Source organism: Gorilla gorilla, chromosome 11 (genome assembly GCF_029281585.2).
Source record: "Gorilla gorilla gorilla isolate KB3781 chromosome 11, NHGRI_mGorGor1-v2.1_pri, whole genome shotgun sequence".
NCBI lineage: Eukaryota > Metazoa > Chordata > Mammalia > Primates > Hominidae > Gorilla > Gorilla gorilla.
The window spans coordinates 79,242,903-79,314,991 of NC_073235.2; the positions used below are offsets into that span (position 1 = coordinate 79,242,903).

Genomic DNA, 72,089 nt, shown 5'->3' on the forward strand with positions numbered 1-72,089 from the left:
TGATGGAAATGGGGTTCCACCATGTTGGCCAGGCTGGTCTGGAACTCCTGACCTCAAGCGATCTGCCGGCCTTGACCTCACAAAGTGCTGGGATTACAAGCCTGAGCCACCATGCCTGGCCAGAAAACTAACTCTTAAAGAGAGTTTAAGAAACCTTCCTAAAGTTTCATAGCTAGTAGGTGGCAAGCAGGGATTCAAATCCAGGTCTATCATGTTCTTGAGCTCAAGCTCAGTGACGCTGTGCCACAGAGAGTATCATCATTTCCTGCACAGATGCTCATCTGTTTCTAGTCCAGTCCCATGATATAAGGGCAAACTAAACCAAACTGCAGGCATTTCTCTCAATCCAATTCAAAATTGGAAGAAAAGCTTATCTTAAGCCTTAGAGGATTCTCTTAGATTTAATCTAGCACTTGAAATCTGGGTCTCAACAGAAGGGAATTTGTGGAAGGATCCAGACCAGATGAACTCTCAGACTCATCAGCATGGACCAAATCTAGGTCCTGTGAGAAAGGAACATAATTTATCCAGCACCCACAATGCCCCTCCTTCAAGGGTTGGTGACTAGACTCATCCCAGTCACCTTGCAGGAAATTCCTGGCACGAAACAAGCTCCAGTCCCAAATTTATGACACTTAGGCAGCTGACAGTCTTTGCAGACTGGAAAAGAGACTCAGATGAAGTTTTGTACATAGGCATTAATGCTGTTTTAGCTACAAGAGCTCTAGGCAGCCATATCTGCCAAGAGAAGTGGATTTTTCAGGCAGGGGTCTGAGATAGCTCCTTTACCTGCCATAGTAAATTGTCAGCTATAAAAAGTCATTCAGTCCCCAATGGAGAAGCTACTCCTGGTGAACAGTTAACTCACATTACAAAGAACATTTTAAAAGTCTGATGGCATAAAGAAAGTAAACAAAAGATTAATATCCAACATATTTATGCAAGCAATATATCATTAATGATCATTATGGAGAACTTGCTTAGTTCAAATGAGGTTCCAGAAGACTGGAAGCGTTTCACTGTAGCACCAGTATTTATAATAGCCACCCTGGGGAACAGCAGGCCCATCAACTTGACATAGCTAATATGCAAGGTAATGGAAATAAGTAGAGGTGAAATGGAGCCACACGGACACTGAATTATCTTGGGAGCCAACTTCCATGCAAATAATTAGAAACTGCCCTGATTATTAGTAGAGTGGAGAGGACGCTGCCTCAAACACCTTAGGTCACGTTTTAACTTACTATTTAAAACTGGCGCATCATGTTGTCCTGCTGCTTAAAATCACAGCAAAGAACACTGGATGCAATTGACAGAGGACAAATCCTTTCTAATGAAATTTGAGGAAGGAGTTTGTTCACATGGTTTGGGAAGCAGCACAGTGTTGGAGATGAGGGTGGTCTGGATTTTAGCCCCTGTCCCGAGTGACTCACTGTGCACCATTTTATTATAAAATTCCTTTAACCTTTTATTAATTTTCTCAACTGTAAAATTTAGATAGTATTGCCTAACCTCTTGTCTCATTGTTTGTGTAAAACAAGAGAGATGAGCCTATATAAAAATACTTGGTAGAGTATAAGACAGGAGAGGGAAATGCAGATGCGTAAATGAGCGAAGTAGCTGCATGGAGGACGCTGGGGGATTTTGCAAACTGGTGAGACACACCCTATTTTTTAAAAAGGCCTTTCAGCTCTAGCTCATTGTTGCCTTGCAGGAATGAAGGACTGGTGTTGCAGGCAGGTCTTCCCATTTTAAAGTAATATTGAAAATATTGAAAATAGCTTTTCTTTTCCGATAAGTAATCTATTTTAAAATGCAGCAGTGAAAACAAAAGTTTCTAAAACTCTGTACCTGCAGATTCCATACTATTCATGGACTATTAGTCCTCTCCCCCAAAGGGTCATATGGTATAAGGGTAATTGGGAATTTTATTAGTTGATAATAATAATTGCTAACATTTATAGAATTATAGACTAGAATATTAGTTGTGTGCTAGGTACTTATTTTTACTATGGAAATGAGGGTTTCCCTCCAGCTTTATTGAGGTATAACTGACACAAAAATTGTATATACTCAAGGTGTACAGCATGATAATTGGAGAGGTACTCTTCCAAATGTTATATAAAGTAGTCCCAGAAAGCCCGAGAAAAGGTACTATTATAATCCCCATTTCACACACGTGGAAACTGAGTGAGATTATCCCTGGTCAAAATTACGTGAATTTTATAGAAGCCTTAATTTCTAAAAAAAAAAAGTATAGAAATCTTAATTTTTAAAAAAATGTAGCGGAGGATGTGATGTAGAAGCCCCCAACCCTCAACTTTTTTTGAACCAAACCCTTCACTATGACCATTCCAAGGAAGTATTTTCCCAAAGCATGGTTAATTATGGATCTTTCCTGTACTCTAAATAAGTACAGAGAATTTGCCAGCGTTTCCTCTCATACATCTACTTTTCTTTAGCTTACCGTGGCCCATGGAGTTAGTTAACTAAATAAAACTAAAAATTCATTTTTATTTAACTGGACAAAGCAGGGAGTGGCCAGGGAAGGTAATTTCTTAGCCTGACTTAGAGCTAACCATGATGTGGGAAAGGTGAGCTGCCCAATGTCAATCCTGGATCAAGTTCAAATACAAGAGTCCAGAGGAAACAATAATGTTTCATCTTCTCATTATTGCACATTAAAGACTCTGCTAGAGGCCTTTCATCCTGGAAAATAATATCTAGAGGGGATCTTCAAGTTTCAGAAAGGTATTTCCAAGAAGATCTAAAAATAAAGAGATAGGATACCCACAAGAGAGGAAAAAGCCTCAATTTTCTATTAATAGATCAAATAATGAGGTGAATATCTGAATGATGAATAAAACATGACTTCATTTTCCCTTTCTTCTTGTCCCTTTAGCAGGTCTTTGCCAGTTCCTTTGCTTATTAGCATGACTGCTGCCAGAGAGTAGGCAGAACAACAGTTAAAAAGCAATGCTCTTTGTGGGACAGTTAGAAGAAAATTATTGTCTGTAGTGATTATTAGAAAAGGGCTAACAACGAAAGAAATTTCTGATTATCTACACACCTTAAGCATGCAGGATTGGCATTAGTATTATTTGCCAGTCCAAGTCTGTATTCCTACTCCTCCTTACATTCTCATTTGCCACATTTCTGTTTTCCATGCCCAGACATTTCCAGCAGTCTCTTTCAGCATGGAGATGAAGGGCTTCCAAGTGATGGCAAGCAGTTAAAAATATCAGAAGGAGCTGGCAAATGACAGTCATAGTTCAGGGAAGTAAGAAATGGAATCTTACCAAGGGTCAGTGTGTGCTTTGGACGATTCCGGTGCACGTGAATGACTAACTTGGGCCAATGAGAAAACAAAATGGGCTGCCCAGATGCAGAGGACCCTCATGCCATCTCCCTGTCCATGAGCTTGGGGCCTGTGTCCCTTCTCTTCCTGTCATGGCCTGAGTGTTTCCCCAAGAAGCCAGGGAATTAGAACAGGATGTGTGTAACCCCGGAGGGAATTCTAAACAAAAGCAAAACAAGAAAAGAAACTTCCCTTTATGTGCCCTTCACCAAAGGAGCATTCATTCTGAGAAGTAAAATGGCGTTTCCTTGGCCTGTGAGAGGCAACTAGTCAGTGATTCTCAGAAGCAACTGCAAAAGCAGAGTCTTGGAATTATAACAGCTTGTTGCTAACCTTGACACTAATCATGAAAAAGGAAGTGGTAACTGTTAGAAAATTCCCAAGAATAGGTTATGCTGGGACAGAGGGAAGAACGGTACTGATATTTTAAAATTGAGCAACATTCATCCCCTCCACATCCTCCAAAACAGCCCAGAGAGCTTGTGGATCCTAAGCGTTTTTATCACATTCAATTGTGTAAGTATTCATAGGGCTTTGGAGTGTACCTACCACCATGCTAGGAGTTTCTTTAGTGAGAGAAGGCTTTTTCATTAAGCAAAGACATCATGTTTGGGAATGAAGTTAGTGGGCTCAGGAGAGATTTTCATGATCCTCGGGCTTAAGGAGGGACTTACCTCCTGGACCTTGATTCAAGACAGGAGAACTGTCTTGTGCACATTCCAGAAGTGGGTATCCCAGAAGTGAGGACATTTAAGGCACCTCAGTTATCAAAGAAGTACAGGCTGTTGGACAACTTGCAGCCCGCTGTAGGCCCAAATGTAATGCTCTGTGGAGAACTAGACCCAATTAAATTGGGGACTGCCTTGCAGTTACCAAGTTTCATGCAACTACTGATGGATTTGGAATGAGGAGCAGAGGCAGGCCCAGAGCAAAATCAGCTGAGTCGGGAAAGGAGAAAATAGACTCAGAATGTAAAAGCAGGGTTCTTTGATGGGCTGAAGAACTGACACATGGAAAATGTAATGCATTATTGACAAACACGTATGCTGGCTGCAAAAATAATTAACACAAGCAGAAAAGAAATAGGAATGAAATGGAGCAGAAAGACTTTGAAAGATTGTGAAGTGGCCGCTGAAATTGCCAAGCTAATGTCAGAGAGATGATTAAAATTTTCCAATAGAACAGGTGAATAGGTACTTAGGAGAGTGTGGTGTAAACCAAGAGAAAGTGGATCGTTATATGAATCTGCACTGAGATACTAATCAGCATTTTATGTGCAACTTTGCGGTGCACATTTTAGCAGATGGAGGAAGCTCTTAAAAGCTGATAGCTAAACCGAGTCTGACTGCCTTTCTGTTTCATAATAACCATCCCTGGAATGGGTACTTGTTCCTGTGAGCACTGCAGAATCAGTTCCCAGAATAGAATTCCAGAAATATCAATATGTTCACAAAGTAAAAATATCTGCAAAACTCTAGGATCAAGGGAGAGGAAGGGGAAGGAAGGGAAAGTTTACATCTTCCTAAACAGGAGTACCTAGATGAACAAGCTGTAACAGAGTTCTCAGTAATGAGAACTCAAAGATCAAGTAGCAAAAAGGAGAAGATCTTCTGCAGGCCAGACTGTATATATGCACTCATGCACACACATTTTTGTAGAAACTGTATTGCTGCAATAACCAAAACAATTAGATGGTGGATTGTGGGTATGTTAAAAGAGAATAATTCTTCATGATCAGAATGACTTTTTCCCTCATTCAACAGAAAAAGACTCTTATTTTTTATTTGTTGGCAAAGCCAAATTAGAAAAAATATATATCTTTACGACCATAGGAGACAAATGAGTGATACCAAATATCACTAAAAATGCTATTCATCTACAGTGATATAAAATTACCATCTCAGCACAAAGAAAACCTATATAATCTGAATTTCTCTGGCATCATAAAAACGAATGAGAAGCGAAATTGGGAGTAAGTATGCTTTTGAGATGCTGTTAAGAGTTACATGCATTGTTAACAAATGTGGCTAGACAGACTGGTGATTTACCTTGAGTAACAAATTTATAGAGATACAGAAAATTTCCAGAAGGGACCAACTCATTGCCCTTCGCTTTGGTTGATGACACCTTTGAGGGTGTTATTCTCCTTTCTTCGATATTAAAGTGTGGCTAACTAGCTATTGACTTATAGATTATTTCCCCATTTTTATTTGCTTATTTTCTGCATATAGCAGAAGCCAAAAATAGCTTGGGGTGGGGTAAGGGTGTGGCAAGGAAGAGGATACAGGTCAGGAGTTTCTTCATGTACCAGAGGAGCCTAAGTGACCTCACTGGGTGACCAGTGAGGTACACAAAGGACTTTGGCTTCATCACTATGGGGCCTTCCTCAAATCTGAACAAGCCCCACTCTCTGTTAATCCTCCATTATCTCTTAATCAGTCTAGGTGAGTGGAATGTCAGCCCAATTCCAGGATATTTCCACAAGACCCTGGAAGAGCTGGACAAGGGCAATGGCCAATTCTGTAACTAAGAGGAAGTACAGGGCAATATCTTACAGGAAGTAGAGGGCAGTATCTGACAAGAAGTAGAGGGCAGTTTCTGACAGGAAGTAGAGTGTAGTATCTGACAGGAAGTAGAGGGCAGTGGCATTGAGCTGTTGAGAGAGTGGGAGGACAACGAGGATGTGGAGGAGGAAGGGTAAAAAGATGGGAAAAGGAGGGAAATGAGTGTTTTCACATCTTCTCCCATATTTAAAAAATAAAAAGAAACAAAAAGGAACCTCACTACCAACACCACCACTTAGGAGAAATTTAGAAAGGAACGTGTCAGTTTTCAATTTGTCTCAAAGTTGGTGTGTGAACAAGATATGAAGGTGATAAAACTTTACGAAAATGCTACCAGTAACCTCTGAAGTTTGCTGCTAGCCAGGGAAAATATGCAATGAGTGGTAGCAATGGCATTTTCCTTTATGTCAGCTGCCTTCTACAAGGATTTTAACATTTATATTATAATACTAATGCAAGACATCCTGTGAGATGAGCAGAGGCTTTTAGAATCCCATTTCCCTGAGGATTACAGCCTCCTTCCCAGGGGCACATAATTAGAACAAGGCGAATCTGGAAATATAACTGAAGTCCCATTCTAGTCTATTGTTCTTTCCCTGAAACTGAACCAGGCGTCTTTTCCTAACATCCCTCTAGACAGAGACTTCATCTCTGAGAACATGAGAGTGCTGGGCATGGCCTTTTATGTCAAGCAGAAGTTCCAAGGTTGGCCCCCACGATAGATCCAGGTTTATGGGACCTAAAGCTTAAACTTGTGGGTCACTCTTTAAGAAAAAGAATTTTAAAAGATGAGTTAAAAAGTAGGTATGCATGGGAGAATTTATTTCAAAAAGAAATTGCATCAAATCAGAAATGTTATAAAACTCACTGCTGTAGTTTATCTGACTCCTCCATTTGATCCTCAGTTTTGGAGGTAGGGCCTAATGAGAGGTGTTTGGGTCATGGGGTGGATCCCTCATGAATGGTTGGTGCAATCTTTGCAGTAATGAGTTAGCACTTGCTCTATATTAGTTCCCATAAGAGCTGCTTATTTAAAAGAGTCTGGCACTCCCCTCTTTATCTCATGTGCTTCTTCCTTCACCTGTTATTTCTGCACAACTGGTTCCTCTTCCTCTTCCACCATGAGTGGGAACAGCTTGAAGCTCTCACCAGAAGCGGACGCTGGTGTCATGCTTCTTGGGCAACCTGCAGAACCATGAGCCAAACAAACCTTTTTTCTTTAATTACCCAGTCTCTATTATTCCTTTGTAGCAATACAAATGAACTAAGACACTGAAAAATATCACAAATTAAAAAAAAAATCAGAAAGGAAAGTAACATTATGTTTTTGGTAATTAAGTGCCTAATTACAGTTCTATAATGCTTGCTTCCCTTCATCTTTGCCTTTATACTCTTTGATTATCCCTTTATATGACAATTTTGTAATTTTTTCTAGAGAGGAAAACATAATTCGGTCTTTCCTCTACTGTGTTTGATCAAAATGTGGTCATTATTGGTTTCAAAAAGTTACTTTTCACTTCAGCCTTTTATTGGCAATGCCATATCTGTAAATTCCTTGCCAGTTTTTGCCTGAGGCCAAAACTTTTAGAGACTGTCAACCTTCTAATCTGGCTGGTCAGCCCCTCACTCCACCTCCCTGTTCCCAGTTACAGTTTCTCACCGACTCCTTCCTTACCAGGTCTAACCTGGGGTGAGGTGGCCAGGGAGTCAAGGTGCTCTGACGCCTAGGTCAAAGTAGTAATGAACAGTGCCTGGTTCAGATTCCTATTACTGAAGGTAAGAATGGGTCAGGATGCTCATGGCAGGCCTATCAGAAGGAGCTGTCATTAGGTGTCGGCAGAGGGAGAGGATTTTCTGAGCCCACCAGGCCAGCCAGCAGCCCTAGGACCATGACAGGCAAGGGCAGTGATGCCCCCAGGCCGAGTTAGCAACTTTGTCTTCTTGCTGGGGTGGCTGCTTTCTCTTGCAGACAGCACCTGAGCCTTGAAAAAGACCTTGAATTTTAATCTCCATCTATGCCTTGTATCTGCATCTAATTGGCCATCAACAAATTATGAAATAGAAGGTTTACTTTCAGGAACACCCTTTCTCCTATGGGCATTTTCTGTTCTTAGAACATAACTACGGAGAAAATTCACAGATAGGGAATTTAAATAATAAGTTTGAAGCTCAAAGGTGCTTTTTAAACCTATCAACAACAAACTATCAAATTTTGAACAATTATGTTAGAGACTGAATTGTCATTCTATGTTCTCTGTAATAAATATTACGAAATTGTCACATGCAGAGTCAACCAAAGAGTATGTAGCCAAAAAGTGTAGGAAAAAAGGTGTTCTACTGCTGTGATCCCCTAACCAGCCCCAGAACCCAGAGGAGATTCCCCTCAACCCTGTAGGACTTGCTCTTGGCTTCCTGGTAGAGCTCATTGAGCAACACGTCCCTTTTTATTAAATGCCTGGGAGCTACTTAAGATGCCCCACACCTTGGGTGATTGAATTTAGATCAGAAATTTTAAAAACAAAATCATTAAGACTTTAAGGAATTTACCTATAACTGTGGAATTAAATGGAGCCAGTAGGGAAGATACTATGATATTGGAGAATTTCCCCTCATTTAAGCCAAGAGATAGACATACCTATAACATTTATGCCTAAAGTTAACACCAAGTCTGAGCTTAGCAGGTATTGATCATTTACCAGCTGTATGACCTGTAACAAATTTCTTAACATTTTTATTAGTCCTAGTTTCCTCATCAATTAGAAAGGGGAATGATGCTATGGTCATACTTAGCTTGCAAGGTGTGAAAGCACCCTATTACAGTGCCCTACATATGGTGCTTAATAAATGTGATTTCTTCCTATGGTTTTACAATATGAGTTCTTGAATTTTATAGTTTTCTATGGTGTCTTGCGTCTTTACTAAATGGTCCGTTTATGTAACTTGAGCTCCTGCTGAATCCCAAGAGACCTCATTGTTTTTAAGTCCTCACTAATTCCTGATTTTTGCTTTATCTCCTTCACCTGAAGACCAAACCTTGAACTTTTGCTTATACCCTGTATTACCTATTTTGTGTGATGTTGATACTAATCCCTGGAACAAATGTGCTGACAATGTTATATCATTTCTTTACATAGATTTTGATGCTCATCTTCCTAGAAAGACTGGCCACATCTCTCAAAGGGCAGGTCTGAGGCATCATGATACATAACACTTTTTCTCCTGCTCAGATTTCTCTGGACTGCACATATTTCTAATTTTAGGAGTAGCTGCAAGCAGTTAGGAGTCATGCACTCACATATTCAATGGTCTGTGCCAAAGCTGTCCATGTCTGATAGGGTAATGTGTACTCAGTTATTTTAAATTCTTTCCTTTGAAATGAATGCTTTGCTGTTTCCACATTTTCTGATATTCAGAAATATACTTTTCCAGATCTCTTCCTAAAGCATGTTGATTTTAAGGTCTGCACCAGAGCTCTGTTCTGCTCTTGACTGTTGAATATGTCTGGCTTATTTAAAAGAAACTGTGTTTGCCCATAGAGGGGCAGGGAACTGGGGAGGAGAAGGTAGGTAAGGTAGGATTCTGACTCCAAATGAGCTGATTAAAAGGTATCTGAGATAATTGTTTTCAAAGGTGGAAAGAGATGGCTGGAAATCAATGGGCAGGCATGTTGGAATGTAAAAGTAATCAACATGAACACAGGCCATATCATCAATGCTTTCTGAATGCAAAGGGAAAGGGAACTACTATGCCGTGGCTTCCTTCAAATCGATGTGTCTTTCCAAACTTAGAGGAGCAAGGGAAATGGTTGCAGGGACTTTAACTCAAAAAAAAATGTAGGCTTGTGGCATTAACATATCACGCTGAGTTCTTTGGAGTCAAGGTGCTGGCTAAATTTCTCCTGCTAATAAATGCTTTTATCACAAAGTATACCCAATTCCACTATCTGTGTGATGCATACCAAGTTTCTTTGGTTTGTAGCAAGACCATTTTGCATTAGTGTTATTCAAGAAATCACTGATCAATTACTAAGATGCATCTTCATAAGAAATAAATTCTTGACATGCATAGAAGTATATGGATGGTTGAAAGTAACTTGGAAATTGGAGTAACTGAAATAATTTAATCTAATCCAGTCATTTCACAGGTGGGATAGCAGAGGCCTAAGTTACTTGTGGGATTGGATCAAAGAAAGCCAGCATTCTTTGACCAGTATTAACATCTGTGTGTCCTGATATCTACTCAAAGTCAAACTATGACATGATAATATCTGTACACCAATCACACAGAAATGAACTAGAGGTGATATAGTTTAGATGTCCCTTCCAAATCTCATGTTGAAATGTAACACCCAGTGTTGGAGGTGGGGTCTAGTGGGAAGCGGATCCCTCATGGCTTGGTGTTCTCCTTGTAATAGTGAGTACTTGCAAGATCTGGTTAAGTCTGTGGCACCTCTCCCCACCTCACCCTCTCTTGCTCCCACTCTGCCATGAGAGATGTCTGCTCCCACTTCGCTTTCTGCCATGAGTAAAAGCTCCTTGAGGCCTCCCCAGAAGCCAAACAGATGCCAGTGCCTTGCTTCCTGTACAGCCTGCAGAACTGTGAGTCAATTAAGCCTCTTTTCTTTATAAGTTATCCAGACTCAGATATTTCTTTATAGCAACACAAGAATGGCCTAATACAAGGGGGGACTTGAGGACACCTGTATAAACAAAGTGAAAACATTTGCATTTTCTTTATACTTTATTATTATAATAAAAATAAAGAGCATTAGAGATGGATATTGAATGGTGAATGTGTGTAAAAGCTCAAAATAAAATCTTTTCCAAGAATTTTAATGAGAAAGTTGGGCTTGCTTCCATGTACATAACTATTTTATACCAAGTTTTATGTTTGAAATGGCTACAAGCAAGTCCTGATCAAATCTTTTTAATGATCTTTTCAAATTCTTGATAGTCACCATTGATGAGAAACTTTGTTCTCACAAGTAGGTGATAAAAAATTTAAAACCATTTTTTAAAGCCATTCAAAAATTTATAACAGTTGAAATTAAAGAATCTGAGCTTTTCTTTTTTATTTTCTTTGACCGATGTAAATGTTAAAATTTCTTTTGATAATGAGAATGGATTTCAAATTCAGTGAAACTTTTTTCATTCCAAGTATTTCAATAGAAAGGCGCTTGAACATGCAGAACGTGCTCACAGTGCTGGAGCTCTTGCCCTGCTGTTTGTATGGACTCCATAAAAAGGGCACTGCTACTGCAAGTACAGGTGTAAGTATCCAGCATACGTGAAGAAAGAGGTGCAGGGCAGCCCTTGAACTCTACCCTGCTGGAGTCTCACCTGTCCTCCCTATCTCCTCATCTGCCACACTCAATCAAGACTTGGACCTCCTAGCAAGCTCCTCGGGCCCCTGGAACAAGAAGTCTCTAGCATCTCTGCAGATTTCTTGCCCACAGTGGGTAGCAGCGTGCCCTGAAGCAGACTGCTGAGACAGACAGTGAGGAAACTTTCCTGGCAGCACTCAGTGTGTGGCAGACAAGCTTGTGGTATTTGCCACCTGCAGGGACTATGGGACATGCTGTCAGAATCCCCTCAAACTGCTTTCAAGGAATCCTGGACTGATGATCAGCTCAGGACCTCAGTTATCCCAGGCCTCATGGGCCAGGGGTTTATTAGATCACAACATACCTATAACCACTGCATGGCACAAAAACCAGGAAGCCCAGAGAACACAAATGTCTGGCCCACGTCTGTGAGTGACAGCCCAGGATTAGAAGGTATTGTCCACCACTCAGTCTGTATTCTTTCCCCTTTCCATAGTTCATCTCATTAATAATTCGACCAACATACCATCCTCAAGGATAGAAGTATGTCTCCCGAATTCTACCAGCAGACCAGTAAATGTGGTAGTTTTACTTCTCATGTATAATAAGTAGTAGTCCTAGAAATTCACATGATTTGTGTCTATTTGAAATTTTATTTTATGAATTAAAAATAATAAATCCTGTTACATCCATTGTGAGATCACAGAGATACTGCTGCCCTCTTCCCTAAATGTTCCACATCAGTGAGACTGGTACCACTGACCACTTCTCATCTATCACTATGGATGGAAAAATAAAAACAAGCAATTTCTTTTATCATCTTTTTCACCCAAACTCCATTCATTATCTGACTTTGCCTATGCTTCATCCATTTCAATTCTCCCGGGCTGAGCAGTTTATGTTCTAAACAGCTGCAGCCTAGACTGAAAATGCCCTTCTTTCATCTTTCTTTTATAAAAGAAACATTTTTTTTCCTGTGCCTGGGAAGAAGTGCTGAGTGGACAGCCCTGGTGGCTTCTGTTTATACTGTGAGCAACTGAGACACAAATCAGTACCAGGGTTATCTTGATTTCTGCCTGGAACAATATTATCCTGCAGGGACCCACTCTGGGGATCCAGAGAATGATATATCCCTTTCTATCATAGGTATGTGCCTAAGAGGGCAATTTTAGCCCCTCTGATGCTGCCAGAGACTGTGAATAGCGACAGGATGGAGGAGTGGCACCATGTCACCACACTCTCATCATAACTCACCACCAACACACATTAAATTCCTACTTTGTGCAAAGCCATGTGTTAGTACTAAGTCTATGTGCTAAGTCCAGCCTAGGGTAGAAGAAATAATAATAAACATTTGTTGAACATTTCCTATACTTCAGGCACTAAATCAAATGTGTTGCATGCATCATCTAACTAAGCCTCACCATGATCCAATGAAGACTGTGTTATTATTCCAATTTTCACATAAGCATATTATTGTTCCCAAGATTATGATGCTTCTATGTAAAGATTCTTCTTAATTATTTTATCTAATGCAAATATCTTTTTCTCCAGTTCAGCTCCTTGTTTGTTTTCTTCATAACACTTCTCACATTTAAAAAAAATATTTTTTTCATTTGTTGGATTTTTTTTTTTGCTGTCTCTCTCACTAGTATGTTGTGTTCTGAGGTTAGAGATTCTGTCTCTTTTGTTTCACTGCCTAGTAGGGTACCTGGACACATAATAGGATCTTAATAAGTGTTAGTTGAGTGAATGAATAAATGAGTGAGTGAATAAATAAAGCTGATACAAAGAAGTTAAGTACCTTGCCCAGGGTCATAGAGTTAGTGACAGAGCTGGGATTCAGTGTCCATGAGCTTATGCACATAGCTGGTCTCCTAAATATATGATAAACCTGTTTAGGATTTGAGATTTAGACATAAAAACCAATATAGAGGATTCAGGGGTTATGCATCCCAGAGAAAATCGCTTTTTTCAGGTATAGTGCAGAACTGCATTCTATTTTAGATCCCCAGCTGAAAATATGGTAGGATTCCTGCTAGATATACTGACCCACTGACCATATTACCTTTTCCTGCTCATCTTTTGATTTTCTCCTCCACTTCTCTTTGCTACTTAGGGACACTGGATTTTGTGGATGCTCCTTGGACACACTGGAATGCACCTTGGGTAGCCCGTGGATCATTTTCCCCAGTATGAAGCATGGGAGGAGCTGGAAAATGAACTCATGAGCCAGTTGAGCCAGCACAACAAGCTGGAGCCAGGTAGGCCTGTTCATGATCCAAACTATATTTATTATCTGACTTTGCTTCCAGAAGCTGCATTAGCCAGAAGTCAGTTTTTCCCATTGATGAAAGAATAGAAAGATTAAATTGATGAGAGGATTGGCTGTCATATAGAGCTTTTCTCTCATCTTTGGCCAAGAAGGGAGAATCAAACATAGTGCTCAGGGCTTCAATTGGAGTAGGCGCTCAACTAATATTTACTGCATGAATAAATGAATGACTGACTGGAGAATAAGTGTTTCCCTTCATTAATAGTATATCTTTCCCTTAACTTGTTTAAGTTCCTTCTATGAGAACTTCTAATGAGAAGCTTTGACTCACAATGTTGTAAATATTGCTGTTTCTCTCTTATATAGACCAATTATTACATTAAAATTGTAATATCTTTTACTTCTCTTTCTTGGAGAAAACTTCCCAGGGACAGTGAGACTTTTTTCAGACAACCAGCTGCTCTGGGATTCATAAAACCACTGGTATTTTAATACCAGATGATACCAAAATGTTTTTTTAAAAAACTAAAAAGAGTAACAGACGGAATTTATTATCTCATCTTGGGAGCGTGGGCAGTGCAGCATGCACTTAGATCAAGAAATTTCCTGAGTTGTGAGTGGATGTGACTCACTTTTTATACCAAGGCCATGGAATATTAAGGGACCATTTTCCATCTCTATCTTCCTGAAATGGTATCATTTCTACATCATTGATGATAAATGTATTATGTTTTCTGTTAAATATCATATTATCTGGGGGGAAAAAAGGCACTGGTGTTACCAGTGGTTAGAAAAGAACCTTTGTATATCTCAAAGTTTTTACCTCTTTAATTGGGATTATTCTTTTCTCTATTTCTCTCTCTCTCTCTCTACCCCCTTCTTTTCTTTCTTTCTTCTTCCTTTCTCTCTTAATATACATCTACTTCTCTTGAGCAATTACATGTCTTTGGTAACTCTCATCAACATAAATTGTCAACATTATTGTGAGCCTATGAGTTTTCATCCTGAAGTGATGCAGTGAATGTTTCACTGAGGCAATATCTTGGTGATATTCTCCTTCCAGTAGGGCTGGGTTGTTGGGCTAAATGTGCAGTTGAAGAGAGACCCCCACCCCCACCCTCCAGAATCACCAAGAAAGTTCTGTGGGTATCGACAGTGGGAATTGAGCCAGCTACAGTTAACTTTCAACAATAAACCAACTGGGATATCTCTGTGGCCTCATCAGCATGTGCATTCAAATGAGCTCCCATTAGCATTATTATCCCAAATTTCTTTCTTTTGTCCCACCCTGCTGAAGCATCCCTGCCAAGGCCTCCCAGTGAATTCCTGGGAGTCCCCAAGGAGTGTCTCACCTCCTCACATGCCTCCAGTCAGGTCCTTAAGCAGCCCCACACCTTCCTCTCCTGGATCCTCCACCCATGCCAGGCTGGAGGGAACCTCACTGTAGCACCAGCTGGTGGTGCCTATGGTAAGAACAAAGTGTAACACTGGTGACATCTCCCTAACCGCTAGTCTTCAAGAAGCCAAAGCTGTCTGGGTGCCTTGAAGTAGGGGAGAATGGTCCTCAACCCTAGTTCTGTACCATACTTTGATATGCACAAGAGTGGCCACGTTGGGGTCCAGGTGACAATGTCTCTTGAAAATAGCTCCTTCAGACTCTGGCCCTTACCCTTCTACCCACCAGGTGATAACCCAGTCCAGGGGATCAGTTGCAGATGGAGGTTAGATCATGGCTTCAACTCTCCATGGCTATGCCCCCTTCTCAAAACTATGCAAAACAACAAACAGAAAGAAGTCACTACCACCACCACCAACACACTCTCCTTGCTCCAAAAACAAGAGCTCTTGTGGATATCAGATTATACAAAGTTGTACACAGAATAGTCACTACTCTATGCTGTTTCACAAGCAGCCTAATTCTGACCCTCCACCTGTGCTCAGCAGAGCCTCACGCTACTGTGCTCTACATGGTAGCCCCCACTTTCCATGTTCTGCACACCCTTGCTGGAGACTCCGCCATTTGCTTACTCACTGTGCGTTATAAGCATGATGCAATGAGCATTCCTTGCCTCCTTCACTTGCGCATTCAGCAGTTCTGCTGGTATCAGTTAGCCACAGCTAATGTTGTACATCAAACCACACTCAAACTCCATGGCTTAACAGAATAATCATCTATTCTCCCTCATATATTTGGGTTTGGCTGATCCAGGTTCAGTTCAGCTGGGCTTGATTTCAAGCTACAGATTTGGTCCAGATGTGCTCCTTATGTCTTCTTCACCCTCTTTGGACCACCAGGCTAACCAGGACATTTCTTCTCATGGCAGAAGCAAAAGAAGGGCCAGCCCAACTACACAAGTACATTTGCAGGCTCTGCTTATATCAAGTCTACTAGTATTCTATCGAGCCAAGCAAGTCACAGGGCCAAACCCCACGTCAACGAAGCAGAGAGGTACTGCCTCCATGGAGGTATAGAGGGGCGGAAATTGGGGATGGTGGACAGGGAGTGAATATTTGCTAAATGATAGTCTAATCTATCACAATGCTCAAGCTCTAACTTAAATGGTCACTAAACAAGTATCAAATGTAGTCAAGAAAATACCAAAGGAGCTATTTTTGCCTGAAACAGGCTGCTCTAACAAGTTTATGTGGAAGCATACATCCATGTTTCATATTGTGGGACCATGTGTACAAATGTTTCACATCAAAGCATTACCACTTGCCTTCTTGGTCAGCTCCCAGCTGATTTTGTTTGAAACAGTCACGACTTACTCAGTGAGGGATCTCTGGTTTCCAGAACCAATTCTGCCTTGTCTTTCAAGAAATCATTCCTGCTTTCTCTGCCTTATATTCCATCTGAACTTCCTCTTTCACTATTGCCCCATTTCCATATCTCCTGTGTTCAGACTTCCCTGTTGTCCCAAAATGTTTCTGGAGAAGTCTGTAATAGCTTTCCAAATTCAAAAAAAGGAAAAAACAGAGGTCCTTTTCTATCACTCTTCTTCCAGCTTAAATTATGTGTGTGTGTTAATATATACATGTATGGGTGTATTTATGTGTTTGTATCTATAAAGAGAATATATGTGTGTGTGTAATGTAATTATTACTCTTATTACTGGTGATGAAACAGAGATTAAACAAACAAAAACAGTAAAGACATATACAGCACTCACCCCTTCCTGCAGGTGAGGAGAGTTGCAATACTATATTTGGGATCCTTCTTGCTTCTATTGTTCTGCATTCTCTTTGATCTGAAATAGTAACATAGAAATTTTCTTTCACAGGGACAAAGATATCCTTTTTAGCCACATGTTTAATTCTTCAATGTCAATATTTGCAGAAAACATAAGCACAGCATGATATTGCCTTAGAGTTGTTGATTAATCCCATTCGGAAGCTTCCCTAAGTTTTTTTTTGATCTTCAGCTCATCATTAGTCTGGTAATGGTGTGTGTGCCTCTGTGAGTGTATTATTGTATTGCCCCAAAGCCTAATAATGATGACAGTGAGGCTTTATTGTGGATTAAGTTTACAGACTTCCTCATTCCCATCCAGTTCCATGGGAGGAATGACTTAACTCAGCTTCCATGGGAAATAGAGACCAGCCATAGATACCTGAGAGGAGTAATGATGGCACTGATGTAATCTCCAACCTAGATATGCCAGGGATGTTTGTCACCTGTTTAAGAAGCTAAAATGTCACCATGGAGTCTACAGTTCTTTGATAACCATTTCATCTACAAAACAAAGGAGGTGTGTGAACACATGAAATGAAAAATAAGAGACACTGAGCTAGGGGAGCCCTGGATGCCCTCCAGGAGTCTCTACGTCTTGGGGCACTGAGGTCCTCTCCCAGGGCTGGGCACAAGGAGTCTCTCATTGTGCTCACCCTTTTCCCTGCCTCACTCTGGCTTTTGGATGAGAGTAAATTGAACTGAGAAAATATCAGAAAAGTTGCTCCATAAGAGAAAGGCAAACCATTTTCAGTCTCCTAACCACTCTTCTTCCTTTCTTGAGGCTTAAACCAACTTTAATCACAAAGCCATGAGGCCACTGGTTTTCCCACCCATTCGCTGCAATGTGGGATCAAACATTTTCTTTTTTGTGTCTGTTTATATGATCACTTATGTAGCCTGTAGACTTTCAGAGAGATGCAGTATTGGTTTCCTTCAAATATCAGGGCTTTATTTTATTTTCATTTCCCAAAATATAAAATCTGAGTCCCTTAGCTTGGGATCACTAAGTACCAAGAAATTAGCTGAGTTAAAGTGGCTCACAGAACTTGGGACAATTATAGCTTCTTGCAACGCCAAAAAGTACTTCTGAGCCAAGGTCATTCAGGAAGTCTCAGCTAAATAAAAATGTCGTTAAGTTTTGTAAAACCTTTTTGCTGGGCAAGAAGTAAAAAATAACTTAGAAACCACTTGAAAATCCTAAAGGTCAGACTTCTCTGAGCAAAGGCTTCATCAGGCTTCTGCCTCTTACTGAAAGTCAAAGCATCAAATGTCCACTGATTCTTGAGCCCTCTTTATTCCCTACCCAGAGCTGAGCCCGATGTCTCACAGTCTGCCTGTTTCCAATTCCTCTGTGCCAGCATATCTGTTAATGTCCCAAGCGGCTTCCTTTACAGCCGCGCGATCGTCTGTGTATTATTAACTAACCGCAAATTAAAGTCATTACTTGGTGCTTAATTTTATGTAACATTTCTTTGTAATGTGTACAAAAGAAATTTGTTTTTAGCAGGAGTTTTGTAAATAGCATGTGCCGTGATTAATTAGAGAATATGAATCTGCTGATTTGAAATTAAATTCAGTGCAACCATTTTCTTTAGAAATAATTTCTTAAATAACATTTCAAGGTGTGTGAGTCTTCAAAAGAAAAAGTAAGCATCTTGCATTGATTGTCCTAATGCTCCATCCTAGACACTGTTTAGACTTTACCTGCTAGAGAACTCGCTTTTATTTTTCTCATATCTATAGGCACTGTAAGGAATAACAACATTCAAAGGGCTATTATAAATCCTTTTTTGGAACAAGGTAGAGTATAAATGAATAAACAAACAAATGAGCAAATCCTAAAATACTTGGAGGTTAGTTATATTTCAGTATAGTTTGCTCTTCTCCAACTACTGTGCTTTTTCTCTTCCTCTTACACCCCAAGTGCATTCCTGCCTCTAGGCCTTCGCACTTGTTCCTTCTGCCTGGACATCAATCCCCCTGGGTCTTCATGTGGCTTGAACTTTAGTCAGGGACTTTTCTGATCATTGTAGCTAAGGAAGTTCCCTGCCCCAGCCCCTATCACATCATTGTGTTTAATGTTTTATTTGCTGAATAAATCACTGTGTGATATTACCTGGCTTTGTGGTTGTTTCTTTTCCTCTGTCTCCTCCTATGAAATGTAAGATCCTCAAGAGCAAAAACTTGTCTGCCTTGCCCTCCCTGTATCTCTAACACCAAGAACAATGCCTGGCGCATCAGTGGGTGCTTAAATAATCTCTGCAAAATCAATGAATGGATTGCATTGCTCTTACAAGCCAATAATTAACCATGCCCCTAATGGAGAGAAAGCATAATCGGCTTTCAAAGTTTTCTTGAGGGAACAGAAAGAGAAATTCAGTATTTGTTGCCTAGCCATGAGATACCTTGCAAGGGAATGAAGAATTAAAATATGAACAAATTAGATGGGAAAAGCAGGAAGTAAACGTTGTAACTAATTGCTTAGTTTGTGCGAACACCAGACGCCCCCTGAGAAGTGAAGCCTTCAATCACTTGGCACCTCCTGCATTTATGAGCCCAGCAACCAGTTGAACTGTTCCTATTAAAATGACTTGGCCAAGCCATCATCTTTGTTGATAATAAATTAAAAGATCTGAAGAATCTTTCAACCTTCGTATTTAAAACAGGATTCTTAGGGTTGATATGGTGTTTCTGAGCAAGAATTAGATGAGGGTGCTGCTGTGATATCACAAAGAGTTTCTGACCAAGAGAATAAAAATTAAGAGGTATAAATGTACATGTTGTATCATACTACATTTTAGTTTTGTCTTCAAAATATACCAAAGTCTTTCTTTCTCCCCAGAGTCTCATGCCTTTTAAAGCTCTTCTGTAATTCTTCTTTTACATTAAGTCTAAATCGAATGGATGGGACCTTGCCTAGCAATATTAAGATTTTAGCCTGGGTCCAGTGGCTCATGCCTATAATCCCAGCACTTTGGGAGGTGGAGGCAAGGCATCTCTTGAGGTCAGGAGTTCGAGACCAGCCTGAGCAATATAGTGAAACCCCATCTCTACTAAAACTTTTAAAATTAGTGAGGTGTGGTGACCCATGCCTGTGGTCTCAGCTATTCCGGAGGCTGAGGCAGGAAGATTGCATGAGCCCAGAAGTTTGAGGTTACAGTGAACTATGATCACAGCACTTGTCTCCAGCCTGGGTGACCCAGCAAGACTCAAACAAACTACAACAATAAATGATTATATTTCCCAATTGTGAGTAGAGTCTGGAAAATGTTTATTTTCTGATTTTTCTGTGTACTTAAAGTGAACAAAAAATTTAGGTGGCTCAGTGTGCAATGAGTTGCAATTGCCACATGTTCAAATTCCATCTCTGCCATTTACTAACTGTATAAACTTGGGCAACATACCTAAATCTCTCTGAATCTCAGTTTTCTCATCTGCAAAATGGGCTTAAGATAACTCACGTGGATCAAATGTCAAGCATTTGTTTTCATGTAATCACAAGTGGCAGTTCTTTTACTTTTTACTTTTGGATTTTAAGGTGCGCTCTAGAAAGTCATCTCCAATCCTGGTTATAGATTAATTCACCCAGGGTCTTTTCCCTCCAATATTTTAGATGTTCTACCTTTTACACATAAATTTCTCATCCACTTAGAATTTGTCCTGTTATTGGCCGGGTGCAGTGGCTCACACCTGTAATCCCAGCACTTTGGGAGGCTGAGGCGGGTCGATCATGAGGTCAGGAGATCGAGACCATCCTGGCTAACACAGTGAAACCCATCTTTACTAAAAAAATACAAAACAGAGGAGCCAAGATGGCCGAATAGGAACAGCTCTGGTCTACAGCTCCCAGCGTGAGCGATGCAGAAGAGGGGTGATTTCTGCATTTCCATCTGAGGTACCGGGTTCATCTCACTAGGGAGTGCCAGACAGTGGGCACAGGTCAGTGGGTGCGTGCACCGTGCGCGAGCTGAAGCAGGGCGAGGCATTGCCTCACTCGGGAAGCGCAAGGGATCAGGGAGTTCCCTTTCCTAGTCAAAGAAAGGGGTGACAGATGGCATCTGGAAAATCGGGTCACTCCCATCCGAATACTGTGCTTTTCCCACAGGCTTAAAAAACGGTGCACCAGGAGATTATATCCTGCACCTGGCTCAGAGGGTCCTACGCCCACGGAGTCTCGCTAATTGCTAGCACAGCAGTCTGAGATCAAACTGCAAGGCGGCAGCGAGGCTGGGGGAGGGGTGCCTGCCATTGCCCAGGCTTGCTTAGGTAAACAAAGCAGCCGGGAAGCTCAAACTGGGTGGAGCCCACCACAGCTCAAGGAGGCCTGCCTGCCTGTGTAGGCTCCACCTCTGGGGGCAGGGCACAGACAAACAAAAAGACAGCAGTAACCTCTGCAGACTTAAATGTCCCTGTCTGACAGCTTTGAAGAGAGCAGTGGTTCTCCCAGCACGCAGCTGGAGATCTGAGAACGGGCAGACTGCCTCCTCAAGTGGGTCCCTGACCCCTGACCCCTGAGCAGCCTAACTGGGAGGCACCCCCCAGCAGGGGCAGACTGACACCTCACACGGCCGGGTACTCCAACAGACCTGCAGCTGAGGGTCCTGTCTGTTAGAAGAAAAACTAACAAACAGAAAGGACATCCACACCAAAAACCCATCTGTACATCACCATCATCAAAGACCAAAAGTAGATAAAACCACAAAGATGGGGAAAAAACAGAGCAGAAAAACTGGAAACTCTAAAAAGCAGAGTGCCTCTCCTCCTCCAAAGGAACGCAGTTCCTCACCAGCAACGGAGCAAAGCTGGACAGAGAATGACTTTGACAAGCTGAGAGAAGAAGACTTCAGACAATCAGATTACTCTGAGCTATGGGAGGACATTCAAACCAAAGGCAAAGAAGTTGAAAACTTTGAAAAAAGTTTAGAAGAATGTATAACTAGAATAACCAATACAGAGAAGTGCTTAAAGGAGCTGATGGAGCTGAAAACCAAGGCTCGAGAACTACGTGAAGAATGCAGAAGCCTCAGGAGCCGATGCGATCAACTGGAAGAAAGGGTATCAGCGATGGAAGATGAAGTGAATGAAATGAAGCGAGAAGGGAAGTTTAGAGAAAAAAGAATAAAAAGAAACGAGCAAAGCCTCCAAGAAATATGGGACTATGTGAAAAGACCAAATCTACGTCTGATTGGTGTACCTGAAAGTGACGGGGAGAATGGAACCAAGTTGGAAAACACTCTGCAGGATATTATCCAGGAGAACTTCCCCAATCTAGCAAGGCAGGCCAACATTCAGATTCAGGAAATACAGAGAACGCCACAAAGATACTCCTCGAGAAGAGCAACTCCAAGACACATAATTGTCAGATTCACCAAAGTTGAAATGAAGGAAAAAATGTAAGGGCAGCCAGAGAGAAAGCTCGGGTTACCCACAAAGGGAAGCCCATCAGACTAACAGCGGATCTCTCGGCAGAAACCCTACAAGCCAGAAGAGAGTGGGGGCCAATATTCAACATTCTTAAAGAAAAGAATTTTCAACCCAGAATTTCATATCTAGCCAAACTGAGCTTCATAAGTGAAGGAGAAATAAAATACTTTACAGACAAGCAAATGCTGAGAGATTTTGTCACCACCAGGCCTGCCCTAAAAGAGCTCCTGAAGGAAGCGCTAAACATGGAAAGGAACAACCGGTACCAGCCGCTGCAAAATCATGCCAAAACGTAAAGACCATCGAGACTAGGAAGAAACTGCATGAACTAACGAGCAAAATAACCAGCTAACATCATAATGACAGGATCAAATTCACACATAACAAGATTAACTTTAAATGTAAATGGACTAAATGCTCCAATTAAAAGACACAGACTGGCAAATTGGATAAAGAGTCAAGACCCATCAGTGTGCTGTATTCAGGACACCCATCTCACGTGCAGAGACACACATAGACTCAAAATAAAAGGATGGAGGAAGATCTACCAAGCAAATGGAAAACAAAGGCAGGGGTTGCAATCCTAGTCTCTGATAAAACAGACTTTAAACCAACAAAGATCAAAAGAGACAAAGAAGGCCATTACATAATGGTAAAGGGATCAATTCAACAAGAAGAGCTAACTATCCTAAATATATATGCACCCAATACAGGAGCACCCAGATTCATAAAGCAAGTCCTGAGTGACCTACAAAGAGACTTAGACTCCCACACATTAATAATGGGAGACTTTAACACCCCACTGTCAACATTAGACAGATCAACAAGACAGAAAGTCAACAAGGATACCCAGGAATTGAACTCAGCTCTGCACCAAGCGGACCTAATAGACATCTACAGAACTCTCCACCCCAAATCAACAGAATATACATTTTTTTCAGCACCACACCACACCTATTCCAAAATTGACCACATACTTGGAAGTAAAGCTCTCCTCAGCAAATGTAAAATAACAGAAATTATAACAAACTATCTCTCAGACCACAGTGCAATCAAACTAGAACTCAGGATTAAGAATCTCACTCAAAACCACTCAACTTCATGGAAACTGAACAACCTGCTCCTGAATGACTACTGGGTACATAACAAAATGAAGGCAGAAATAAAGATGTTCTTTGAAACCAACAAGAACAAAGACACAACATACCAGAATCTCTGGGATGCATTCAAAGCAGTGTATAGAGGGAAATTTATAGCACTAAATGCCCACAAGAGAAAGCAGGAAAGATCCAAAATTGACACCCTAACATCACAATTAAAAGAACTAGAAAAGCAAGAGCAAACACATTCAAAAGCTAGCAGAAGGCAAGAAATAACTAAGATCAGAGCAGAACTGAAGGAAATAGAGACACAAAAAACCCTTCAAAAAATTAATGAATCCAGGAGCTGGTTTTTTGAAAGGATCAAGAAAATTGATAGACTGCTAGCAAGACTAATAAAGAAAAAAAGAGAGAAGAATCAAATAGACACAATAAAAAATGATAAAGGGGATATCACCACTGATCCCACAGAAATACAAACTACCATCAGAGAATACTGCAAACACCTCTATGCAAATAAACTAGAAAATCTAGAAGAAATGGATAAATTCCTCGACACATACACTCTCCCAAGACTAAACCAGGAAGAAGTTGAATCTCTGAATAGACCAATAACAGGAGCTGAAATTGTGGCAATAATCAATAGCTTACCAACCAAAAAGAGTCCAGGACCAGATGGATTCACAGCCAAATTCTACCAGAGGTACAAGGAGGAACTGGTACCATTCCTTCTGAAACTATTCCAATCAATAGAAAAAGAGAGAATCCTCCCTAACTCATTTTATGAGGCCAGCATCATTCTGATACCAAAGCCGGGCAGAGACATAACAAAAAAAGAGAATTTTAGACCAATATCCTTGATGAACATTGATGCAAAAATCCTCAATAAAATACTGGCAAACCGAATCCAGCAGCACATCAAAAAGCTTATCCACCATGATCAAGTGGGCTTCATCCCTGGGATGCAAGGCTGGTTCAATATACGCAAATCAATAAATGTAATCCAGCATATAAACAGAACTAAAGACAAAAACCACATGATTATCTCAGTAGATGCAGAAAAGGCCTGTGACAAAATTCAACAACCCTTCATGCTAAAAACTCTCAATAAATTAGGTATTGATGGGACGTATCTCAAAATAATAAGAGCTATCTATGACAAACCCACAGCCAATATCATACTGAATGGGCAAAAACTGGAAGCATTCCCTTTCAAAACTGGCACAAGACAGGGATGCCCTCTCTCACCACTCCTATTCAACATAGTGTTGGAAGTTCTGGCCAGGACAATTAGGCAGGAGAAGGGTATTCAATTAGGAAAAGAGGAAGTCAAATTGTCCCTGTTTGCAGATGACATGATTGTGTATCTAGAAAACCCCATTGTCTCAGCCCAAAATCTCCTTAAGCTGATAAGCAACTTCAGCAAAGTCTCAGGATACAAAATCAATGTACAAAAATCACAAGCATTCTTATACACCAACAACAGACAAACAGAGAGCCAAATCATGAGTGAACTCCCATTCACAATTGCTTCAAAGAGAATAAAATACCTAGGAATCCAACTTACAAGGGACGTGGAAGACCTCTTCAGGGAGAACTACAAACCACTGCTCAAGGAAATAAAAGAGGATACAAACAAATGGAAGAACATTCCATGCTCATGGGTAGGAAGAATCAATATCGTGAAAATGGCCATACTGCCCAAGGTAATTTACAGATTCAATGCCATCCCCATCAAGCTACCAATGACTTTCTTCACAGAATTGGAAAAAACTACTTTAAAGTTCATATGGAACCAAAAAAGAGCCCGCATCACCAAGTCAATCCTAAGCCAAAAGAACAAAGCTGGAGGCATCACACTACCTGACTTCAAACTATACTACAAGGCTACAGTAACCAAAACAGCATGGTACTGGTACCAAAACAGAGATATAGATCAATGGAACAGAACAGAGCCCTCAGAAATAATGCCGCATATCTACAACTATCTGATCTTTGACAAACCTGAGAAAAACAAGCAATGGGGAAAGGATTCCCTATTTAATAAATGGTGCTGGGAAAACTGGCTAGCCATATGTAGAAAGCTGAAACTGGATCCCTTCCTTACACCTTATACAAAAATCAATTCAAGATGGATTAAAGATTTAAACGTTAGACCTAAACCATAAAAACCCTAGAAGAAAACCTAGGCAATACCATTCAGGACATAGGCATGGGCAAGGACTTCATGTCTAAAACACCAAAAGCAATGGCAACAAAAGACAAAATTGACAAATGGGATCTAATTAAACTAAAGAGCTTCTGCACAGCAAAAGAAACTACCATCAGAGTGAACAGGCAACCTACAAAATGGGAGAAAATTTTCGCAACCTACTCCTCTGACAAAGGGCTAATATCCAGAAGCTACAATGAACTCAAACAAATTTACAAGAAAAAAACAAACAACCCCATCAAAAAGTGGGCGAAGGACATGAACAGACACTTCTCAAAAGAAGACATTTATGCAGCCAAAAAACACATGAAAAAATGCTCACCATCACTGGCCATCAGAGAAATGCAAATCAAAACCACAATGAGATACCATCTCACACCAGTTAGAATGGCAATCATTAAAAAGTCAGGAAACAACAGGTGCTAGAGAGGATGTGGAGAAATGGGAACACTTTTACACTGTTGGTGGGACAGTAAACTAGTTCAACCACCGTGGAAGTCAGTGTGGCGATTCCTCAGGGATCTAGAACTAGAAATACCATTTGACCCAGCCATCCCATTACTGGGTGTATACCCAAAGGACTATAAATCATGCTGCTATAAAGACACATGCACACGTATGTTTATTGCGGCATTATTCACAATAGCAAAGACTTGGAACCAACCAAAATGTCCAACAATGATAGACTGGATTAAGAAAATGTGGCACGTATACACCATGGAATACTGTGCAGCCATAGAAAATGATGAGTTCATGTCCTTTGTAGGGACATGGATGAAACTGGAAATCATCATTCTCAGTAAACTATTGCAAGAACAAAAAAACCAAACACCGCATATTCTCACTCATAGGTGGGAGTTGAACAATGAGAACACATGGACACAGGAAGGGGAACATCACACTCTGGGGACTGTTGTGGGGTGGGGGGAGGGGGGAGGGATAGCATTGGGAGATATACCTAATGCTAGATGATGAGTTAATGGGTGCAGCGCACCAGCATGGCACATGTATACATATGTAACTAACCTGCACATTGTGCACATGTACCCTAAAACTTAAAGTATAATAATAATAAAAAAATAAAAAATAAATAAAAATACTAAACAATTAGTTGGGTGTGGTGGCGGGTGCCTGTAGTCCCAGCTACTCGGGACCCTAAGGCAGGAGAATGGCATGAACCCGGGAGGCGGAGCTTGTAGTGAGCCGAGATCGTGCCACTGCACTCCAGCCTGGGCGACACAGCAAGACTCCATCATCTCAAAAAAAAAAAAAAAAAAAAAAGAATTTGTTCTGTTATGTAGTACAAGGAGTGGCATCAATTTTATCTCTTTGCATACAGCTACCCAGCTACCCTAACACCATTTATTAAAAGTTCCATCCTTTTCTTACTAATTAGAGATGCCATTTTTATCATATATTAAATATTCATGTGCAACTAGGTATACCTTTGAATTTTCTATTTTTTCCATTCTTATGCTTATTCATTAACACCAAACTATTTTAATTTTAGAGGTTTATGTTTTAATATAATACCATTGCTCTTCTTTTGAGGCATTTTCTAGCTATTCTTGCATGTTTATTCTTCTAAACACACTGTATAATCAATTTGTCTAGCTCTAGGAAAAAATGTGATGAGATTTTCACAGGGATTACATTAAATATTTAAATAAGCATAGAAATAACTAAGATATTTATGTTTTCTTCGTGACTATCATTTACCTTTCCAATTGTTTAAGTCTAATTTTGTACCTTTATGAGTGTTTAATAATTTTCCTAATAGTGATTTTGAACATTTCTTGTTAAGTTTACACTGAGGTATTTTGTTTTTAGCTATCAGACACATGGTCTTCTATTCCATTATATCTTCTAACTGGTTTTGTTTGCATCTATTGATTCAGGAATCATGTTGTTATGGCAGTACTGGTATTAGTATTCTGAAACTGTTGTGTATGTAGTGTGGGGTAAAGCAAGAATATGTATATATTGGTGTCATTGAGAACTGGAATTTTCAGCTTGGGTGAGAGTAGATACAGCTTTAAGATCAATGAGGTAAAAATACTGTAGTCCTGAAAATAAATCTGAGTAGCAGTACTAATTCATAATATGTTTTATGGTTTAAAAGCATGCATTTTCTAGTTCTTTCCACTGGAAAGGCCTAGAAACAATGGCCAACCTACTACTACTAGCAGTGAGCACCTCCAGAACCCTGATTGCACCTCTAAAACTATTTTCCACCAAAAGGAACCCACCTCTTGGAAAGATGGCTGATTCCAGATCTCAGACAGGGAGTTTATGAAATGAGCCTGGAATATATTGTCATGCCAGGTATCAAGGATGCTATGAAAAAGTACTATGATTCTGTCCAAAGAGGATCCAACTGGCCAAAGATGGGATAATTTGAGCTCTTCAGTGGAATGATAAATGAAATGAATTCAATGGAAACATATCAAGTATATTTAAATGTAAGTTCAGAATGATATCAAAAATCTAAATTCATTAATCATCTTTAAAGAACGCTACAGGATTAATTCATTGTGTTAAAAAAAATGGTCTCAAAGTAATCAAATAATCAAGGATAAGTTTCTCTTTATAGAATTTTTCCAGCTAATAAATGAATGAGGATGGATAGAATTGAGATATCAGGATGTTGCAACCTTCTAATGAATTAAGGGCTCTGGACAGTGTTCACTAATGGCTGCTAAACACCAAAGAGAGACACTTAGACATTACGTACCTCCTAACAGAAGTGCAGAACACTACATGTGCATTATTCTTGACAAAAAAATAATTGAACCTGAATCTGGTCAAGCTTCTAAATCCAACTACCAATTTACAGCTTACAATGACAGAGGAACATGTTAAACATTACAGGGATGCCATCAGCAAACTCCAAACTGTGGGAAATTCCAAGACAGCCAGTTTATTCAACATTAACTTAAACAAGTTGCAGAGGGGAGGTGGGAGATATGGTTGAGAAACTTACAAATTTTTTTGGCACGCAAACATTCATTTGACTGTATTTTAAAGGTAGAGCAGAATCACATTCACTTTCTTACATATATATAAGATTATATATAATCACTATAAACAGGCTGGATTTCAGAGCTCTAAGTTCGCTTTGGAAACTTTTGAACAGTTGACCACTAGCAGCCCAGCAAGCTTTTTCCTTCCCTTCCAGGCTCTCCTGCACTTTAGTAGGGAGGAGGCAGTGTGTTGTTGACAACTGATGCTAAATAAATATATAGTGCATGGTTGTGCTTGCCAAACCCTTTCCACCTCCTCCACAAGCAACAGGGAGACTTGGCTTATTCTTTATCTGAAGTCTCCAAGTCAACAAGTACGTTATCAGACACAAAGAATAGAGGGAAGCTTCTGTTGTAGATAATTTTAAACGTTAAGAATGGATGAACTTGGAGCTTAAGTGTTCAGTCCTCCTTTTGCTGACCAGAGAGAGGTATGCTAGCAAGAGAGCTCAGATGCTTGGTCTATTGAAGCATCAGTGTAATATATTCAGTTCCTTTGATTAAAAAGTGCTGGAAAAGTCTTCTCTGGGTGGAGAAGGGAAGTGAGTTGATTACAATGATGGTACTATAAAAGGCAAATCAAAGCAGCAAACAGCAGGCAATGCCCCTTTCCTCTTGAACTCCAACAATCAGTCCACTCCTGTCAGCTTTACAGGCCAAGAAAACTCAACTGGGAAAGCAGAGGATGATAACTGGGGCAGAAAAAGGAGAAGGCCTTTGTCTAGACCTGTGGACCACTTCAGACATTCTTTTTTCCCAGCACTGTGTGCTTTCTAGTCAAGGTGGTTATGGGGGATTCAAGGTTTAAGACTCCATTTTCTGGCCAGTGCAGTAAAATCGCATAAACAGCTGATCCTTTAGAGGTATACCATGCAGATGTCATGTTCTTTTCCAATTGCACCTTCCATGGTTTAGAGGCATAGATAGCTTCCCCACTGATGCTCAGCCACTTCCTAAAAGCAAGAAGCCTTTCTTGGAAGACAGGAACAGTTAGATCATCTTTAGCTTGTCCAATGTTGAGAAGATAGTTGCCTCTTAAACTTGCTGTCTGAAGCAGTTCCAAAACCATTTCAGATTCACTTGCAAAGTCAGACATTGCCATGTTGCAACCATTGCCCCAGAATTTCTTGTCAATGGTGGTACACATCTCTTACTTGTGGTCTTGCAACCTCCCCAGCTTAAGTTTCTCTTGACAGTTGTAGTGCTGTCCATGGTGACAGGACCATTTCTGACCCCATCAGTCATTTACTACCACCTCTTCCTTGATAGAGCTATCATTGTAGAGCCAAGTTCAAATAAGTGTCAGGACAGTCTCACTTTTTTAGACAAAATCATATCAGACTTGTGCCTGTTAACGAGATCATATAGCTGTGGCATTGTTTTTACACTGCAAAAATGCTGTGTTTTGAAGCCATTTTTTTTTAAATCAAGTAGCTAGAGTGGATGGAACCATTCTAAGAAGTGATAGAGTTCATGGTGTATGTTCCTCTTCCAGACTGTTGTTTCCAACTCACCAACCAAACTGGTAGGGCCCCACATCCTTAGAATTTAAGTTCTAAGACATGAGACTCAGCCAGTTTGTGATGCTTTGTATCACGACTACATACTTGGCCTCCAAATCCTGGAAGAGATTGGCCCACTTGTCCATTCAGATGGAAGAAACCCACTGTGAACTGCTGGCTAAAATCTGCATGGCTGAAGCCAGGTGGGTAGTGGTGATACATGAAGCACTGGTAGTGGATCTGTCTTCACCTTTCCAGAGCCACCAGCACCAAGAACACTCCCCAGTGCACAAACATGCCCCAGTGCACGAACATACTGAAACTGGCCTCATCAAATCAGTGTGGCAGCAGCCAGGAATCCAGCCTCAGCCAGTCCAAAGTGTACCTGCCTGGAGCCCCAAGCACCTACATGACGGCTCCATGCGCCAGCAGCAGCAGTAGCAGCAGCGCAGGGGCCACTGCCAGCAACCTCATCTAGTGAGCCCTGGAAGCCTGCAAATTAACAGAGACTTTTAATTAATTAATCCTAATGAATAAACTTTGTTTGGATCTCAGTCAAGCAAACAAACTTATGTTTGTCATGCTTTAAGGAAAGCAGTACCAATATGGTGTTCATGGAAGCAGATGGAATCTATTGTGGAAATCGGAAAGAATTAAAAGAAGTTGGGGAGAGTGAAGGTTCAGGCCACATGAGCTGGTGGTGGTACTTTTCACAGCCTGTGTGGTGGTACTCATTACAACCTCATTTATTATCCATTGTCTTCAATTTGCCCCTCGGGGAAATAGTTTGGTATGAATAAAAGCTCAGAATAAGGATCTAGAAAAAGATTAGCTACATTAAGCCATGCACTCCAATTCAACTAGAGATAAAACAAGAGGGAAAGAAGGCATATCTCCAAATTCAATTCTCCTAGCTTCAGTTATGTTTTATGGAGAACTTCTGCCATTCACAAGAGATGTAGTTTCCCCAGGGGAGACAGCAGGTGTACATTTACTCTCAAGGTTATTTAATTGCTGTCAGGAAGACATATGATTAACAAAGCCAAATGCTGGAAATATGAAGTATAGACAATTTTAAAGTTGTTTATATAGTGGATTACAGTATATCATACAATGTGTTTATTTGCCATAAACCTGCCTATCACAAACTGTTTCCACACCTGTGTGTCTTCACTAAACTGCCTATTGCTTAGCTGTTTGTGAATTCCCAGCTATGTGGATGGCCAGCAGCTGGACAAGGGGCAGCTTCCACTGGTGGCCTCTCTGAGCCACCTCCAATGTACAAGCTTCACACCAGGGCTTTGACCACTCCAATCTAGGGTTGAGACCTGCTGGCCCATTGTGTCCCCTGCTTTGATGAGAGCCCTATGGAAGGAAACCAGTATGGAAATGAAGGGCCTATGAGGTTCCCCGCTGTCCTTTATGACACCCCACTCAACGTGAGGCCCACTGTCTGTCATCTGTGGGATACTGTTCAGAGATAAGTAGGGAGTTGAGAGGAGGCATTTAGAACTGTCAGAGCCATTTGGCAGCATGCATTTGTGTATGTTGAATCTTAAAATTTTGAAAAGGGACTTGAGTTTTATATGTATTGGTTTATTTCACTTTAAGTTATGTTTATTACATTTTGCCAATCAGTCTGTGACTGATTGGAAGTAAAAAACAAAACTGATCCTTCACTGCAGATAGTTTGAGATGCACTGGTAGAGAGTGACGGCCCCAAAGCATGCTGCATCCCAGGGCTTTACACTGGCACTCAGCAGTTCCAAGGGGACAGCAGGTGGGAAAAATGTGACCCACAAAGATGGCTTTCGAAAGGGTCTCTCAAAGGTGAGGAGCAAACATTGAATCTACTGCACATGTGTTAGGTTCATTCCAGGGCAGGGCAGATCTAACAAAACCAGCCTAGCTGACCCCTACTCATGGCATAACTCTTAGGCCTTTCAATACTAGCAGCAGCAGTAGTAGTAATAGTAGTAGAAGATGAAGATACAGCTAAGACTTATATAGGACTTAACTGTGATCCAGGTTCTGTCCTAAACGCTTTGCCTTGGCAGCATGCGTTTCTGAGAAGGGGCAGAAAGTAGCTGTCTTTACAGAGTCTAAGAAGGCTTATATAGACTTCCTATAAGCTACAAAATAGCAAATGGTCTTCCCTTCTCTTTGAAGTGATCTATATTCTAGCCTATACATGTACAGAGAAGTATAACATCCAAATCTGTTTACAGTGATTCCTTGTATAGCCATGAAAATTTACTAATGACTGACCCCTTCTTAGGGTATTTTAAAACATCATGCCAAATATACTAGCTATATTGCATATGCCAGATATACTACAGACAGTAATTAAAGAAATTTAATACCCAGGAAATAGGAGTTTGTGTGCAGATACTGGTCATGGAGCATATCTGGAAAATTATTAGTACAGAAACAGCATTCAATTTTAGAAAATATGGAGATAGTTTGACCAATGTTTTGATTATTTGTTGCTGCACTTGGACATCCTCAGGCATGAAACAGAGACAAAAAATATATAAGAAAGACAGAACAAAACTTACATTACTGCATAGAGACATTATCCAAGACCAAGTCATTTATCTACTAGTTTACTCCCTCCGAAAAGATAGGAGACTGAGAAGTATTTCAGATATTTCTTTGCTCCTTCCTGCATCATTAGGGTTTTTAAAAATGTTTGAGTTTTCTAAAGCCTATATTTAACAGTATAATAGAGAGTCTGTTCACCCTATTCCTCTAAGAATGAGCCTTCTTAGACTCTGTAAAGAGAGCTACTTTCTGCCTTCTCCAATAATCTCTGCAACAGCCAGAGCTATCCCTACTATTGTTGGCAGCCAGATTCCCTGCCTGGCTTTGAGGTGGTCAGAAAATAGTTAATCACACACAGATTTTCAGTGTATGGTTGTAGGGAGGATTAAGGAGTTCACCCTAGGGAAACATAAATGGTGGTAGCGATGGGGACTAGTTCCCTACCTCACGTTTCCATGGCCTCTGTCCCTCGTCAGTTTCCATGGACAAGCTGGTGCTTGACTCTGCAAGCACAGTGGATAGTTTCAATCCCAGGTGAGCAGGGAGGGAGATGTTTCCCCTTCCAACCAACTGACTAAAACTTCTTCTTCCCATAAATTTAAACCTAGTAGTAAAATGGTAATGCTGAATCCCAATCAATTAATATTCACTGGAAGCCCATAACATTCCAGAGCCATTATTCCTGCCCTTGGGAACTTTACCCTGATAAACTGTAAATCACAGGAGAGCCTTCTCCATATTAACTCTGTGTACCCTTCGAGATGAGGTCATGCTTGTAGACCTACCCTAAAGGTAGAGAATCCAAAGGAAAAGAAGGCCAATGCTGCCCAAGACTCAAGGTGTGCCAGTGAAATGCCAGGAAGAAAAAGACATTTACTATTTAGTGGGGATATTTCCAGGAGAGAAATTTCCAGCTTGTATGAATAGCATAGGAGGTCAACAGCCTCAGGCAGATGGCAGCTGTGAGGCCACACCAATCCTTCTGTCCTCATATTGGCAGACAGAGGCCTCCACCCTGGAGCTTTGGTGGAGGCCTGGCCACATTTGGGAGCCTGAGCTGGAGACAGAGCCACATTCTGGTGCTTGGTTTGAGCCCTGGTCTTTGACTTTGGCCGGCAGAACCTGAAACCCTTGATGATGCAGGGATGAGCACACTTCCTGAGCTTGGGGTGGTCAGTGCAGGCAAGTTGATTGAGTTTGCACCTAATGCCCTTTGGGATCTTGGTCTTGACCTCCTTGGACTTCACAAAGGCCCTAACAGCCTCAGTTGATTCACTCGTGGCCCTGACATCATTGACCTGCATCTTCTTCTGGCCCTTTTTGTGCTTCTTAGCAAAGTGCATGTTCCTCAGGAACTTGGGGCCCACCCTTTTAAGAGATTTACATCTTTGACATAGGGTTTTCTTGATGCCATTTCTGTTCTAGTTGTGTGTAGTGTGGTTCTTGGACTTGGCCGTGTTTACACTGTAGCCCAAGGCTCCCAAAGCAACTAGTAGCAGTAGAGAAAGCGTCCACCCTGTTTATTTGTGCTATTTCTTATGTCTGTCATAGCGAGAAATAAAGTAACTTATAAAATATCTTCAAAAATTGTTATTGTATCCTCCCAACAAGGTGATAAGATAGATACTAATATCTCCATTTTACTGGCAAGGAAACTGAAACGCAGGAAGAATACATCCCTTCTTGAGGTCTTGCAGAATCAAGGCCTTAATTGAAGTCCTTTTCCTTCAACCCCAGTGTTTTTTTTTGCCATTTTGGCTGCCTTTATGGTCTTTTACTGGATTTTTTTTCCTTTGGGTATTTCACAGTCATCTCAAATTGAATTTATCCAAAATGGAATTCCTGATTTCTTCAAATTGCGCCCTTCTCCTGTTTTCTATATAAGAAATCTGGGAGTCATTTTTGATACCTTGTCTCTCTCATTTTCCCATATCCAATCCATCACCACATTATGACAATTATACCTCCAGAACACCCCTCTTGCTACTTCTATCTGGTTTAAGCACTCTGGATATTTATTTGTTAAATAAGTGCTGAGGTGGAATGTGTGTAATTAAGAAGGATACCAGGAAGACAAAGTAGCTGGGAAGTGAGCTAGATTTTCCTCTTAAAAATAAAGATTTTGAAAGGTCTCTTCAAAAAAAAAAAAAAAAAAGAAGAAGAAGAAGAAGAGAGAAAGAAGAATTAAGCTCGTGAGTCATATTAATATCTTAAATTTTCATTTTAGTTTCCCTAGGTGCAACTGAAATTCTCTCTGGAACAAAGCAGTTTAAATTAAATCCATTGTAGTTTAATAATAAATGAATGCCTTAGATCAATTATCTAGTTTTCTTCTCACAACTAGATTCTTAAGCATAGGCAAACAGATGTTATTATAATTTATGGATTGAAAACTGAGGTTCAGAGAGGCAAAGTGACTTGCCCAAGGTCACACAACTGAGACTAGACACCAGAATACTCATGCCAGCATGAGTGTTTTTTCCTAGTAAGCTCTGCTAACTTCTGTAACACATCCTGTCATCATATTTTAGTGCTGAGACAACACCAAAATAGAGACTAGAAAATGTGGCACATATACACCATGGAATACTATGCAGCCATAAAAAAGGATGAGTTCATGTCCTTTGCAGGGACATGGATGAAGCTGGAAACCATCATTCTCAGCAAACTAACACAAGAACAGAAAACCAAACACCACATGTTCTCACTCATAAGTGGGAGTTGAACAATGAGAACACATCGACACAGGGAGGGGAACATCACACACTGGGGCCTGTCAGGGAGTAGGGTGGTAGGGGAGGGATAGCATTAGGAGGAATACCTAATGTAGATGATGGGTTGATGGGTGCAGCAAACCACCATGGCACATGTATACCTATGTAACAAACCTGCACATTCTGCACATGTATCACAGAACTTAAAGTATAATTTAAAAAATAGAGAATAATATAGGAAATTCACTGATTTAGCAGAAACCTGTGGCGCATACACTGGCTCAGAAAACATAGTTGTTGTTGTTCTTCCTCCTCCCCCTCCTCCTCCTCATCTTCTAGAGATTGTGTGCACACTCCAACAAATGAAAACAAAGACCTTAATAAGAAATTTTCCTTATTGGTAATATGACAATTCTGAGTAGGAAAGGAAAAAAAAACCCATAATGGCACATTTCTGTGATACTCTTTTGCACACTGATTCTTTCTGCCATGGATACAAATCCTGCATTAAATGACTATCAGTCTTGCTGAAACTTCACTCAAAATACCTTCTGAAAAACTGTCTTTTCTTATGGTCCTTCTTGTAGTTAGAAACTATGTCTTCCAAAGAAATTCAAGAAGCAATTCAAAGCAATTTTTTCATTTACTGTTTACAAGGATTGGGTTGGGTCACTCCAAAATATGATCTTTTTGTCAGCTCTATGGCCTAGGTAAAGTATTTCTTTTCTCTCCAAGTGCATGTCATTGAAAAATTTACCACGAGATTCCTAAAACCTGGGTCTTATGCTACAGTGCACTCCTAGCAGTGCAAACAAAGGTAATGATTTAGAAAATCTCTCGGTGATGTGGATGAGAATGAGTGTTAGAGCAATCCCTAGGCAGCAGAAAAAGACTCTAGTGCTTACATAGTCCTAGTGTGCACACATGGCTTCTGCTATAATTCTTTTTTGTTAAAACTTACCTGGCTTTGCGCACGACCTCAAATGTGGTGAATTCTAGATAACACCTAATATTTATTCATGCCATTGTCAAGAGCATCTTTGCAGTTCTTGCCAAGGTCTGTCGTCGAATATGTTTATCCAGCTGCATGGCAAAAACATAATACACAGTCATCATTTTACTCAGTCACCTACTCAATATTTTCTTCTATGATTAAATTAACTCATAAATATCACATTTTTAATGCGAGAGAGCCGTGGTTCATCCAGCCAGTTGAATAGTTGTTTGTCCATTATCTAATGTTGCCGGGCACTCAGTCATTTCATTATGGAGTTTGAAATAATGAAAATCATTGCATTTACTTAACATGCACAATAAACAGACCAGGATCCTTCCAAGAGCTCCTTTATTATGCAGTGCAAGGCCATAGAGGAAATTTTGTAAGAAGCACAAAGAACTGTGGGGGCTGTGTTGGAAATGATTTTGGTGTATACAAGCAAATCTGCTCTAATTGTCTAAAGCCAAGGACAGAAATGCTGGCTCGATTTGCAGCTGGCACAATTTCTGGCTCAAGCAAGTAGAGTTGCAAATAAATACACAGATCTTGATCTTGCTTATACCCAATTCACTACCAGCTGTGCCCATGACCCCTCTAGGCTATTTCTATGTACTATGGCATTTTTGAGACCCCTTCCTCTAAATATCCAAACGCAGTCTGGTTTTTTAAAGCAACCTATGGCAGGTCTTACACATTCATCTCCATAGTATAAAGATTGAAGCTTGAGGACAAGAATCTGCCTTTGCCCTCCAATGCCAGCCCTAGTGACAATAGCATAATATGCATCCACATGGTTACCCAGCCCTAGAGACAAGAGACATATTCCATAGGATCATAGTGAAATCACCTTCTGAATGGAGTATTTATAGCTGGCACTGCCGGGCAGTTATCTTGTCTAGAATTATATCCAAATTTTGCTCAGTCATTCTGGGAATAGCCTTGGTTAGCAATTGCTCATAATGTCAATGCTTTTGGAAACTTTTTACTGTCATTTTATTGTTTTTATTTCAAAAATAAAACTTAAAGGAGCTTGAAAAGTAGATTTTTAGATGATCACACACAGGCCTGATTTCAGTAGTTTCAGTTCTGTGCGTTTTACTTTATGTGCACCCACTGAAATTAGCCACAATTAATCCATATTTGAACAAAGACTATGGATACAAATGAGCCCTAACTTCCGAGACTACTCAGTGAAGTACACTAGCTGAAGCGTTTGGAATGCATTGGCCCTGGGAGGCAAGGAAGTTATAGCAAACAACATATGGGCTCTAAAATCTGGAACTATCCAAGACAGAACAAGAAAGCTATTTTCACTTTCCTTGTTCCATTTTTTTCCTCCAGAAGATGAATGATTTCTAATCACATTTTACTCTCATCTTTAGAGCTGGATCCTGAAAGAACCAGGTTGGTTTAAAACGGCTAGTGAGTTTGCAGCCCTGTCTTATGATTACCTCATGCATTTGTGTCATCTGCTTTCCTTGTTGTGTGAAAACACACTGAGGAAATGTGTAAGTCCACTGAATTGTTCCAACTCTTTTATTCACCTTTCAGCATGCTAGTTCCTTCCCTTGGCGTTGATATCATGCATTTGTCAAAGATAGACTGTCACTTTAGGGCCTCTATTATGTGCAAGAATTGGCAGCAAATTTTACCACTGGGATTTGCTTATATCCTCTGTATGTTATTGTACTTCTTTGGCATTCAGTAAATTCCATGCACCCACTTCTTTGATGTGCATTCCAGCCCCTAAATGTGGAAACAATGACTAAAATTTTGGATCAAAGCATCCCATAGATGGCAAGCAACACAGCTCTCTGATAATTCACTAGAACAGAGAGCATCTCCCCTCCCCCACTAAATCTAGGCCAATAGCCCTTCAAGAACAGCTCTGGCTTCCCCAGAGCTGCAAGGGCATGTGAGGAAGTTGAAGAAAACGACTCCAGGGTTTTAGTAAAAGGAAAGAAACTAAACTGGATAGCTCTTTGGAAGTTCCTGGCCATTTCTAACTATAGGGAAAGCAAACCATTGTTCAAATTCCTTCACCACATTGTTTTTCCTGGTCCTGCTCTAACTAGCACTTGAACTGGGCCAGCCTTTTTTCAGCTTGGAAAAAGACCTATTTTGTCTATCACATCAGCCTCACAAAATGGCCCAGATTTTTTTTTTTTAATGAATCTTTAAAAGGAGAGTTAAAAGGTCCATGAATTGAGGAATTTTTTTTACTAATTGAAAAATCACAGAACTACCAAAATCTGAACTGGTAACTTTTGCAAACTAGAATTAGCTGTCTGGAACACACTTTCAATGTTTGCTTTTGCTTTACTCCTGGAATGCCTGTGCAAATAATTACTTGATTCAATTTATTTCACAGGTCAACTTTGACTCATAAAAGCAGTAAAGCAGGTAACCTCCCAGGGATGCTGGGAAGACAGATGAGCAAATAGATATAAAATTGTTGTAAGTAATTAGCAGGGGTTGGGGGTATTTTATAAATTGAGCTTATTTTATGGTTATGTTTTCACTTCACACCATTTAGTATCCAAAATGTGCTCATTATAATTAATACGCAATGTTGAGAACTGTTATAGAAGTACCATATTCCTTTTAAATATAGTGAAGAAAATAATTGTGTTTGAGGAATCTCATCCTGTGTAAATTAGAATTCCCAGTAAAGTGGCATAATTGAAAATTGGGCTGACTGCATGGAATGGGGAAGAGAGTCATTTTAGCACGATAGTGCACGTTCCATCAAAAGGTAGTGCACCAAGGTGGCAACTGACAGCTCTTAAAATAAGTTTCAGATTCTCTCTCTAGAGAGGAGGTTTTTACTGCCTGATATATGCAATAGTGACATCCAGTGGTTGTAGAGATAATTACAAGTGTATCTCATTTTAAAATATAAAATGTTTTATATTATAATCAAATATTGTGTGTTGTCCAATATTGTCTATATTTTTTATTTGGCAATATGCAAGTCAATAATTCAAACTATATACCAAGTAAAGCAAAATGCACTCTGTTTATCTACTAAGCAAATTCCTAAGTCCTATTATTATCTTCTTGTCTTTTAATTTTACTAAAATTACAGTAAGTCTACTCTCCAAGGGTCTCTCTGGCCCTCCTAAGCACACCTGGATGTTTTTACAGGCATAAATGGGATGGTGTGCATACTACACACACAGCAAAAGTGGGAACTGCATTTTACCAGTAAATACTGGAGAAAAGGCATCTGTGATCCTGAACATGTTCATTGCTGCAGAATTGCTCTAAGAAGTTCATTAAGACGTTTTCTAAGTCATTGAAGAGAAATAAGGATTCAGAAAGAAGAAAGGAAAATAAAATGAAAGAAAGGGAAAAGGAGGGAAAAAGGAAGGAAAGGAGGAAGAAGGGAGGGAGGGAGGAAAGAAGGAAGGGAGGAAGAAAAGGAAGGAGGGTAGAAAAAAGGAAGAAGGGAGGGAAAGGAAGGAGAGAAGAAAGATGACTATACATTGATCTTTATTAAGGTTTGACAATGGAGATATTAGCCTCCAAAAGAAATTTTTGTTTGTTGTTTGTTTTTTTCGATGGAGTCTTGCTCTGTCACCAGGCTGGAGTGCGTGGAGTGCAGTGGCATGATCTCAGCTCATTGCAACCTCTGCCTTGTGGGTTCAAGGGATTCGCCTCACAAGTAGCTGGGACTAGACACCCAGCTAATTCTTTTGTATTTTTAGTAGAGACGGGTTTCACCATGTTGGCCAGGATGGTCTCGATCTCTTGACCTCATGATCTGCCCGCTATGGCCTCCCAAAGTGCTGGGATTACAGGTGTGAGCCACCGCGCCTGGCCAAGAAATTATTGTTTTAAAATGCACTTCAACTGCCAGGAAATTAACTAAGGCAAAGATAAAATTTTTTCACTTAAAAAAAAATCCTCCTGGCACACCTGTAGTCCCAGCTACTCAGGAAGCTGAGGCAGGAGGATCAACCACTTGAGCCCAGAACTTCAAGGCTGCAGTGAGATGTGATCACTCCACTGCACTCCAGCATGGACAACAGAGTGAAACCCTTTCTCAAAAAATAAAAATAAAACATTGAAAACAACTGCTACTACCACAAAGTACCTAGAACAGAACCACTTACAGGAACATGCTTCAAAAGCATCTCTCTCCTCCATGATGAGGAGGAAATTTAACAGAAGCCTGTGATGTCATATTGGCTTGTATGTCAATGCTGAGCACACCAGGTGACAGCACACCAACTTCCCAGAAGCCACACTAGATAGACTGTCACCTGTGTCAGGCTGTTCCTCAACCTTAGAATCCCTAACTGTTGGAGGTTTTCTTCCCTCAATCACCTGCCTTTTTGAAGCTGGAAACCGTCATTCTCAGCAAACTAACACAGGACCAGAAAATCAAGAACCACATGTTCTCACTCATAAGTGGGAGTTGAACAATGAGAACACATGGACACAGGGAGGGGAACATCACACACCGGGGCCTGTTGGGGGGATGGGGGGCTAGGAGAGGGATAGCATTAGGAGAAATACCTAATGTAGGTGATAGGTTGATGGGTGCAACAAACCACCATGGCACGTGTATACCTGTGTAACAAAACCACACGTTCTGCACATGTACCCCAGAACTTAAAGTTAAATAAATAAATAAATAAATATTCTCAGAATGGGAAGAACTTAGAGGCTCCCTCTTCCATTTCTTGCTTGCTGGAGGAGAAGAAAAAATCAAACAAAACAAATAAAACAATTAAAACATCAACTCCAATAGAAGGTACTAAAATCGATATGTAACTCCATAAACACACACACACACACACACACACACAGAAAATGTGTTGGATTGGTAGAGCATGTGTGCATGAGGCCTGTTATTTGCATTAAGCAAAGAGCCCTAGGACAAAGAGAAAGGAATAGCCTCCTTTCACTCTGAGAAATGATTCCCATTTGTGTCAGTGAGAGTTAGGGGAGAGGTGCATTGAGACGGAGCAGGTGAGTCGGCAGCCTTTAACCAGGTTGGTTTGCTTTTACAAGGGCTTTGAACTGCAAGCTGGCTTATGCAGATACTGAAGTCAAAGAATACCGCCCTCCTACACACTGCTCTCAGAGTACCTTCCCTCGGAGATTGCTCTGGCTTCTTGCTTCTCTTAGTCGTTTTCACAGCAGGACTTTATTGGGATATATGGAAGATTAGCATGCCCGGGTCTCACCTCTCCCTTTAATTCTGCAGGAGTCTGGCTGGGCTAGCTTTTATCTTGTGCTCCCTGGAACCCTGACTGGATGATTTCTGAAGTCGAGCTGGAGCCCATCTAGAGGGAAGGTGAAATTTCTCCTCAGCATGCAGGGCCTCCTGCACCCACACTGCCACAGCCACCGCATTACCAGCTCCTGCCAGTCTGAGGAGCAAGAGGCTGGCGTGAAGAATCAGTTCCATTCTTTCCTCCCTAAATTTAGAAAAAGCCTGTTTTGCAAAGCTTTCTTCAGTGTTTCAAGACAAAAAAAAAGAAAAAATTAAGCAGTTGCACAACATGCATATCTTCTCCTGGCCTGCAGCTCCAGGTATAGTTTTACTATGGTATATAATCTAATAATCCATTTAATTTCTTTAGAGAGATGTTATATATACAGGTGGCATTTGGATGGAATCCCACGCCATAAACCTGTCTGCTCCTATCCAGGTTCAGAATACAGAAGAAGAATCTGTTTTACAGGCCTTCTAGAATTTTTACATGGTCAGTTGGCTGGTTTTTGTATTCTGGAACATATGAGAGCATCTGCAGGGAAAAATATATATAAATCCTATAAAATGGTGGCAGGATTTCTGATTTACTGATAGTGCTGGTTTGAATTTTCACAAAAATATTTAGCTACAGGACAATGTATTAGGCGTATTCTTAAAGGTAAATAACTGCAGCCAATAAAAGTTCGGCCTATAAAGGGTCCCATCTTCTACTAGTTTTCTGCACCGAGAATTACTACCAGTATAATCATGGCTCCCTGCACACTAATATTTCCTCTGATACAGTATGATCAATGTTGTGGAAAAACATTTATTATATTTCTTCTAGCTACTTAAAGGCATTACTGAATTATGGGCATCACAAAACGAATCCACTGTGCATTTTTTCTTTATGTGACGTTTTTACAATCTTCATTTTCTGCTTTGCAGCCACTGAGCTATAGAGATCCACACTTCGTCCCTCTTACAACTGCCACTGGGGCCACCCTCTCCTTTCTGCTTTATTACGTCTGAAATGCACTTCATATGATAACATTCCTTTTCATTCTGTACTGGACTCTCATTTGAAAGGAAGAAGTTATGAAAGAAATTAAACAATCAGTGTTGTTAATAACAGTTCTTAATCTCCTTACTTAACAAAGGTTATGAAGTTTAGACTGAGAAAAGGACAAGGGGAGGAGATGGTATTTTACAGATCATTCCAGAAGAGCTGATGAACTCTGAATGGGTGTGGGTTTTTCAGTTTTGACATTTAACGATTTTATTAACATCTTTGCTTCTTATGCACCTTAAATCCACAGGATACGCAGCTGGGAGCGAGTGTCCAGCCAACGGCCCGTGTCTCAGGCCCTGCCAGGGGATGAATCAATTAGCAAGAGAAGCAATGATGCAAATGCTCCGGCGTCACTTGGGATGCTGTTTGCCTTTTTGATAGAGAAAGCACACCATAAATAACATCACACCTCAGGAAATCATTCCAGGAGGCCCCGATGCCAGCAGGGCTGCTGCCGGGGACGGAAGGAATCGTTTGCTCATTGTGTGTATTTCCCCCAGCTCAGTCAATGGGAGATTTGTAGTAAAATCAAAGTATTTAAAAGGAGGACAGTATGTGGTAACAGAGGCATGTTTAGTAATTTTTTTAGTACCAGAACCTGTGATTTATGACCCAGAGTTACAGCCAACTTTATTACAAAAATGACTTCACCCATAATAACCTTATTCAGGGCCCTCTGGTGAATGATGTAGTATCCAACAGCATTATAATCTAGCAAATATTCAAACACAATTCCCGCCTCCGCCTCATTTCCAACCAACCCCTCAGAAGCAGGCTTCCCCCTTTACCTGCTGGGAGAAGTGGGGTCCTGGGTAAGGCTTTGTGCTCTGTCTGTGGGAGTTTGCCTGGATCAGGCATTTATACTAAGCCAGGACAGAAAGCGACCTCCTGGGGTCTCAGTCATATCTTGTCCAACCTCATCCCCTGAGGAGTAATGAGCAGAAGACACCCACTCACCCTTCATTTCCTCTCTGTGCTGAAACTTATTTCCTCCCTGCATTCCCCCACTCCTCCAGAGCTCAGATCCCCACCACCTGAAAGGAGCTCCAGTAAGCTCCCTGACATTTTTAATTGCCATGGTAACTGAGGGCTGCACTAAAACCGCCAGGGCTGGGTGTCCAAGCAGGGTCCCCTGGGCGTACCGGGATCTAGAAACTAGCCCTCCATCTTACTAAACTCCGGTGTCAGTTCCTAGCAATTGTTTTAAATTTACACCCTCAGAGTGGCTTAGTGGGATTACATGTCCATTTGCATTAAAACAGGTTTCTGTCATTAAACTGCCATAAAATAAGCTTCCCTGGGACAAATTAATGAGCTCTAAATATCATCAAGTAGAAGTTCACTTCAAGACAGGCAACAAGGAGGGGGGTTGGAAGGAAGTGGCTGCTCAGAATCTCATGGCCCAGGAGACCGATAAGTGCCAACTAAAGAAGGGTCTTGTCCTGTTTCTTCACTGCACGATAAGTGGTCCTGATTTAGAGCTGACTGGGGAGATTTGGCAATATTCTCCCTGTTCGCCAAAATCCTATAGCTCATCTTCTATGCCCTCTTCCAAATATGACTTTTTACCCTTGACTTTGCTGAAATTTGCTGATGAAACACTGGCCTCTTGTCTCAGTGACAATGTCTCAGCCTCATTTTCTTTGTCCTGTTGTTTCTCTGTCCTTGAGGAACTTGCGTGCATCCACGTGGCCTGGGAACAACACGCACACAACGCAGCACCATGTGTAGCTTGAACAAGTGCTCCCTAACTTTGTTAGTTCCCACACACTTTGCTAAAATGCATGTATGATTGCTACTGAACTGTCTGGTCCTCAGACCTTATCAGGACCCTGGAACACGAGTCCTGATCAGGAGCACCTTTCATGGTCATCAGGAGCAGAATAGGAACAGGGAACAGTTTAGCTTCTAAGACTGAATTTGTCCTGCTCACAAGAATCACCAGAGCTTGTCCTCACAAATACATATGTGTGTCTAAGCAGAAATTTTTCATTAACACCAAATAAACCCCAAACCTTCCCTTATGTAAAGGAAATAAGACTGGCTGCTAGACAGACTTCTTGATCCACAGAGGCTGTGATCTCATTTCTGTGTAGCCTTAACAGGGGACAGTAATGTATGATTGAGACACTGCTATATTTAGGAATGACAAGATGAGCATTATTAATAGCTTAATTGACATTAAGGCAATTACCCCTACCCTTATTACAGTTTGTAGAATTACACAGAAAATATTGGCTGGGGCCTTTTTTTCCCTAGAGCTACCCAAGGATACAGCATTTTATTTCATGCCAGATCCCAGCTTTGACATTAGATACTTAGCCATAGAACGATTCCAGTAAATCATTATAAATGCATTATAATAAAGATGTTATGAGCTATCAGATATTAACCCCCAACCCCTAAAGAGAGATAAATAGTCCAGTTGCATGATTCCCACTTTTGTTTCATAAGAAATAAGCTTTTGCAAAGAGCAACTGACTAATGAATTATAAAATGGTGTGTTGAGCTCAGATAATTAAACAATGCATTTTAGTGTCTAGTGCAGGATGAACACTAAATCATACACAAATAAAAAGGTAAAAATCTGAGCCCCACGCCTAACTCCTATTTTTGAAAAACATTAATGTTGGTCTACAGTCCAAAAATGCTTCAACTATTTTCTTATCTGATTAGAGAGGCATATCAAGTATAAGATCAAGGCACAGTAGGCAAACTAAACCAACAGTCAGAACAAAAACTGTGAAGGTGCTAATTTCAGATAAGCCCACAAGGTTATTTTAATGGAGATTTTACATGGAGATTGCTTTTTCCCCCAAAGTGTTAATGGGACAAAAGTCTAGAAGGACCTGGAAGTTTTCAGGTTTCCTTATACTTTATATTTTCTCTGAACTCATAATAAAGCATATTAGTGGGAACGGGATCTATGGTATTGGTGGTGGTCTTAGCCTTATAGTGCTGGAAAGACAAATACACATCCTAAAATCTTCTCTAGGTTGTGGAGGTGCAGGGATGAGGAGGGGTTGGTTTGGGTTTCAACCATTATCCTCCCCAGGTGGTGGTATCCTGCCCAGCAGGGCTTCGTCTAGTGGTCAACCATGGAACACCATGACATTTTCACCAGTGGCCCCCAGACAGGGCTGGTTTGCCATTGGCTGCCATTTCCTGGCATGTCGTAGATTTGCTGCGTGATTTGAAGCTGTGCTTCAGCACAGTATCTTTCAGTATCTCAAAGACATGGTGTCCGCTTCAAGGTAGTCTCCTATTTCTTCGTCAAATAGCACATCATTAAGGACTGTGTGGCCAAAATTACAGATGGTCTTGGACTCTGTATGGGCAATGACCACCTGTGCTGGTAATCGAGGCTTCCCTGGAACACCTGGGAACATACCACGCAGCCAGTCCTCTCCTGTGCTCCAGTCAAGCTGAACCACACAGCCCGATACTCCCTCCACTTCCCTAGCTCCATGTGTTAGCCACTGCAGGTTAATTGATGTAAGGCTTATTTTCTTCAGATATAAAATGAAGATAATGCCTACCCAGAGGGTCATGTGAACATTAAATGAAATCAGTTGTGTAAAGATCTATCTATGCAGTGCCTTTTACAGAGTATGCCCACAAATAAATGTTACCTGTTTCATTTTAGTTATCTATGTTTAGCTATCTTTGTGTTTTTTCTATCCTGTTTCTTCTCTCTCCACTATACTCTTACATCCAAATTCTCTCTCTCTCTCATACACATATACTTTGCTGTGTCTAGCACAGTGCTTTGCTTGTGGCACACACTCTACATGCGTGCTACCCTCAACTATTAACGAAAGCAGCTCCTAGTAACAGTTAATGTTTTCTGACCACCTACATGAGCCAGGCACTATGCTAAGTATCATCGCTTCCTTTAATTCTCAAAAGCTTATGAGACAAATACTATTTTAATTCTCATCTATCGGAAATTAAAGATGTTCTGTAACTTGCCCAAGGTCACACAAGCTCTTAAGTGGATAGTCAAGATCCAAACTCAGAACCGGCCTGGATTTGAAATCTCAGTTCTTAACTATCACTGTGTCAGACTGATTTTGTTAGCTTTTTCCTCCTTTAGACTGATCCCTATCAAGGGATCAGAGATAAGCATGTACCCACTCTCAGATGAGTGATCCCACAACCTCGAGTTTTGAAGTTCCAGGAAGTCCAGAAGTGTATGCTAACTCTAGTTTATAGCTGTGCAAAAGTCACTTGTCTAAAAACTTCAGGGACATTATGTAAAACCATCCAAAAAACCTTATTGCACACCCCATAAAGTTAATTTCACTTTGCAAGAATGTGTTTGAGGGAGGTGATGCACTTGGCTATGTATTCAGGTTGGTGGCCACAATATATGGAGCTGTGCTGTCATCCTTGACACTCTGGCTTACTGGCAGCCTCGCTCCAACACACTGTCACAGGCGAGGGATGGCCTCCCAGTCTTGACTCAGAACACTTAAGCTTCCTAATGGTCCAAGTCTCACAAACCACACACCTCCCTTAATTAAAAAAGTAAATTAAAAGGAGCATTTCAACTTAGGGATGAATTATCTTAGTAATTTAAGATTGACATTTTATTGGATAAAAGGACATGTATGAGTTTATTTTAAAATACTGCCTTCATGAACAAGAAACCACAGAAAAGATTATCCAGAGGTTGCAAGGAGTTTGTAGAGCCAGAGACACCCTTGCAAAACAGCCACTGTGAGAGGCCAGTTGCTGCAAATCACAGGTCAGCCACTTCTACACTTGTCCTTCAAGCACATCAGCCGGACATTTGGAGTTTTCTAGTCTTCATTTCAAACTCGATCATCCTGAGTGTTGTGGTGGACACTACAAGTGTCACAAAGAGTCCAGCACCCTCTCCTTCCAGGTATATAAACGGTGCATTGCTGGGCTCCTTTGCAGTTGGATAGGTCAGGTAATTTGTCTGTTGTGAAGAGTTACTATGTTTCACTTCTAAGCCAAAGCATTTGATTGTCAATGGAATACCCTCCAGCTCTCTCCTTCCCTGCAGAAGTAATCTTGGAAGCATGTGTTGAGATGACAGAGTTCCCAAGAGCCTAGATTCCTGAATGACTTAGTGGAGCTGAGTCCTCCACAGGTCCATGTTGGACATGCAGAATCAGTGAGAATAAACTTTTGTTGGATTAAGTCACTGATGTTTGGAGACTGTTCATTACCACAACAAAATGCAGCCAAATCCCGACTAATCCAGGAATTAACCTTTTGTTCAGAAAATACAGCCCTTCTAAGTCATAAACCCATATTCTCTTTCCAATAGCTTATTAAATGGTTTATGTATTTTCCGTCTTTTTGATATACTCTCAGATGCATAAAATTACCACAGTGACCTTGGATTGGACAAGGTAGTTGTTTGTCTTTTAGCCATTAATAAATATTGCTACTGTGGAATGAGTGAGGGAAACAGAAGAAGACAAGGTTGGCTTTTTGAAAATAATATGGCATCATGTAACGAAAAAGAGAAAAAATACAGAAAAAAGAGAAAACACGAGAAAAATGAAAAACAAGTCTACAAGAGAGAAAAGTAGAGAAAAACAAAACAATAGAAATGCTGGGCAATTTGTTTCAGATTCACTATAACCAACTGCTTGTTGTTGGGTTCCACTCTAGAAGGCATCTCTCAGGATGTCTTTGACCCTCAGCACCTTTTTGTGTATGTGCCTAGCATACTGAGGTGCTCAATAAATGTTGATTGAAAGGATAAATAAAGGAATAAATTTCCATTTTATAATCTTGGAAGCATATATTACTTTAAACGGCCTATGACTATGAATGGACATTCCATTGCACATTGAAAGGCAGTACAACAAGTGAGAAGGGAAGTAGAAATATATGAGTTTGAATAGCTCTTCATAACCTTTAAACCTGAGTCCTTGCAAAGAGCAACTATGAGGTCAGAGCAATAATTCTTTGTCCTAAAAACAGGACACCACTGATAACTCAGAGCCGTCTGTTGAAGGAAGTGTTTCAAATAAACTGGTTAGCAATGCCCTTGTTTTGTTTGCCTCTGGATGGGAAGAACTAGGAGTGCAATCAGCACCGAGGTGTCTATAGTCTTGATGTGGTGGGAGATGAAAGTAGGGGAACTGAATAATGTATTTTTTCAAAACCTTGAATGGAGCGAGAAATACTGATAAAAAGGAAGAGTTGTGAGTCATTCTTCTGCTGATGCCAACTGGGAAGCTTCAGTAGTATATTCCCCTGGTGATGAAGTAATTCACTTTTTCTGAGACTAACATTCTGTAGTAAGGCTGTTCCTCATTCAAGGTTGCTCACAGGTAAAGTTAATAAAAGGCAGAGTCTAAGAATTCAGAAGGAAGTTTGCCTTTCCTTGGGGAGAAGGCATGCAAATCAGGGTCTGTAGTCTGTGTGCGCGCGTGTGTGTGCGCATGTGTGTGCGCGCTCACTCATATGCACAGCTCAGATGTCCAGGACTTGAGATGAGAATGGAAAGCACCGAATAAGAAGAAAGCTGCCACACAGTAGGCTGAAGGAGGATGACTACAACCTTTAGGCTGAAAAAAAAAAAACAAAAACACTACATGCTGGCATGTATCCTTGTGGATATGTGGAAACACAACAAAAATATTGGTCCATCCTGGCTGCAGTTTTAAAGGAAGATCTCCTGGCATCAACATCTCTTGGAGATGAACGCACTATACATGCAAATTCAAATCTATCATCTTCCACCAGTCAACCCAAGCTACATTCCCCTTCCATTTATTATCAAAGGAATAAGCATTTTTGTTTCCCAGGCTTAACTCCTCAAAATCATGAGCTTTTCTTCCCTACCTTTCCCTTCGTTCGAACTCTTTCCTTTCAAAATGTTTATTGAATTCATTCTTATCCTCTCCCTGCCTGGGGGGTTTATCTAGCTAGTCTAAATTCTAGATCATTGCCTTCCTATAGGAAATATAAAACACACAAATAATGAAATACCCATAATCCAAGGCAGAAATCATGAGTGTTATAGTAACAATGGCCTCAAGAGCTAGACTGCCCAGGCAGCTCATATTTCATACAATTTTACTATTTTAAATAAAATCAATTTGAAAAAATCATTATGTTGAAGAATAAAAATGTTTAAATATTACCTGATTTTTTTTTCTCATTTCTTTTTTCCCTTTTGACCTTCCTCCTTCCCCATGCAAGAAGCTGGACATGTCTCTGCTATTTAACTCAAGGAAAGAATAAGACAGTATTAAAGAGAAGAATTCTTTCCCTGACTTGCATATTTCCAAAGCCGAGCCCCTCGGGGATATAAAGACTTAAGGTAGAGGCAAAAGATTTGGGAAAAAATAATGTGAATTTAAGGTAGGCTTTACCCTTCTACCTCTTACCAAAGAAAAGATTCCCAGGATTGACGGAAGGGGATATTTGGAAGGAAGCAATGGGAACAGAGATGTTGGTGGGCTTAGGTCCCCAAAAATAAGAACCTGGGTCCTGTCCACCAGTTTTAAATGTGGGAAGGTGGCAAACCCCCCATAGTAGTTTATGGGAGTAGAGATAAAGGAAGTAAAGTTTAGTAAATTGGTTCTGGAGGTTGATTTGGCATCATTTGGTAAAACTGAAACATTGGAAAAATTTTTACACATATACATAAAAAGCTTTGTACAAAAATGTTTATTTGAGCATTACTTCTAGTGGAAGAAAGCTTCCCAACAACCTAAATATCCATTAATAGAAGAGGGAATAAATAAAATGTGAAATATGTTGACTGTAGACTATTGTGTAGCAAAAAAATGGTTAAAACAATAGAAGACAGTACAGAAGAATTTAGATCTTAGAATCCAACTGTCTTGAGAGTTAAAGCCTTAAGAGTTAAACTTTAAGTGCCTCATTTTACAGATGAGAAGGAATGGGGGACCTGAAGGCTAAGTGATTTCTTGAAAGCAGGCTGTTGTTTAGACTTCCAACCTGGCCTTTCATCCATGATGTCATTAGATGCCCCAAGCTACCTGGTATAGTTCAGTCTATTCCAGGAAGCAGAACATCATCCCCTCTGATCTCTCTATTAGTCTAGCACAGAAGAACAAAAAGAGGAGGGGAAAGAGGGAAGAAAAAAAAAGGTTGCCCTTGTTCTTGAGGTCACAGTTCAGATGAAGAACAGAACCATAATATGAAACCATAAAAGCCACTTAGGTGACACAGTTCTCTTATTTCCCACATTCACAGCTTAAGAAGTCTTTTGATCATCTCCGGATCTCCATTTTCTTACTAGCAAAACAAGGGGTTCAGCTAGAAAGAACGAACATCGACTCCTTAAGTTCAAACTAGTCTCCTTGTAATGAATCTAACTATGGAATGAATCTAACTATGGAATCTAGCTATGGAATCTAAGCTGTCTCGATTTCACGGTTGAAATCTACACTCACAAAATATTTCATACACTTTCCCCAAATCTCTTGTCTATACTCTAACAGTTCCTTCTGGTTGGTGAAACCTAGAGACCGTATCTGATGCTTCCTTTCCAATATAATGTTTAATTCTCAGCACTCTGATAAACTTGTGGGAAGAATTTTCTGCCTTTGTTTTAAAGATAGGCACTACATTAAAATCTCAATACTAAATGGCAATCCAGGCACTTATTTTTTCAAGACTGAGATCCCAATGTCAGTGAAACGGCTTTGGCTTCGTCACTTTGCAAGCCTGAGGTGGGAGTGGACCTCTCCACCTGCCAGCGCTTATCTCTCGGCATGGTCTGATGGGCCGAATGGGAGTGGGAGTCAGGAACTCCACGGTAAGTACTAATTGTGTGACTGACTTGGGGCTGTGACATCAGAGAAAACTGTTCCACTTCAGGCTTCTTGTGCAAAGGAGGAGAAAATTGTAAAGAGAAAATTTCTCTGAAAAGTACATCATGCTCCAGAGGCCAAATGTGACAGTCATTAAGGAAGCAAGAGGAGATGGCTGCTTCCCCAGCCATGACGGGATCACTCATTGTATCCCCACCCACGCTGCCAGTGTGTCACAGCTCAGCCACAGAAACACAGCAACTTTCATGCAAATGGCTCAAATTCACTTTTCACATTTAAAGTAACACATTTTGTAATTATTAATGGTTAATTCGTGCGACCACCCATGAGTGAAGGGCATTTCCGTCTCCCACATCTTTAATGGCAAATAATTAATGATGTGTTAGAAATTAACAACAATTAACAGTGCATAAGAACAATGGCAGAAGGTCAGAGACACTGAAGAAATGCAACGTTTAGCTTCTCGGGCAGAATCTGGCAGTTTCAAGGAGGGAGACTCCAGGCAGAAATGTTTCCCTCAGGTACAAATACACCTCAACTCTTGCTCCAGAACATGGGCCCAAATACAATCACTTTTTAAGACTAAGTATGTTGAAGGAAATAAACAACTACCCAGCACTTCTATTAAGCTTATTAGTTTTGCTAAACAAGCAAAATGGTATAACATATTAAATTTTTAGCTTAGTATTAATGAGCATTGCCTGAAATATAGAACAAATTTCTGATTTAGCAATTACATGATCATTTTAGAATGTAGTAGGGTCTAGTGAATTTCTAGAAAGAACTCTGAGTAACATGTAGATATAAATCACTTATAGAAACTGTATGTGTATATCATATTTTTGTGTTTGTAGGATCTCTGCAAGTATTATTGCTGTATATAGGCAAGTTTAATAAATTGCCTTAACTTTATCTACATGATAGATAAGTGGCAGATAATATTACTATTGGAGTGTTGAATTTCCCAGCCTTGCTCTATGCACTTTTATCCTATTTTCCAAAACAAAACAAAACAAAAAAACAAAAAACAAAAAAACAAAACAGAAGTCCTTGGGCCAAAGTCTTATATGTCTCAATGTTGAAAATAACGTCAGAGAAAGTGAGTCAAGCTCAAATATACAAACCGATGATCTAACCAAGGATATCCACCAAGGGTATCCTACTGTAGAACAGGCACGAGATATATATATTCTGCTTCCACCCACAAAGTAATTATAATTATAATTACATTACCTGTAATTATAAACATAATTAATTATATTCCTGCAGCGCTTTAGAGCTTACAAAGTGCATTCACATACATTAATTATTTAACCTCATCTACACCTGGGAGGCAGGCATAGCCGAAAACCCACAGAATAAAACCACCGGCTTCATATTGAACCCAGATCTATTGCTTCCAGGTGGCCACTTCCTTCTTTCCATCTTGTGATTATCCCCTTAAACCAAGCATGTTCTGAAAATGGGGGGAGAATCCATTTTCTAGAAGCAATGATATTTCTGGCTTCTTGGTCAAGCAACTTCCAAACCAGGAAAAGTGATTTTCAGGGAAGGAAGAGCCCAAAATTTGTGGGGAGGAAGCACCAATCACAACTACCTCAAGGCTCTGGTTTGGCTCCGGTGCACAGGAGCAGTTGGTGGGGCCTGAGCCTCACCTCTGTCCACGTTTTCATAGGCAAGAGTAATTCAAAGAATGACAGACTTTTGGAGGTAGAATAGAAACATGTCCTGCACATCTAGGAAGTGTGCCTTGCTTAAAATGCAAAGAGCCCAAACTCCACAGCAGCTTATGGAAGGAACCATCATGATGAGACCTTGCAGTTCAGCCCTTGTGCTTTGCAGGTTAGGGGATCAAATGTGCACTCCTCTGCCTGCTTTTCAAGGTTCCACACCCCTCTTCTCAAAACCCCCATATCATATTGGATATGCGGCACACAGCTTTCTAGCCCCATTTCCCATTGCACCTCAATATCCTAACCAGTCACCCTCGCACAACCGTGCAGCTCTCTGTTTCTGTTCCCATTCCTGGGCTCCTCATGTGCAGGCTCTTGCCTGCTGTTAGTGGATTCAAATCCCACCCAGCCTTTAAGGCCCAGCCCAAGGCCCACCTCCTTCCACCAGATATAAGGGAAAGTAGATTTTGGCCCTTCTAGGGAAGAACTTACAGTCTTCTCAGAGAAGAGATTTGTATTCAAGTAGCCATAGAAGTTGGAAGGTGTTCAGTGAGTAGCCCTAAAACGGAGCTACTTAAGTATGGACCAGCAGATCAGTATCACCTGGGAACTCATTAGTAATGCAAATTTTGGGGTCCTACCCTGGACTTACTGAATTAGGATCTCCAGGATCGGCTAAGGAGTCATTGGTTTAACAAGCCCTCCAGGTGAATCTGATGAATGCTAAAGTTGGAGAGCCCCTGCCTTAAAAGAAGTGAATTTGTGGGAAGTCAAAGGAGTAATTGACTTCCAGGGAAGTCTTCTAGAAGAAATTGGCATTTGAGGTTTGGCCCTTTAAGACTGTTAAGATTCAGACACCTGGAGAGGAGTGGCAGGCATCCCAAGAGTAAAGAAAATGTGAGCAGAGACCCAAATCCAGAAAGGCACAGGGGGTCTGGAAACAGCAAGGACTTCCATGTGGCCAGTGTCCAGGATGGCTGGAGAGGAGTTGCTGGCAGTCAAGTTTCAAATAATAACAACAACAACTTGTATTGATCCCCTATGGTGTGCCATGAAGATTTCTAGATGCTTTATTTACAAGAATTCCTTTATTCTATTCCCATAGCCCTATTAAAGAGAAAGTGTTATTAGATGATCCCCATTTAAAGATCAAGAAACTGGCAGGGTGCTGTGGCTCATGCCTGTAATCCCAGCACTTTGGGAGGCTGAGGCAGGCGGATCACTTGAGGCCAGGAGTTTGAAACAGCTTAGCCAACATGGAGAAACCCTGTCTCTACTAAAAATACACAATTTAGCCGGGCATGTTGATGTGCACCTGTGATCTCAGCTACTCAGGAGACTGAGGAAAGAGAATCACTTGAACCTGGGAGGTGGAGGTTGCAGTGAGCCGAGATAGCGCCACTGCACTCCAGCCTGGGTGTCAGAGCGAAACTCCATCTCAAAAAAGGAAACAAAAAAAGATGAAGAAACCGAGGCTTAGAGAAAGTAACTAAACTGTCCAAATCACACAATTTGGGTTTGAATTTTCACAGCAATAAGGATATAAGTTGAGCTTTGAGCTTGGCAGCTGCAAGCTTGGAGCTTGACTTTAGGGCAATTTGGGAGCCATCTAGGGGTGGTTGACAGGCAAAACAGACGGTTGGCAAGGAGACCAGTGCGGCAGCCATAACCCAGAAGAGAGATAATGAGAGTGAGGATTACAATTAGGGCCAGGGGCACGAAAAGGAAGGGGCAGATTCCAGATAGTGCAGGGTCAGAGGAGCAGGACTTGACCAGGGATAAAATGGAAGGGACAAAGGAGAGGCTGGGGTCAAAACTCTCCTGGGAGCTTAGTCTGGGAGGAAGCTGGAGTCATTAACTGAAGCAGAGAACAACAATAATGACAACAAATAGATCATCCTCTTCTTCATATTGGATTTTATTTATCACACACTTATATACCAGGTACTGTTCTAAGAGCTTTACATAGATCAGATCATTTAACTTTTACAACAGCCTCCAGAGATAGTTACTATTATTCTTCCCATCTTACGGTTCAGAAAACTGAGGCACAGAGAATTTAAATAGCTTGCCCAGGACCACATAGTATAGCCTTCCTCGTCTACTCTTGCTGTAAAATAACACTGGCATCTTGTCAGGGATTGGAATTCCTCAAAATGATTCAATTACGTTTCTTCCAAACTTGGAAACAAACAGAACTGTAGCCAAGTAAAGCAACAGGTTAATGAATCCAGTAGTTCTCAATCTTCCCCATGCACTAGTATCACCTGTGGTGCTTTACAAACTTACCAGTGCGGGGATCCCACATCCAGAGATCACGATTGTGCTGGTCTAGGCTGATGCAGCATCTGTTGGTTTGCTCGTTTATTGTTTAAAGCTCCCCAGGTGTTTAATGTACACATAGCACTGAGTCTACTGGATAAATCAATTGACAAGCAAGCATTTATTGCTTACCTACTAGGTGGTAAGTGCTGTGCTCCATGCAGTGGTAGATTCCAAAGGTGATCAAGATACACCCCAGCCCTCAGAATTGATATCTTCCAGGATTTGCATAAGGCTAACGAAAAAGATAGAAGCAATTTGGGAGCAGAGCAGAGGTGGTGAATTTAGCTACTGACCCAGAATTAATCCTTGGAGCTTGCGAGGAGAAATAGGGAGTACTGGAGAAGAACAGTGTTTACACTAAATAAAACAGATAAAGAAACCTCCAGAGGTTGCTGGGTAGAATTATCCCTTCACTTTGGAGGTCAACTGGTGTAGACCAATTTGTCATCCTCTGTCTCCTTTCTATGCAATAGGAACTCTGAATGGCCTGTGTATCCAGGCACAGATCAGGCCCTGGCGCCAAACCACCAATGGCAAGGCATATCTTTTTTTGGGCCAATGGGGAAAAAAGGAAAACATTTCAGCTGCTGCTAAGTCCCAGTGTCTTTATTTGAACTTCCCTGGAACAGGCAAGTTAGTGATATTTATGGCTTACAAGAATTTCCATCTTTCAGTTTATCTTCTTGTTAAAAATCAGCCATCCCTCTACCCAAAACAACCGAAGACAATAAATCAAAGCTTAAATAAGAATCAAAGACTTATCTCTCCATATAGGAATCCCTATAGTTGCTAACATACTATATTTTACTATCAGGCATCATAAGAGGTTAAGTGATTGGGAGGCAGGGACGAGCTTCCCTTCGACTGGGTATGCAGAAGCCATGGAAATGAGACCAGACGTTGTCCAAACTAAGGGAGGAAGAGCTGGGCTAGCATTTTCCAATGAATTCCAACACCTCATGCCACACTTACCTCTCCCAAATGACGCACACTGTGCTGTTGTTATTCTTAACTGATTCTGCCAATTGATGACTACACTCTCCAATCTGGTTCCTTTCCCTTTTGCAGAAACAGTGGTGTCAAAACAAGCCTGTCTCATTTCTGAATACTGAACGGATGTACCATTCTATCACTGTCAGCGAGGGAATGACAGCGGAGTTTGGCAGCAGCCTTAAGCCAGTGCCATAAGCTGCTGATATTGTAGCAAAATGTAAAAGAGGTACTATTTGGTGCCCACTGGCCTGCTCTGTGCTCTTGTTGTCCACACCTGTGTTCAAGTGCAGTGTTAGTGACAGGCCCAGACAGTGGCCATTCTACCCTAACACCCAAGTTGTTCCCATGGCCCACCTACCACGCATTGCACGAGTTGGGGGTGACATTTACTTACTGCTCAAAAGCAGCCTTTTTCACAGATACAGTAGAAGGGGCCCATGGAAGTAGGCCTTTTACTACCAAATATGTTTACTGATCAAGTTACCACATTGTCCAAAAATTTTCCTTTCTGAAGAATTTCTGAACATATTTTTTTCTGAAAAATCTTGATCAGTGTTTTCTTTTGGAAAAACATGGGAGGACTGCTCACTCCCTCAGAACTTCTCTTTTAAAATGCAGTTAATCTTTGGAATTTAAGTTCTACATCTTAGTGCACTTTTATTATTTATTCCCCATCACACAGAAAGTTTTCCAGGAGTAATAACATATATACAGAGACTATAGAATTTAAAACATACAAATCATGGTCATGGAAATGCTTTGTTCTCAAATGCAATCCCATATGGGCAGATAGGGTCCTAATCTCCCTAGTATTGAAAATGGCTACCCGGCAAAGACAGGGAATCAACCTAAATGCCCATAAATGACAGATTGGATAAAGAAAATGTGGTACATACATACCATGGAATACTGTGCAGCCATAAAAAAGAACAAGATCATGTCTTTTGTGGGAACATGGATGGAGCTAGAGGCTATCATCCTTAGCAAACTAATGCAGGAACAGAAAACCAAATACTACATCTTCTTATAAGTGAGAGCTAAATGATGAGAACTTATGAACACAAAGAAGGAAACAACAGACACTGGGGTCTACTTGAGGGTGGAGAGTGAGAGGAGGGAGAGGAGTAGAAAAAATAACTATTGGGTACTGAGCTTAACATCTGGGTGATGAAATAATCTGTACAACAAACCCCTATGACACTAGTTTCCCTATAAAACAAACCTGCACAAGTACCCCCAAACCTAAAATAAAAATTAAAAAAATAAAGTTGTAAAATCCAGAAAAGAAAAAAAGAAAATGCTGCCTTCCTAAGAGTGCTTTTGCTTTCCATGGGGAAGGCCGGGGAAAGGAGACAGGAGGGAAATAGGCTGTCATCAGCAAAAGTTTCCTCCAGAGGAAGCAAAGCCTGACCTCAGGATTTCTTCCTGTCATAAGGGGGGTGCATATTGCTTTTGTCCTCCATGGTTCAAAGAGAAATCTATCTTATTATTTTCCTCTGAAAAAAATTTTCTCCCACTCCCTCCTCCTTTTCTTGAAAAATTTAAAAGATACAGAAAAGTTAAACTCTCACATTCATACTTCCCAGAGTTAACAACTGTTAACATCTGGTCATATTTTCCTCCAGTTTTTTTTTTTAAGAAATAATATGTTTCAGATTCCAAACCTAATCCCCTCTAACCAGCCTACTCTCCTATACCCAAGAGAAGCCACTTTCATGAGCAGATGTGGGTCCTTCCAATCCATTAAAATATAGACATTGTATACAATCAGGTATGTCACAATAAATAGCATTGCTTTCTGTATGTGCAGTGTTTCATTATTTACATAGGTGGCATCATTCTTGATAGTTACTGCAACTTGCTTTTTGTTTCTTCTTAACATAGGGTGTTTGGTGATCTATCCATATTGAGCTATGTAGATCTAGTTCTTCCCCTTTCTTGTGTATATATCACATTTCCAATCCACTATTGATGAATGTTTAGGTTCTTTCCAGTTTGTTACTATTTTCTACAATGGTGCAATAAACATTCTTATACTTGTCTCTTTGTATAAACATCTAAGTATTTATGTAGAAAATATATATACACAGTAGTGGAATCCATGGGGCTAGGATATATTTCTAGTTTGCTTAAGTGCTGCCAAAAGACTCTCTAGTGACTGTTACGCGCCAACACAAGATGATGGAACTATTTCCCCCACATGCTGGCCAAAGCTTGATGTTCTTGGACACTGAATTCATTTTCAATTTGATGGTTAAACAACAATGCCTAAGTATTGGTTTTATTTCTCATTTCCATGCCTATTAATAAGTGTAACTACCTTTTGCAGGTTTATTGGCATAACAATTTTCTTTCATCACATCCTTTGCTTATTTTTCTGTTAGATTATTTGTATTTTTATTACCAGTTTGTAAAGGTTCTACCTGTATCCTGGGTAGTAACCTTTTGCATATTATATACACTGAAAATGTCTTCTTTTCTTATTTTTGAATTGGAAATACATGCATATGATACGAACTTAAAGAGTTACAAAAGTGCACAGTGAAAAGTTCCCCCGCACATCTACTCCTCTTCCCCCATTCGGTTTCCCTTCTTAGACAAAAACCAGTGCTGTGGTACACCCTTCCAAAGAGTTCTACACATATACAAAAAATAGTCTATATGTTCCTCTACAGTTTTTTAAATAAATTTAAAAGATTCATTCTGCATATTGCTTTTTTCACTTAAAAATATTTTAGACATCATTCTGTAAGCTCCATTCAGCTTATATGGAGCTACTTCTTTTTCTTTCTTTTTATTTTAATGGCTACAAAGTCTTCTTTTTCTATTTATGGACCAGAATTTATTCAACTAGATTCCTACTGATTGACACTTCCAATTTTGTGTTATTAAAAATTTGCTTCTTACCAGAGGCTGGGAAGGGTAGTGGGGGGATGGGAGGGGAGGTAGGGACAGTTAGTGGGTACAAAAAAAAATAGGAAGCATGAAAAAGTCCTGCTATTTGATAGCACAACAGTGTGATGATAGTCAATAACAATTTAATTGTACATTTAAAAATAACTAAAACAGTATAATTGGATTGTTTGTAACACAAAGGATGAATGCTTGAGGGGACAGACACCCCATTCTCCATGATGTGATTATAATGCATTGTATGCATGTATTAAAACATCTCATCTACCCCATAAATATATAAACCTACCATGTACCCCAAAAATTAAAAATAAAAATTTTTAAATAAAAACAATTGTGATTCAGTGACAATTCATATTATTTCATACATGTACAAATATCTGAAGGATAAATTCATAAAGAGAACTAAAGACTAAGTGCCTTTTTAAAAAAATAGATTTTGCCACATTGCCCTCTGTAGAGTCTGTACCAATTTATACTCCCATCAGCAATGTATGTGTCACTTGTCTTTTAAAAAGATTAATATAATAATAACAGATAACATTTATTTTGTGTTTATAATAGGTCAGGCACGTTTCTAAATCCACAACTTGTATTTTACAGAAATCATTATGGAAAATGTCAAACATGAGTAAAATAAACTAAAATAATATAGTGAACTCACTTATACCCTCCCTCGGCTTTACTAATTAAGAATATATGGCAAATCTCCTTTCATCTGTACGCCCACCCCCACCCCCTTCCCCACAAACCTGCTGGATTAAAGCAAATGCCAGGCACTGTAAAATTTTAATCATGAATACTTCAGTAGTTCCTCTAAAAAACACAAATCTTTAAAAATTATCACAATATCATTATTATGTCTTAAACGTTAACTATTTCTTACAATTTCTTAATAACCAGTCAGTATTCAAATTTCCGCAGCTGACCCACAAACATTCTTTCACACTGAGTTTCTCTGAATTAGAATCCAAAGGATGTCCCTGTGTTTTATTTGGTCACTCTGCCTCTTAAGTCTCTTTTTGTCCCTAACAACACTCATCCCTTTTGTTTTCTCACCATTTATTTATTAAAGCAAAAAAGCATCATATGTCTTACTCAATTGTCTTAACCTTGTTTGTAATGGGGTCGAGGATTTGTTTGGTTTTGTTTGCCATAAAAGGGGTGAAATTTTGCTATTGTCAGATTTCAGTACCTTTTCCTCCACGGTATGTGTATTTTGTATCTTGTTAAAGAAAGCTTTCCCTACCCCAAGGATACTTATGCATTTTTTTCTCACAGGTATAAAATTACATTATTTACATTTTGGACCTTTACTCTATCTGGAGTCTATGTTTGTATATGATATAAGATAGAAATCTCATTTTATTTTTTCTCTGGTATACAGCCATTCTCTACCCTTTCTTCATTGGTTTGCAATGTTGTCTCTGACACAAGCTAAATTTTTCACATATACCTGGCTCTGTTTACAAGCTCTCTCTGCTGTTTGAATAATCTACATATCTGATCCTACTCCAATACCACACTGTTTTAATAACTATAGCTTTTTAATATGTCAACATGTTGTTAGTACAGATTTGCTTAAAATTTTTTAAGTACAATAAAATCAAGACCTTTAGAACCCTCCAATGTTCAAGCAATGATGAACTTTGATTTTAGGGAAAAAAATGACATTTGGCAGACTGTTGAAACTGAGATGGGAATCTGTGTTGTCCTAATAAATAAAACATAAAAGCTAGATTTACTTTATTTGGAAAAGTTGTATGCAGTTCTTCTACAAGTACAGGACTTTTACGATGACTTCTCAGATCAACAAAGGATTTGCTCTTTTCCTTCCCTTCTTCTTTCTTCAGCCTTCTCCATATCAGCGTGGGCAGGGAGAAGTGGAGGCTGAAAACTCATGAATCCAGGAGTTAGGTGAGGGTGAACATTCAAATCCTTGCTTTACAGATTAAGAATAAGAGGCCCCAGAAGTGGGAGATGGACAAACCACAAATCTCAGGACTCTTGTTATTTGTGTCCTGCTAACTAATAAATTTTGTAGATTTAAATGCCCCAAAGAGCCAATAGCTGACTGGTCATGGTTAATTCATCAAACATGTACTGCTTGATCAATCTTGAAAACCTGGGAGGAATGGCTGCAGCGAATGTACTGATCAGCTGTCAAATGAGAGATGAGTATTTTTGCTGCAAAGGAAAAAAACACACAGAGCTCCAGAGACAGACCTGTCCCATTTTCCCAAGGCTGATCAAGGAAACTACTTCTACTATATCTCAGTATGAGGACCACTCCACGAAAGCAAAAACTACATTCTTTACTCCAAGGCTTCAAAGATCTTTGCCTATCTTCATAAGGCTGACTAAATACATTTTGATGGTAAAGTATGAAGAGGTCTAGACCCAGAGAAAATACACTTGGTGAAAATTAGTTAGGGGTGCTGCATAGCATATGAAATGTGGTTTGATACATTGTGCAGAGAAAAAGACCTGCTCGAGTTTTTCAGTCTCTAATTTGACAAAGTCCAAAAGATAGTAGATTTCATAGCCAAGATGGGTAAAGGAGATGCTGTCTCTTTGGAGACATAAAAGGAGGGGTAAAAGTAGAAAATCAACTAATGTTATATTTTCTAAATGGTATACAGCAAAGAGTGATGCTGCCAACAATTCACTACAGTGGGGAAATGTAACTTTTGTTGGACACAATAAGGTCAATTAATAGGACTCTTATTTATTCATTCAACAAATATTTACTGATCCCTATTAATGCTGAGGAATCCATACTGAACAAGACATTCATGGTGCCATCATTCATGGAGTTTCCCTTCTAGAGCTGAAAAGAAAACAAGTAAAAAATAAATGACAAGCTGCAATAACTTGTATGAAGGAAGCAGGCAAAGCACTGAGACAGAAGCCAAATACGGGGAACCTATGTTATGGGTGGTCAGGGAAGGCTCATCTGAGGACCAATGCTTCTATTAAGACATATGGGAGGCCAGGCACGGTGCCTCATGCCTATAATCCCAGCACTTTGGGAGGCCAAGGCGGGTGGATCACCTGAGGTCAGGAGTTTGAGGCCAGCTTGGCCAACTGGTGAAACCCCGTCTCTACTAAAAATAAAAAAGTTAGCCGGGCATGGTGGCATGTGCCTGTAGTCCCAGCTACCCTGGAGGCTGAAGCAGGAGAATTGCTTGAACCCCAGGAGGTGGAGGTTGCAGTGATCCAAGATCGCGCCACTGCACTCCAGCCTGGGTGACAGAGTGAGACTCCATCTCAAAAACTAAAAACTAAAAACTAAAAATAAATAAATAAGACATGAGGGAGGCAAAGATCAAGGAGAAGAAAGTTCCTGGCAAAGCAAATGGTAAGTGAAAAGGCCCTGAATGGCAGAAGCTCAACATATTCAGGAAGCTGAAAGGGAAGCAGCAAGCCAGGGCCCTGGTGAGCTGACTGGGGGTGCAGGAGGTCAGGGATAGTGCTGGAGATGGGCCCTAGATGGGTCATGCAGGGCCTTATAGGCCAAGGTAATTCATTTGCATTTTTATCCCAAAAGCAACAGAAAGCTTTGGACAGTTTTAAGCAAGAGAGTAACATGATCTTATTTGCATTTTATAAATATCTATCTGCTGTGTGCAGAATGGATGGAAAGGTGGATATTTAAATGAGAAGAGATGGTGGCTTGGACTGGGGTGGAGAAGTGAAGAGGGAGAAAAATGGATGGATTCAAATATATTTTGAAAGTGGATTTGGCTGGGCTTGTTGGCAGACTGTATTGAGAGGATGAGGAAAGGGGTGAAATCAGATAACTCCTAGTTTCTTCGTGTGAACAACTGAATGGATGGAATTGGCTTTTACCAATACAGGAGATATTGGGAGAGAAAGGGCACAAATGGGAAGTGAAAATTAAGTGTGGTATTTAGACAAGTTCAATTTGCAGGAATATAATTATAAAATTCAGAAGTTTGGGCTGGAGATAAAAATGTGGGACTTGTTAACATGTAAAAGACACTGAACATGGGAAGGAATGTGATTGCCAAAGGAGAGAGTTTGGAGATGGCCAAGAAGGACCAGAACCAAAAGCCTAAGGAGCATCGATGTTTGAGGTAACAAGGTGACAAGGGATAAGAAGCTCACACAATTGCCTGGGGAGAAAAAAAGAAAAAGAGTAGAGCACATTATGGTGATCAGACCATATCTGATTATGATACTCAGGAGAATATCTCAGGAAGGAAGGAGGGGTTGGCTTTACCAAATCCTGCTAGGATTCTTGAGGAGTAGGACTAAGAGAATTAAACAAGGAGAACACACCTGGGATTCTGGCTTCTAACAACCACTTTCTCAGAAGACTTCTACTCCTCTCCTTATGGCCTGTGCAGCAGAAGTTCAGGAATTTACTGTCGAGGAGGATTTGTTGGCCGAAGGACAATCACTGCCCATCTGAGGATTTCCCACTTGGAAGCAAAATCCAAAAGAGTCCATCATGGGAGGTCAGGAGCTCAACACCTCTCCCTTGGATCACTGTACTGGATCCTTCCTTGCTGCCGTGATTCTGGACTTACTAGATCTGACACATTAGCTCAACATTATTTCTTAAAATATTGCTCAAAATTGGCATCACATTTTTCAGGGCAATTTGTCATCATCTATTAAAACTTAAAATGCTCATGCACTCTGACCTGGCATTTTTACCTCTATGTGTCCCTCAAGAGCTAAGATAAATGTTGAGGAATGTTCCAAAAAAAGTTTTGTTTGCCATAGTAAAAAAATTGGAACAATTTAAATGACCACCCATAGAGAGATGGTAAATATTAAAGTATAACCTGTCAATACAGTTGAATGTTATGTAGCTGCAGAAAAAACGTGTAGTCTTTCTAGATGTGTTGACATGGAAAGGCAACCATGACATCTGTGTTGGTGCATGTTGAGCATGAAATTCTCTCTCCTTGCCTTCTAACAGATCTCCAGTTTTCTTTTGGTCTTCACTTCCTCCCTTTGGCAGCCCATGTGACTCAGATTTTCCCAATCCACTTGTTCCCCTAGAGACCCTAAATGTGAAGACCAAATCTGTCCTTAACTCTGTAGCCAGAGAAAATTTTAAAAACCTAATCACATCACCTTCTTCTCCTTGCCCTTACAATAAAAACCAGAATCCCATAGAAAGGTTGGCGTGGCCCTGTGTGATCTGACCACTGACTGCACACTCCGTCACATCATCCCCCTCTTGCTTGTTCTCTAGGCTTCTGGCACACTGGCCTTCTTTCTGTTCCTTGAATGACAATGTTTCTTCCTACCACAGGACTTTTAAACATGATGTTCTCACTGCCATCATCCTTCAGACAGCCCAAATGTCACCTTCTCAGGGGAGCCTTCCAGCCAACACAAGCTAGATGAGGTCTGTCTGTTTTTATTCTAAAAGCCATTTTGTCTTTTTCCCTCTTGGCCCTTCTCATGATGTGCATGCATGCACTCACTGTTTGATGATTTCTCTGTCTCACTCAACCTCAAGACCTCTGAGGGAAGGACTGTGTCCGTCTTGCTCAAGATTTTAGTACCCAGCACAGTACCTGGGGTATAGTCAGTGTTCCATAAATGTTTATCAAATGAATGGATCTGAAATTATGTCTTACACATAGTAGAAGCTCCACTGATAATGATTAAATGAAACTGAACTGAAAATGATGATTTGTATTTGTCCTGTTAATTTTGATCAAATCAATGTATGTGGCTTAAAGATTTAAATATAATATATTCCTCCTTCCTCCATCCAAGCCATCAGCAAATCCTATCAATTCTACTTCTTCCAAAACACATTTCCAGTCTTTCCTCTCCCCTTCATTTCCACCACAATCACCCTAGTGCAGACCACTGCCAGCTCCTATCTGGACTATTGAAATGCTTTCCAATGGGTCCCTGCCTCCACCTACATTTCTCTGTAGTCATTTTCAAGGAAACAGACAAGATACCCTTTCGAGTAAATCAGATCATGTCAAACCCTTGCTTAAAACTATCACTTCCCAACATAACTACAAACACACTTGAGATGCAGTTCAAATTCTTTACCCTGAAATCTTTTTGACATAATCTCATAATGTTCTCAGGAACTACCTGTACACTCTAATACACTGCTCTTCCTTCTATTCTTTGTACATTATCAACCTATTTCCATCGTAGGGCCTGCACTGGCTGGTACCTTTGCTGACAGTGCCCACCAGTCTGTCATGTCCCTCTGTTGTAAATCTCCACCTGGCATTTTTCTTGTTTATCCCTTCAAGTGTCTTCTTTACTGCTGTATTCTCTGTATCTAGAGTAGTACCAGGCCCCTAAGAGGCTAATGAATTTCTGTTGGATGGATGAATGCCTTTAAAAATTCTTTACTAATTGATTTCCAGCCTGATATAGTTTAGATATTTGTTCCCTCCAAATCTCATGTTGAAATTCGATCCCCAGTTGTGGAGGTGGGACCTAATGGGAGGTGTTTAGGTCATGAGTTCTCAAGATAATGAGTTCTTGCTGTATTAGCTCCCATGAGAAGTGATTGTTAAAAAGAGCCTGAGGCACCTCCCTTCCTTCTCTTTCTCCCTCCTCCTCCTCCTTCTCCCTCCTTCTCCACCTTCCTCCTCCTCCCTCCTCCTCCTCCTCTCTTGCAGTGTGATCTGCAAGAACATACGACTTCCCTTTGGCTCCACTTTGCCTTTTGCCATGAGTGAAAGCAGCCTGAGGCCCTTACCAGAAGAAGAGTCTGGTACCATGCTTCTTGTACAGCCTGCAGAACTAGGAGCCGAATAAACCTCTTTTCTTTGTAAATTACCCAGTCTCAGGTATTCCTTTACAGCAGCACAAAACAGACTAACTCACAGTCCTATTACTTCACTGAAAGTACTCTCTTTTAGCCACTTCCAGAAATGGCTTTTTTGTTCTCATCCTCTTGAACCTCCCTCCTCTTCCCCTGCTGCAAATTGGATACCTCCTTTCTTTTCTTGTTTTCTTCCTTTCCTTTTGTGAAGCCTCTCTCTCACCACCCAGCTGACTGCTCCTTCTCTCTCCCTTCTAATAGCATCTCCCATTCTCACACTTTGAAAATCCTCCGTGGTTTTTATTCCTCTCCCTCTCTTAGAAACACCATCTGTCCCAAGACTTCCAACAAAATCTCTGCAACCATGACTCAACTACCTACACCTCTTACCCCAGCCTTTCATTTACATTTCCATCTTCTTTATTGCCCTACAATGTTTTCAAATTCCATGTGTTAAATCTTCCTCTTTCCCAGCTAGTTTTGCTTTAAAAAGTCCTCTTTAAGGTCAAAAGCACCAAGACTCATCCTTGCCCCATAACCCAGGAATTGAGTTATGATTAATTCTTGCTTCCCTTTTGGCCTAAACAGCCAAGCTCTCATCTTGGCCTTCTGAGTCTTCTCTATATTTTTTGGATTCAACACTTTTCCATTCTCATTTCAGGCCCACTCTGCTTTTACCTACAATAATGCAAACTCTCCCATCTTTGAAAATGCCCTTTTTAGCTCTGAAAACTCAGAACCACAGGATAGTAGAACTGGAAAGATTCTTTGAGGGAACCTGTCTCATTTTTTGAAATGGGAAAACTGAGTCCCAAAAAATAACTAGGATTTGCTCAATAGTGCAGCTAAGCATTCACGTTAGAGATTTTTCCACCTATCCTTCCACACTGTCTTGTCTCCAAAACATTCTTTCTAACTTGGCTTTCTTTTCTACACAGCTGCCATGTTGGTCTTCCTTAAGATGGAAATAATCCTGTTGTTTTCCTACATAAAAAAAAAACTTCAGGGACTTCTAATGCCTCAGTTAAGCTGAGAAGTTTACTCAGAATTCCTAGATCTACTGCTCTCAGATTTAAGCTCAAACTCATCCACCCGGTGTCTGGCATTCAGGTTTTTATAAGCTGATACCGCTCCTGCTTATAAATGGAATGGAAAGGGAATGAATGAGTAGAGTATGGAATGGAATGGAAAGGGAATGAATGAGTAGAGTATTGGCAGACAAATTTCAGAGCAGTATGAAGAGTTTTCTAAGTATTAAAATTATTCTTCAATGGCATGGATTTTCTTGGGAGCTAGTGAGCTTCCTATGAACCTCAGTGTTCAAGAACAGGCTAGACAATACTTACAATAAATATTAGAAAGAGAGCCTCCATTATGGTGGTGGAAGCTGGTTGAGATGAGTTCAGACTCCTTACACCTCTGAGTGCTAACACCCAGTATCCTTCCTGTCTTAATTGGCTTGGGCTGCTATAACAACTAGGTGGCTTGAACAATAGAAATTTATTTCTCACCATTCTAGAGGCTGGAAAATCTAAGTTCAGAGTGCCAACATTCCTGGGTTCCGGTGAGGGTCCTCTTCTGGGTTGCAGACTGCTGACTTCTTATTGTATCCTGACATGATAGAAAAAGAGCAAGCTATCTCTGTGGCCTTTTCTTATAAGGGCTAATCCCATTCATGAGGGTCCTACCCTCCAAATACTATCACACTGGGAAATAGATTTCAACACGTGAATTTGGTGGGGACACGAATATTTAATCCATTGCACTCCACATTCTAGCCTACTTCTGGATTCCTTTCACATGCCACTCCAAAAACATCTGAACTTCTAGCTTGCCCCATATGGCCCTCCACTTTCCTATCCTTCTATTCCTTTGTTTATGCTATTCTTGCTGCCTACAATGTCTCTTTCAACCATCTCCATGAAACACATTTAAATGTCATTTCTTCTATGACATCTTTACAGATACCTCCAATTGAGTGTCTCTGTGTCACTATCTCTACCTCTAGCTCTGTCTTATCTCGCTCAACCTCCCTTAGCATAAAATCATGTAATTATGTTGCTCAGGATAGATTGGAAGGAACATTAATGGGCATCTGGTCCAAATACCTATGATTTTATTCTCTTGCTCTCTCCTCTCCCAGGGAGTCCTGTACGTCATTGCTGGGTAAATCCACATACCCTTCCTTTCATTGCATTTTTTTCTGTTAGAAAACCTCCAGAAATCCCTGCCTCAAATCTGTGCCTCTTCATCCTGCAGTCAAAGTCACCATCAGTAGCTCCCACTCCTGACTCTCTCACCAGAAAAGTCCCTCTCCTTTGATCGGACGCGCTCCATCTACTCCTTTACTCACATCCCTGTTCCTTCTTCCCTGTATGTTCAGGCCATTCTCTATGCCTGAAATGCTTTACCCTTTCTTCACTTATAAGAAATGTGTTACACTTCTCTCCAGGAAGACTTTCTTAATTACGAGGGCCACTGTTTTTATTTTAAATTTCTTAATTATTACCCATACAGTAATGAAATGCCTGTCTCAATACTGATGGTGAATTGTTTTCTAGCTATTTTGAGTATTGACATTCTCTCTTCCTACTGGGAACATGAACCACCTCATCTTTCTCTTGCCCACTTCCACCCACTCAGTGCATCAAGTACACAGGAAACCATAAACACTTGCTGATATTTGTTAAGCAAGTTACATCTTTATAGTGGCCATTTTATCAAACAATAGCCAAAACTGTATATTGTAGTGAGAAGCAAAACCAGATAGAAAGAAAAAAATATGTATTTGGAAGGGGAGACCACAAGGAGAAACTGAATATTAGCAGTGAAACAAAGAGGTAATAAACCTTAATAGTTTCCTAAAAGAGTAGGCATGATTGCTTTAATTGAAACAGAAGACACGAACACCGGAGATGTGCTCCTTTAACACCAGGAAGATGAATTAGAAAAGCTGCCCCAAATATTTTTTCTTGAGTGATGTATTATGTGATGAGAAGCTTGTAATACGTTATGGTTGCACCTTTGACATATGATTTAACCCGTTGATGCAAAGTCTGGATTTCTTGGTTTGCCTCTGTCTGCCTTTAGCTATTAGAAAAGATATTCTAAAATGAGAGCAGAAATGGATCCTTATAAGGGTTTGATGTGGAGGGTGAAGTCTTTCTGCAGATTTATGCCGAGAATTTAGAGTAGCTTAGGAAGAATTGCAAAACCGAATGCTGCAATATGAAAGTTATTCCTTAGAGACAGATCACTCTGAAGTCTGGCTCCAAGTGGTCTTCCTGCTTAAGCTTCCAGGCCAAATGATGGCAGACAAATTATTGCTGGAAATTGGAGATGTGGCATTTTCACTCTTCTGAATGTTTCAGACAGGTAACTTTTACTGCAGGAAAGTCTTTCATAGCAGAACTAAGCCAAGGTGTAGACCCTCATCTTGGCTCAGGTTCAGGGAGGTGGCCAGTGTCTAACAAGGCAATCAGAGGAATTTGTAAAGGGGCTTCTGAACATTCTGACATAAACTCAGTGAATTTGGGTTGGGGTGGAGAAACGGGGTCCTCTCTCCATGGAATCCCCAAGCATGCACTTCAAAGGCAATTAGCATTGCTGATCAAGCAAACAACTTGTACCTTACTATCTTTTATAGAAGTATTTAAAACTTTTTAACAAAACACATGCCTTCTTCATGTCACTGCTATGCTGGTAGCTCTTATTTTAAATGTATTATGACTTCTAAATGCTTTTCTGCCATGCTTACATAGAGCCAACCCAGCTACATCTCATATTTGGCAAGTTTAATGAGTTTCCTCTCCTATCTCTCTCTTCCATCATTAACATTGTTCTTGAAATGTGCAAGCAGGCGTGAGCTCAGCCCAACACTCATAAACCTTGTCCTTTTCTGCCTTTTGGGTCATGCTGACCTGGTCTTGGGGTAACTACTCTGTGGTCACATCCTGTTTGCTAGTTGAGCACCCATCTAATGGTGTCTTTGCCTCTATAGCATTTCCTCCAGATTAGTGATGACTACAGCACATGGGAAAGCACCAAAAGCCAGGGTACAATGCAACCAGAGTGTATCAGCTGCTTCCCTTCAATTCACCAGGCCGACCCTAAAGTCTTAAGTCCAGACTAGCCATGAACTATTTTCTCACTGTTACCCTAGTCTCCTTAAAACTGTTCTCAAAACTATTTTTCTACTACTTTGCTGAGTTTAGAATAAATACCACCTTGCATTTGCTAGGTCTTTGAGTTCTGATTGTGGCAATTAGCTTTAGCATCCTCTTTTATGTCCTCTTATAAAAACGATCCACCACCTAGTCCATATCTCAATTTCATCTTCAATATGGCTCCAGACTCCTCCTTCCCTTTGTCTCTCCTTGTTCCAGGTTGCAGTCCTAGAATGAACACAGAGCAAAATTCAGACACTAGGCTATTTCTTTCCTGCAGTATCGTTTCCCAGCATCTGACAAGTTCATAGCCTGTCTTTCTCTCTGGGATTGTTCCTTTACAGAAATGTACATGGATTAAATAACAACAATACTCACCATCAGGTTTGAAAGGCATGGGGGATGCAAAGTGCCTGACTCAGGCTTTCCCACAAATCTGAGAAATGAATCTGGAGAATTCTGTTACTCTTTAACAGCTGTCTTTGAAAGGGAGAAGACATAGAGCGGATGTTATGGGCCCACCCAACAAAGTTGACCTCCTTGAGTCAGGTGCAAGGCCAGATAGACACACAGGAGAACAGGTTGATGTGACCTAACAACGCCATCTAAAATTTTCACCCCAGAATTTACAAACTGGGCATTTCCTTTGTTTAAAAAACTTTTGCTTTAAAGTGGGTGTTCCAATAGCATGTGGGACTCTATAGCTCAGACAGAGGGTCTAACTTTTTCTAAAACCAGGAGTTTCATTGAGGAAAACAACAGAATAACTGATTACAGGTTATGATATTCAATGAAACCTCAAGAACGCTGTAGCTTCTCAGTCCACTTAGGACTGTAATGATAAGCCCCACACTCTGAAAGATTTAACTGAGAGAAAAGGAAGTTAGCATATTTAAACCCCTTTCTTATTAACACTAATAACAATTAATTACAAACATTTATTCTGATTTATGGACACCTGCTTAGCATCAGCAACACAGACCCACCCCTCCAATTATTTAGTGATACAATGGCATATTCATTTTGCTCTGTGGAGTCAAGCCTTTTCTAATTTCCTGTGTAGCCACCTTCAGCTCTGTGTATATCTTCCTATTTTAAATTACCAACAGGCCTCAAACATATTTGCCTGGTTTTGAAAGCAGCAGGAGATGCTTTTTGAAGTTTCTGAAATACACACACATGCATACATGCATTGCATGCATGCACTCACATGGGGCACTCAATCCAAGTACAAGGTGATAAGATCCTTTCCGTGCAAAAGTTTTCCAAGCACTTACTCACACTCAGACATACAAAACTTCTATTTTTCTCCCTTATTTTAATGATCTATCACAATTAGATAAGTTCTTATTTATAACACTATTTTTGCAGTCACGAAGAAATACAAGAAAAGTGATGACCAAAATGACTTTAGAAGTCAGCCTAGGACATTATTTTCTGCTATTAGTCCTTACCAATGTCAAGTGCAAAATTTAAATTAACAAGCACTTCCCTTATTGGAATGACTTCAGCACTTTTGCTGCCTTCCATTGATTTCTATTTACTTTGGCAGCCACAGGCAAGAAGAACATATTTCTGTGCCTGAAGAAGCACCCTAAGGCTTCACTAGGGTGTATAGATGCGAATGCCATGATGAAATGTTGCTGCGAGGTTATTCTAAAAATTAACATAACACAAGAGGAGCACTATTTATGTAGTGTTTCTACAGGCCTTACCTTCCTGTTAGCGTTGTGTTAGAGTCATCTCCTGGCTATATTTCTCATATTAACAACTGGTCTATAGTCCTTTAACCTAACAGTAAATACGCTGTCAAAGCCATTTTAATACTAAACAGCTTACCTGCAAATATGTCATATGCCAGATATTCTGGACCAGAGGTAAC

At 40.4% G+C, this 72,089-nt stretch overlaps 1 long non-coding RNA gene and 1 pseudogene across 1 annotated transcript; one reads left to right on the top strand and one right to left on the bottom strand.

The window, feature by feature from the left end:
- Positions 1-9,887: 9,887 nt before the first annotated feature.
- Positions 9,888-45,472, top strand: LOC134756659 (uncharacterized). Its single transcript, XR_010129628.1, has 5 exons — positions 9,888-10,520; positions 11,080-11,698; positions 13,365-13,509; positions 41,487-41,815; positions 42,797-45,472. It is a non-coding gene; the product is annotated as an uncharacterized lncRNA (long non-coding RNA).
- LOC101144408 (tissue alpha-L-fucosidase-like) lies at positions 29,141-29,888 on the bottom strand (annotated as a pseudogene).
- Positions 45,473-72,089: the final 26,617 nt, after the last annotated feature.